This window comes from Podarcis bocagei (assembly GCF_964188305.1).
Source record: "Podarcis bocagei genome assembly, chromosome: 3".
Classification (NCBI taxonomy): Eukaryota; Metazoa; Chordata; class Lepidosauria; order Squamata; family Lacertidae; genus Podarcis; species Podarcis bocagei.
Window position 1 is genome coordinate 43,529,176 of NC_138127.1, and position 64,861 is coordinate 43,594,036.

Consider the following 64,861-nt stretch of genomic DNA (forward strand, 5'->3'; position numbering starts at 1 on the left):
AATGAATCTATGCAATGTGTCTGCATTGTGAAGCACTCTGGTGAAGGTTAGTCTGGAATACCTCGTCCCTGGAGAGAATGTACTGTTTATGTAATGTTTTCCTTATGTTTCCTCAACATTCCCACCCGCTTTTAAAAAACATACTTTTAATGTTAACACTTCTCCAGCAGAGCTGTCCAACTTTGCTGTGGGTTAGTATTGAATGTGTATTCCTTTAGTTTCTTCCTGTGATTGTTTATTAACACCATTCCTTCCTTGGGTTACAACAGACATTTCAAAAGGCAAAAGAGAAAACTGCACGCACGCACACACACACACACACACACACATCCCATCCCCAAATATTGCAGACTCTGTCTGTATATGGGTGTATTTCTGAAGTTGAAGGCTGAATTTTTATGTCTGTGGGGCAGTTTTCATCCCATCTAGCTCAAGTATCCTGGATTTAAAAGATTTTCCCTGGATCCCTTTTCAAAGGGAACCTCCCATAGATCTTTAAATCCCCCATATTTTCTGATTCAGATATTTAACAATGCAGTGAGAAGGGGAAAACTACTCCGAAGAAGTATTTTTCAAAGGAAGCCTGCTTTATGATTTCTGGTACAATACAAGTGGTTGTAGGTATTTTCCTTCTCTTAAAAAGTAGCTGTATGTTGATAATAGGTAAGAGAAAGCAGATAATGTCTCCCTCCCACAATTCCATTTTCTTACAAAAACATTCCTGTATAAATGACAGTCTTCTGCATAAAAAAGAGGTGAAAATCAGCATGACTTCTAAATAAATATGTTTGGGATTAAGGTGTGTATGCATTTGGGTAGTCTTTAGGCTGAAGAAATGCAAATATCAATTATTTGCAAAGCAATTGCCTGCTGACTGTTCTGATCCTGTTGTGTTTTACAAGACTGAATCTCAGTGATGGCATGAATTTTTAATGGACAGAAACTCTCTCCCAGATTTCTGGCACTGTTTCTGATTCACAAGGACCTGCATTTCTTTTCTTTTCTTTTTACTAGGAAAACAATGTTTCAGTGTATCGGGTACGGTAATAAAATCACTGGAAATTCTGTAGGAAAAAGATAAAACAGACAAGCAATATGATAATTTTTAATTTGAAATTCAGTATTCTTGGAAATGAAATGAATTAGATGGGGGCTAACTAAACACATTTTTTGATGGTGCAGTTGACTGCAAAGGCGCTGCAATGTAGCCTGTGCATTTGTGCCTTAATGCCATTAAAAGATGTGTGTACGTTTACATTGGAATTTCTTACATACTGAGCACATTTACATGGGAACATTCTGCATACATTTATTTGGGAAAGGAAACAAGTCCCAGTGAACTCTGTGGGTCTTGCTTGTAAGTAAATATACATAGGATCAGGTTGCTAAGACTGTGCTCAGGACACCATATATTCCAAACCTTTCATTTGATTTCAGCAGTACTACTTCTGAGTAAGTTGCTTAAGCCATAATTAATGATCAAAGTCCATCAGCTTCATAGAAGACTTTGCATGCTATGTTGTGTGCAGTGGAGTACCGTATAGTAGATTTTATTTTTAAGGGGTGCAGTGTGTTGAAACCCAAGTTCAAACTTTAATCTCATGGTGAAGTCACTGTCTTTCAGTCCAGTCTCCAATGCGGGGCTCCTGTAAGGAATTGTGAATTATTTTGTACACTTGAAAACACTATACGTGTGTGTGTGTGTGTGTGTGTGTGGTTTTAGAAATTCCTGCAATGAAAACCTCAGTAGGAGACTGCAGGATATTTAGGTTGACAGTCTTTTTGTCAGTAGGGCAAACATAACAGTTAATAACACAAAAAGTGTATAGGGCGGGGGAAGATCTGAATGATACTTTTCAATCAGGAACGGTGCCACAATACTGTTCTAGAACCCTCTAATATCACACAGCAGTACGCTCTTTTTTTTTTAGTTTCACGGTACACTTTCTCACACAATTTTAAAATAGAAAAATGCAGAGAAGAGAAATGATAGCGCACGGTGTGCTGGAAGCCCTGTACGTATGCAATCTGTTATAGTTTTAAGATGATGATCAGGAAGCTGTAGCACTGAACTCCTGGAAGGACTACTGCATTTTTAAACCCTCTTCCCTCATAACCATAAGTTTTGATTAGCACTTCATTCACGTTTGAATAATTGTATTGTTTTTATACTTTCAGAGGAAAGGTGGCCATTGCCTCTTTCTCATACTTTGTTCCGGTGCAACCTGAAATCCTTTTGCACTAGGTACCGGTACAACCAAACCTAAGTAGCCTGGCTTGGAATGTTTCCTTGACCTGTGACAATGCCTTTCACATGCCAGGATGGAGAGCAATGAGTGCCTGTGTAGAAATCTCTGTCTTTTGCGCAGCTGGAATTTAGCCTCACAGCCACTGCACGGCCCACTTTTTTCTTCTGGCCCCATTCACCAGTCACATGTGGCCCCCCAGGAGGTTTTGAAAAGTTATCCTCTGTTGGAAAAAGATACCCAAATCCTGCTGTGACATATTGCAAACACAAGTTCCCCCTGGTCCTGTACCAATATACTTGGTCACGGATTAGTAGATGAACACATGATCAGCATATGGAAAGTCCAGGTAAGGCTAGGGTCAACTCCCTACCTGAAACCCTGAAGTGCTGCTGCCAGTCAGTATGCAGATAACACCGAATTAGAGGACCAGTAGTCTGATTCAGGGCATGTCCAGATGACCTGTTTAATGAGCATTCATCCTGACTTGTTTGCCAAGATATTAGATGGTGTTGGCTCCTGAATGTGCTCCTGGACTTAGTCCTGAGCCTGGATGCCCAGGTCTCTGCAGAGGCCAGGAGTGCATTTGCACAGTTATTGATTGATTGAATTTATATACCACCCTATACTCGGAGGTCTCAGTGTATAAATGAGTACCTTGGGTCAGGGACTCAAGGTTTAGGAAGCATATATAAAAACAACAATTGCATTTAACAATATTCAAACTGCCTCTTCTCAAAACTACTGCACCAGCTGCACCCATTTCTGGAAATGTTTGATTTGACCATAGCGACACAAATCATTCAATTTGGATTGCTGTAATGCGCTCTATGTGGGGCTGCCTTTGAAAAGTGCTCAGAAGCTTCAACTGGCCCAAAGAGCCGCAGCCAGACAGTTGATCAGGGCTAGTTATGGGGAGCATATGATGGCTTTGTTCCAACAGCTCCACTGGCTACCAATCTGTTTCCAGGCACAATTCAAAGTGCTGGTTATGACCTATTAAGCCCTATATGGCTTAGGTTCAAGATGAAAGACTGTATTCTCTCATTTGAACCTGTCTGGGCTCTGAGATCTTCATGGGAGACCCTTCTCTGAGTTCTGCCACTCTCACAGGCATGCTTGGTACGGACAATGGAGAGGACCTTTTTGGTGGCTGCTCTTAGACTTTGGAACTTCCCTGCCCTGATAAGAAGTTTGACTAGCCTCTTCCTTGTTCTCCTTCTGCCAGCAGATGGATACCTTTTTATTCCAAAAGTCCTTTAGGAACCGACTCTTTAAAAGGAAAGGTCTACTGTGATGTTTTTATCGTTATTATATCATTTTTAATAGATCTTATTGTTGTCTATTATTATAAACAGATTCTATTAGTGTTTAATTACTTTTTAATGACTGTCTCTTCTATATTTTTAGCCTTTTCTATTTTATCTGTGTTTTTGTCTTATCTGTAAGCCACATTGAGTCCTTTGTCTGGGGGAAAAGGTGGGATATAAATAAAGATATTTAATGCGCATTCACTCTAATTTGTTAATGGGGAGACTAGAGGACAGTGTATCAAAGCAGGTATTACCCCACACTTTCCCCAACCCAGTTTTTCCCACTTATTGGAGAAAGTCCAATCTGGGGGAGGGGGCAGGTTTGTTGCGCAAGCCCTCCCTATCGATTCTAACTGTGCAACATGAATCTGCCTATACTGTATGTGATCAAATCCCTCAAAAAAGTGACCGCCTGGGAGGGAGCGCCCTCAGTACAACGCAGCTTCTTATCTCTAATCATCAAAGGGGGGGGGGGGCTGACCGTCTTCTGTGAAATCTGAAATCTAGCTGCACTCGCTGCTTTGTCCTTGTTAGTTGGCCCCAAGAAATGTTTCATGAGGACACGCTCAGGCATCATGCAGACTAACTCCCCCCCCCCAACCCCCGATACTGACAGAGAAAAGCGTGTGGCACCTCGAATTGTGTGGGAAGCGAAGGCGACGGCGAGCGACGCCCCGGCATCAGCAAGAAGCGAGCCTTCTGGGCGCGCTCTCGCACCCCCACATGCACGCGCGTGTTTCCCCGCTCCCGTCGCGCGCCTTGTCCCTCCCTCGCCAGCTAGAGCCAAAGCCGCCTGCCAGCGATTGGAAGTTCCTCGCCCAGGCGGCTGCGCGTCCGATTGGGAGTTTTGCTTTCCACACTTCGACGCGGGCTTCAAAAATACCCCTGGACTCCCGGAGAGGGAGGAGTAAGTGGGAAGCGCTCTCTCGCTCTCGCTCGCAGGCAGAGTCCGCGAAGGCAGCGGAAAGAAGCTTTGCTCCGACTCCGGCTGTCGCCCAGCTGCGAGGGACGGTCTGAGGGGGCTGCCGCTGCTGCTGTCGTTCGCCCCCCGCCCCGCTGGGAACGGAGCCGCTTCTCTAACGCTCCTCACGCTCTGAGGCGCCTCACGCCTAGTGTAGCTGAGGCGGCGCTCCTACTACCCACGCCTTCCCTCAGAAAGATGCTGCTGGGCTTCGAGGCGTCTGAGGCGACAGCTCCCAGCCAGGTCCGAGGAGGGCGCGCTCAGCCCTGACGCGGAGGGAGAGGGAGAAGCGCTGCCACCGGCTCGCCGGCCCCGCAACCACCATCACCACCAGCTGCCCGGGCTCCTTCCCCGCGCCTCCCCTTGCCCTTCTCTATGGGGTTCCTCAGCGAAGGTGAGCAGCGCCCAAGAGGAAGGCACACCTGCCCATGGAGTTTCTGACTGGGAGCGCCGACCTGTAGCCGGAGCCGGGTGGGAGCGCCCCGCGCCACGACCAACCTTTGCCCAACCCTCTTATTGCCCTCTTCCCCCCCCCCTCGCAACATGGTACCTGCCCTGACATCGACCAGGCGCCTCGCTCCCGGGTTCCCGCCGTTCTCTTTCGCCGCCCTTCCAAGGAGGCTGCCGGGAGGCCATCGTCGGGGCGACTTGAAAGTGCAATAATTAAGAGCCCGCGCGCCGCCGCCAGTGACATTTGTTGGCTCGCTTGTTTGTAAACAAGAAGACGCTCGGGAGCCCTTGCCTCCCAGGCAGGTATTTCTGCCGCCCCCCCCTCCCTCCCCACTCCGCCGCCTCCTCTTCCTTCCCCTCCGAAAAGGACGAGAGACGGGAACTTCTTACAGGGTTACTATGCAATTGCGACTGGTTTCTTGGGTCTTTATCACTTTGAACTTGATGGAATACGTCGGCAGCCAGCAGAACCCTTCCAGAGTCCGGCGGCAGGGAAGTAAGTGCGCCCTTTTTCCTGGGTCTCTTCTGAAGCGGGGCTGGGAAGGGGATGGGGATCACCTGTTGAGGATCTCTCGCTTCTCTCGTGGTGCCGGGGATGTCCCAGGGGGAGTCACGCTGAAGGGGGGGAAAGGTATTTTGGTACGGCAGCAGCAGGTCTCGGGCAACCCGACCCTCTGCATATTGGCTCGCTTGCAGCCTCGGTGAACTACGCTGTTCCTTAGCCGCGCAGCGCTAAGAAGTGCCGCTGGTCTCTTCTCCGTTATACGCCGCGCACAGGGCTGCGGAACTCAAGGAGACTTGTCTCCAAGGAACGTGGATAGGATCGCACTGCGCAGTTTTTTGTTTTTTAAAAAACGAAGCTTGCATAGAGGAGCAAAGGAGGATCACGCCCTTCTTGGGTAGCTTTTTTCCCAATCAGCTTAGAAACACATCACTGATTCACACTATCATAAAGATTAAACTAAAGCTATTTTCCTTATGTATTGTGCGATGCATTCCACACACACGTGGTTCAGGATCCAGGAGGCATCTCGGTGTCCCCTCCCTCGGCAATGCAGCAAAGGGTCGCGCAGGTTCCTTTGGGTGCCTCGTGATATTTGCCCAGCGGTTTGAATGGGATCTGCCTCCCACATAAGTGGATAGGGGGCAAGTTGATACTGTCTTGGATGAGTGCTACTACGATGTACCTCATAAAAAAGGAAGAGTAACGTTGGCCCCAAGCATCTTTTCTTTTTCTTCCTGGTGGTTGCTCGGCTTTGTAATTTCTCTGAAATTTGTGGGTGAGAGAAGCACCCAGTGTACGCATCTCTGTAGGTAATTCTAACATCACATTTTTACAATCAGAAGGTGGCAGAGAGGGCCAATCTGAAAAATAGAAACACCAAAGAGAATGTTATACATCAAATAATGGTGACAATGTTCTACTAGCGAGCAGGAGTCGGCTAAAGTTAAGCACGTTGCATGTTTGCATCTGAGTTAAGTTGGACTTAGGCCCCATTGATTTCAATAGGCGAGATGAAAGCACAGGACAGGAGCCCAGTTGAAGTTTGTGCAAGATCGAAAAGTGCCCCTGGATCGTGCCCCTGTTTAATTCACACGGGCATCGTCCTCGGAGGAGTTCGGAGACATCGTTGGAAGTGTGTGTGTGTTGGAAGCGTGGGGCTGTGGGTTGTGTGTGAGTCTCCCACCGAAGGAAGGCCAAAGCGACACTGTTTGAACCTTGGATTCCAGTAGATTGGCCTGGGCAGATAACGCAGGAGACACTGGTGAAGTTTGTGATGAATGGGGCCATTCTTTCCAGGTTAGACAACACCTAGGTAGGACTTGCCCGTCAATGAGCCTCAAGTGAGAAGCTAGGGCGAGTGGGTGGAGGGGTTGAATGAGATAAACCCAGATGAGCGGGTGCAAATTTGGTCTCTTCATTTCGTGCAAAGTCTACTAGGAATCTCTTTCCTCCGTCGACCTCGATAAGGATCCTCCTCCCCTCCCAAAGGCCCTTCCTAGAGAGCTGGGCGAGATGTTTCTGAGCTTCCTTTGGCGCTTTGTACTACTTGGTGAAAGGGGCTGTGCATTTCCCTCTTGCTTGACAGCTCTGCCCTGATAGGAAGAGGCCAACACACACAGCAGCCTGTTTTCATTCCGCCCCCCCCCCTCCAAAAGTACACAAGGTTATTTCCTAGGTTTTGCCCAGCCTTCCCTTTCCCCACCTTGGCACAAGTATCCATTGAAAGCTTCCTTTGTGCACCGGCTTCTCGAAAACAAGGTCTGATTCACCGAAAGTGCCCTGGAAATACCGCTTTGGCGAGGGATCTCTCCGGGCACGCTCGTGTCCGCTTCGCCAGAATGAAAGTCTGACGACGGGACGCCCTCTTGTTGCCCCGGGGCCACGGAGCGGCTCGTTTCCTCCAGAGCTCCCCAGAGCCCCTTGAGCCCTGTGAGCTGTTGCGAGATCTGGACGTGGTTTCAGACTGGGCAAGTCGAGTTGGGGAGACGGTACTGGAAGGCACAGCGCACCTTTCAGAAAAGGAGGTGCTGAAGGTTCCTCGTTCAAACAGTGGTAAGCTAGATGGACCGGTGCTCTGGTTCAGTATAAGGCAGCTTCCTCCGTAGAAGGGGGGACCTTCTTTCTCTCTTTCTCAGACAATAAGCATCTGACTAAGGACTGATCCGAGGAAGACGTTTCGGCATTTGGTTTTCTACACAGCTGGAGTCCAGGAAATAGACTTATCCAGGAGAAGTAATGAAATCGTTCTGCAAGACGAAACTAGCCCCGATTTCTCTCTCATATATGAGGTGGGGCTGTGGGGCGAGCTGTTTCGCACAAACTTTAGGCTTGCACGTCATGGAGCGGTGATCTGCACGCGTGTCTCGGTGGGGCACCACAGATCTAACGCGGAGGACTGGACTTTCGCTTCTCCTCCTCGGTGCTTACATCGGAGTCTTCGGCACGCAGATCAGCCCCATTAAGCTCAACTGGGTAGGATAGGGTTGCTGCCTCACATAGCTGCCCCTCACTGAGTGCAGAGCGATTAAGTGTATGCCAGTGTATGCGAAATGTTCATTCATTTCGTATGTCAGGCAGCCGAGAGCGCGCGAGAGTATCTGATATTACTTACTCATGGAAAAGGAAAGCAACGCCCTGACTTATTCTTCTTCTTGGCATATGAGGATATGTTGTTGTCCCCTTTAGTTCGAAAGGACTGAGGGTAAATTTGTTAGATGGTGACACGTTGTTTGGGCGTCATCTGCTCAGCCCAAGGTGGTTTGCTTTCTCCAAAGCCCAAGGATCTCGCCCTCCTTCCCCCAATCTCCAGAGTTGTGAAAGGCGCGACCCCTGGCGTCCGCTGCAATAAGAGGGAGAGGGAGGGAGGGAGAGAGCGCTCTTTGCAGGTGCGGGCTCTTTTCGTAGGGAACTTGTCCCAAAGCTACGGAAAATTCAGGGATGCAGGGGTGTGGTGTGGCTGGCTGAGCTGCGAGCGCCAGTGTGTTGGTTTGACCCTCCACCCACCCACCCACCCACCCACCTGGCCTCGTCCCCTACCGAAGCTTTTCCGTTGACTTCAAAGGCAACTATATCGGTCCTTAAACTTGGATTTGGAGACAATGAAACAACCTCCCCCCGCACGCGCGCACACAACCAAAAAACGAGCGCGGGGATCAGATGACGATGACGAGATCAGAAGAACAGATGTTTAAACAGCACGGCAGAGAATAGCTTCTTATCGCTCTTACAAACTAATCAGGCAGTGCAAATCAGGCAGAAGATTTACTTCAAAGGCAGATACACCCCTTACTTGACTTCAGACCAGAGAGAGAGGGCGGGGGGGGGGGATATTCAAGGAGAACCAACGGGTGCAATTTTAGAAGATGGCTGGGAAGGGGATTGCTACATCTGCCTTCTTTATGCATCTCAATGAATGGTGGGAGCCATATAAAAAGGAGCCTTGGGGCTGTAATAATATGTTGCTCATTACTCATCATGCTGCTGGTATTTTCCAAACTCCCCAGCCTCGTTGTCAATAATTAAACCCATCAATCCCAGCACATGCAAGTCCTGGAGGGGGGTGTCCAGTGCTTCTTCCTCTGCCCACAGAGCATCTGCAGCATGAGAGACAGAATGTTGCGGGGTTATTTGTTGATGGAGGAGAGGCAGGCTGCATGCTGTCTCCAAATGGGACTTAAGTAGAGGGTAAGACGTGAAGGGGACTGGTCCCTCCCCCCTCCCAATTCCCAACTTCAGTCCAGGAACTTGGGAAGCAGGCAAAGAACAATAGGGAATATGGGAAGGGGGGAAGTCCAATAAATCAGGAGGGAATTGGGGATGGGGTGGGGGCGTGTGTCCTGCTGCTTTCTGTTCACCCCTCCCATCCAATCCACCTCACCTGTGAAATGTTATGTTATGTCTGGGATCCAGACAATGAAGATTTTTTTGACATTTTCCTCCTTTGAGCCCCAGAACCTCAGGCTAAACTATAAACTGCTTTTGAAACTCTTTTAAGTTTCAGACTATAAGACTTTGACTTATGACTGAGAAAGCTAAGACAGTTAAACCACAACCAACAGAAGAACGGGGAAACTACTTCAACCACAATGCAATAAAATGGTGCTATGTGGTAAAAAAAAGAACCCTCTTCTTTAGTGGGCAGCCAGTTCAAAAAGAACCTAAACATAATTGTGTCCTATATTCATAGGGGTTTGGCATTCTTTAGTTGTGTACACCATACATCTAAAACACATTTTTCCGCACCTGCCAGAGAATTCTGAGAACTCTTGTTTATAGTTCACAGAGCTACAATTCCCAGCATCATTAACAAACTACAGCTCCCAAGATTATTTGGGGTTTGTGCTTTAAATGTGCTCTAAATGCATAGTGTGTACACATACTATGTATAAACCAAAAATGGTCTTTCAGCATTAAGTTTTTAAAATGTTTTATAAGACAGATAATGGTGAAAATAACAGGTTATCAATTGTTGTTGTTTAGTCGTTTAGTTGTGTCCGACTCGTGACCCCATGGACCAGAGCATGCCAGGCACTCCTGTCTTCAGGCTATCAATACAACCAAACAAATATTCTTTACCATATTTCCCATATGAACCAACCTGGACCCTGTGATCATGATCTGAGGCCCTTCTTTGTGTGCCTCCTCCATGAAAGGTCTAGAGGGTGGGCAACATGAGAATGGGCCTGCTCTGTGATGGCTCCCCGCTTGTAGAATGCTTTCTCCATGCAGGCTTACCTGGCACCTTCATTACATATGTTTAGGTGCCTCTTCTCCCAGGTCTTTGGATAACGACAATAATGCTCATTTAATTAATCACAATGAAAAAGGGAAAATATTTATACTCCCTCTTTTACAATACACAGATTTCCTGTGCTGTCAAACTTGCTTGTAAATATAAATTGGACTTTTGAAAATTGTCCTTTCAGAGAAAGAGAACAAATATTTTCTAATTTTCATTCTTTGGATCTGTCGAAATACTTTGGTGCTAAGCCTAAAGAAATTAGTAGCCTCACTGCATTGTCAATAGAGCCACTCACTCCCTTTTACCTACATCTTCTTCTCCACTGAAGTCAAACATCCATTTCAGTTATATACAACACAGTGAAAAACTATTGAAAAATATCAGCTGTATAGGTTTACATTATGAAGGACTCTGAAGGAGAGTCTGTATATGGAGAAATATCCTGTCTAAAGTTAAGTAAATACCTAGTTTGATGCAGTTAAAGCGCCAGCCAACTTCTCCTGATCCATTTTCTTAACATGTTACATGTATGCTCAAAGTACAGTAGATTCTGCCAACAAACAAGCAAGCAAAATCTGCAAAACTGTTTACAATTACCAAGTAGAAATAGGAGTGCATATATATCTTTTGGGAGAGAAGTTGTTTGAAGTTGCGGACCCACTCGCAGCGACCCCTTCCCACGGAGCAAGGCCTAAACTAAGGAAGGTGAAGAAACTGGACAAAACAACGTTCTGGGCTTTAAAAAGTTATGGGGTCAGGTGCAACAGGTTTTTATTGGCTGGGGGCAGACTAGAGTGAAGCCTGCTCCACTCTGGTCTGCTCTCAAACCATGCCCACCCAGCCTGGCTGGATTGGTCCAAATTCAAACACTGGCTGGTGGGAAAGTCTGCCCACTTAAGCAGCTGGCCAGGGGAAGCCCACAAATGCCAGCTGACTGTCCAGCAGTCACCCACCCCAGGATTGGGTAAGCAGTCATTTCTTTCCCCTCCTCTCTCTTTATGGCTATTCGCCATCTGAAGGATGGGACAGAGGGCTATTTTGGAGAGGTAGGGAAGAAGTCCCACCTGCCTTTCATCCTATGGGATTCTGCTCATCCCATCTCCTTCACTTCTTCAATTCTTCCCTCTTCACTTCTCACCTCTCTTCTGCTACAGCCTTCCTTCTGTACAGTACCTATTTTGTTCAGCTGCTGCCACATCCACTTCTGTTTCTAGGCACCAGGTGAAGTTATAGTAATTGTAACTAACTCCTGTTTACAGTCATACCTTGGGTTGTGATCGATGTGGGTTGCGCGTTTTCGGGTTAGGGACGCACCCAACCCGGAAGTACTGGAACAGGTTATGGCACTCGCGCATGTGCAGAAGCGCTAAATCGTGCTTTGCACATGCGCAGATGCGCCAAATCGCGTTATGCACAGACACGGCACTGCGGGTTGCGAACACCACGGGTTGCGAACGTGCCTCCCACATGGATCATGTTCGCAACCCGAGGTTCCACTGTATTTTAATCCCCGTTAACTGGCTATTTGGTATCTTAGTCCTCTGTTATTGTTATTTTGTTTAGGTTTACTTTTATGGTATTTGCATTTGTTTGCTACTTTGGAAAGAGTAAAAAAAGGGGGAGTTTAAAAAAACACCCTCTTCATATAACTAACTAACGTGCTAAATAATTACCACCTCCTTTCCTGATGCACATGAGAATTGCCTATGAGAACAAAGTACACACACTCAGGATGCTAGACAGTATGTCAGGACATAGTCTTCCTTCCCCAGATGCATGCAGTATGGAGAGATAAGAAGGGTGTGTTCCTCCATCCACATGGCTCCCATGCTAGACCAAGAACTGGTTTCATGTATGGGAGAAATGAAGTGAGGCATCTCTGATCAGAGATGGTTTTACTCCCTGTCTCCTCCTCCTTCTGCAAGTCAGTTGTCTGACTTTTCTATCACACTCTAGTGCAGCCTTCCTCAATTTGGTGCACTCCTGGTGAAGTATGGCCCAGCCAGCATCACTGATGGTCCAAGATGGTGGGAGTTGCAATCCAGAAACAGCTGGAGAGGACTAGTTTGGGGAAATCTGCTTGCTTTTGCCAAAGAAGGGAATGTTGGGAAGTAGCTACGTATAACAGATGCTTGTGTGTGCTAGGAATATAAGAAAGAACAGAATATTGGGAACTGGCTATTTAATACATGAGTGTGTGTGCGCACACACACATGTATGCTGACCTAGATACAAAGAATGGTGTCACATGGTATGGTTACATTGCTAGCAGATGTGAGCCTGGCTAGTGCCTGGTTTGGAAGCTAGGTGTCCCCATGTCTGCTGCTCAGAGTTCCATGAAGGGCAAATTTTACCTTTGCAAGGACCATTGTGGGTTTTCTTCTGAAGTAAGTTTGCTTCAAGTACTCCTTAAGGTACAGTGGTCCTAAGCCATATCATGCTTTAAAGGCCATAATCAGCACTTTGAATTGAGCCAGAAGTCCAGGCATTTGGCTCAAGACTGGCAATATATTTTCTGAATGCCTGGCCCCGGTCGGCAATCCAGCTGCAGTGTTGTGCACCAACCTAAGCTCGGGAATGATTTATTGAGTCAGCCAAATGTAAAACACATTGCAGTAATATAAGTGAAATGTCAACATGTGGATAAAAGTGACAAGGTTGTCTCTGATGAGGAAGGCTCTGACTCCCCAGGCTCAGCTGATGAACAGTGCCTCATGCACTTGGGCTTCCCAGAACAAGCCTGTAACTAACAGCAGCTCCCAACTGTGCTTGCTTCTTAAGCGATATGCAGTCCCACCCAGTTCAGACTGAATTCCACTTCCCTATTCTGGTAATCTTCAGTTTATTGGCCTTTATCCAATTCACCACCCATTTCAGACACTAGTTCAGGACTTCAGTTACTTCACCTGAATAAGATAAACATGAGTGGCAGAGTTGGCACTGCACACCAGGCCCCCCAATTTCAGAGAAATATCAAACAGCATGGGGGACAGAATAGTGTCCTGTGATGTATCATGGGGCCCCAGGCTGGACAGTGCTTCTACTGATCACTTTCCTCCTCCCTGTACTCCTCCTCCCATTGCTGTCTTACCTGGGCATCTTTCCATACTAATTGGCAGTGGGAGCAGTAGATCTGCAGGCTCACCACCACTTCTGGATGTCTTCTTCCTCTCCACATTGCTCTTCCTGCTGCCGCCTTACCCAGACTGACTCTTCGTCCTAAATAGGCAGCAGCAGCACTGGATCCCCAGTCCAACCACTGGTTCTGCTTACCCTTCTCTGACATTTGTGGGAATGAAGGGGGAAATGGGGAGGAAGAAGGCAGCTAAAATGCACAAAGTTTCCTGGGAAGAGGGATTGATTGTTATACCACTCTGGGAACCATAACTCTCTGAGTGAAGCAGGAGTCTTCTAACAATTCTCATCCTTAACAAATTTCAGTTGCCGGGATTCTTTGAGGAAAGCTATGAATGTTTAAAGCGTTATGATACTGCTTTAAATGTATAATGCAGATGGGGCCTATGGCTGGTTACAGAATACTGTTTATACTGGTTCCAGTGTGCTCCCACTGCTGGTTTTTCAATCTCTGTTCACATAGTATTATCCAGGGGTAGGCAACCTAAGGTCCGTGGGCCAGATGCGGCCCAATCGCCTTCTCAATCCGGCCCATGGACGGTCCAGGAATCAGTGTGTTTTTACATGAGTAGAATGTGCCCTTTTATTTAAAATGCATCTCTGGGTTATTTGTGGGGGCTGCCTGGTGTTTTTACATGAGCAGAATGTGCGCTTTTATTTAAAATGCATCTCTGGGTTATTTGTGGGGCATAGGAATTCGTTCATTCCACGCCCCCCCCCATATAGTCCGGCCCACCACATGGTCTGAGGGACAGTTGACCAGCCCATGGCTGAAAAGGGTTGCTGACCCCTGGTATTGTCAATGATCCAGATGCATTTTGCAGCTTTTGTGAAATACTGAGGTTTGATGCTTATCCCACAAACCAGCTTTGATCCGACTTGGAAACTGTAGCCTTATTCAGTTAACAGTGAAGCCCCAGTGTGTATACTTGAGACACTGACCTTTCCTTCTGGGTGTGGCTCTACATGTGTGGTGGCAGTATGGGCATGCATGCGCAGATGAAGATGGTGCCAGCAATATATCTGCTTCTGCTTAAGTTTAAATACTTTCCAACTGTTTTGTAGCAGACTTAAAGCTGTTCTCAAGAACCTGTAATATGAGGCTCTGGTTTCCTAGCTCCAAGTGCCTCTGGGCTTAGCTTTTCACAAGTTAGTTTCAGCAGGAGAGAAGGTAGGTGGAAGGGTGAGGACACCCACCAGGCAGTTTGCATTGGGATATCCCCACGCCATCTCCACTCAGTGGTGTGGGCAGGCTGTGGGTGATGTGGAAACATGTCAAAGCATAGGAATGCAAATGCAAATTGAAACACAATGGGGGGGAAAACACCTCATTGTGTTTTAAGATGGTAATGTGTACTCAGCCTATGGTAAGGATGTGTAGTTCAGGTAGGACTTGGATATGTTTACCTGCCTGGTATTACCCGGTAACGTCAGGCTCTGTTTTATGTTGGAGTGTTTTTGAACTGAGTCCAAATATAAATCACAAAATAGAAATGACTAGCTGATGTAGAAACACCTGCAGTGCATCCCCGGATCCTCATGCACAAATCCAACTGCAAAAAACATGGCACTTTAATGTATTTTATAGAATTTATGTTATGAGCGCATCCAACAATACAACAGAATTTACTGAAGGTAACTTTGAGAACATGATATTTGATTCCTATCAGCTCTGTGGGTCAAAGAGAGGGAAACCACCCATGTTCCCTGCTGCAGGTCTCCCACAGACACGCTTAGCAACAGTAAACATTATTCCAGTGCTTCTTCTCCAAAGCTACAAATACCAGCATCTGCAAGTATTTTATGACTTTTACTACATCACCTTCTTGACATTGTCATAACTCACCCATAAACTTTCCTCCTATTCCTAAATAAGTGCTTCAAAAACTTACATACTTAGCTGAACACCAAATCAAGCCTTAAACTACTTACAAACAATTGGCTTCAGTGGGATGAATACAACAGGGGTGCAATCCTGTGCATGTATATTTGAATGTAAGTCCCATTATGTTAAATGGGCTTATTCTCAGGTAAGTGTGTTGGAATCCTAGGGAGAGGTTACTTCTTAATAAACATGCACAGAAGTGCAATGTGGAGTATATAAGAAGCAAAGAGCTGTACTATTATTTTATAATTAATATTGTATAAGAAGACAGGGAAATATGATTGCACTACTTAAATGAAATCCACAACTGGAGTAAAAAAAGAGAGAGTAAAACAAAAAAGTACCGTTATTATTATTTTACTGGAGTAATGACTTTCAAGCTGCTGAGAGCAGAAAGCCCATAGGTTAAATTACTGTATAAGAATACATGTTAAGAGACTTTGTCTGGAATGAAGAATCTAAATAGGCAACAAAGGTTGGGAAAAGGAAGCACCTCAGGATTATCTTGAAATATTATTGGGCTTACCACTCCTTACGTTCTTCGCCCCAAGGCATTACACATAGAACAGACCATAAACCTTGACAAAAGTAACCTTGAACTGAAAAGATGATGGCAACTAGGGATTGTTCAAACAAACATTCAACTCCTCAGTCAGAATTTTTAAAATTTCTTTTCTTCACAACTCTCAAATACCAACCACAAAGTAGTATATTGCATTATCGTCACCACCGTCACCACCAGCTTGCCTTGATCCGTAATAGAGTACTATCAGGGAGTGTCCAGCACTGCTTGGGAATTTAAAGAACTCCCCTTTCAGAATTATGATTTTTAAATGGATTGTGTCATTTGTGAGTTTGGGGGTTATGTCTGTATATACAAACAAGCCAGGGTGCACATACATGCTACACAGGGCTCCAAACTAACCCGGAGAGCACCTGACCGAGTCCTGAATCATTTTGGTGTGTGGAGTTAAGGTGCATTTGGGGTTAATTTGGTCCACTATCTTCATTCAAAATGGCGCCTGGCACTCAAGCCATTGATGAAGACTGCTGCCTCTACCTTGGGAACTCTTGTGTCAAGTAGAGTGATGATATCTTGAGAGGCATCCAAATTGGTACAGGTGAGGATCAGCAAATTGGGCAACAATATCTTCAAAGGCATCCAAATCAGCAGAGTTTGGAACAGTCAAGCCAAAAGCCAGGTGAAGTCATGTCAAAGTTATGTTTTGGTCCACCATCTTGATTAAAAATGGTGCCTAGTGACCCAATGTCAACGAAAACCTTGTGCAGAGTTTGAAAGTGGCACAGTTTGGACCCCTTACACCAAAAATCAGGTGAAGTCACATCAAAACCATGCTTTGGTCTGCCATCTTGATTCAAAATGGCACCTGACATCCAAACATCAACAACAACCACTGAGCCCATCTCAGGAACCCATGTGTAAAGTTTGGCAATGATATATCAAGAGGTGTCCAAACTCATAGAGAACAAATGGACAAACAGACAAACTACTTTTCAAAATATATACAGTGACCTCACTACGTGAGAGTTCAGTTCTGGGCATCCACATGCAAAGCCAAATTGTGTAAAGCTACCAGCATGCGTTTGACTAAACTGTGGGAGGCAGTGGAAGACAGAAGTGCCTGGCGTGCTCTGGTCCACGGGGTCACGAAGAGTCGGACACGACTAAATGACTAAACAACAACAACGAAGGAAACCCTCAGAACCATGCCCCCCTCCTGTGTAACCATCCCTACCTGTCCGGAGCGAGCTTAGTCCTCTGCCTTGCTTACCAGGCCTCACACGACTTTCCCAGAGCCCGGTAGGCAAGATGTGGGGATTAAAAAGCTCTGTCCATGGTAAGTTTTCCCCACTCTCCATTTATTTATTTGGAGGCTGCAGTTGCATAAGTAAATTATGTGGAAGTGGCAGGCCCGGTGTAGTAGATAACAAAGCAGGTCCCTGCCCTGAGGTGCTTTCAGACTAAAATTGACACAGGGAAACATTAGAGGAAGAGAGGGAAGTGGAGGCAGGGGTAGGCATTGGGAAGAATGTAGCTTTTTCAGTTGCACATTATTAGACTTTGTTACAGGCTAAGTCAAAGTGGTACAGAATGGAAAGCTGGGAATTTCACCAAAGAGCACATGGAAAAGGTGAGTTTCCTTGGATATTTTATAGAAATGTGGGGCATGCGACCCCATATCTCTCCAAAATCTGCCCTGGAAGGCTCCACAGAAGAGAGCGTAGAAGCAAGGGGAAATGCTTGTATTGACAGAATGATATCCTTAGTGCTACAATTTTCTACCCATAGTTTGCAGATCTGCTTTAAGCCATGGTTTGCCAATTTGGATGTTGCAATTAACCACATCTAAGTCTTGTAAACCATAATTTGGCATTTCAAGTGAAAGATATGTTCATATGTGAATAATTGTCAACCAATGGCTCCAGCGTTGTGATGACTTACATGTGTGACAGCACCATCACAAAACAAAAAATGAACAGAACTTAACCTGATTATTTTTGGGGAATGCATTCCTTTTCAGTAGAGGCAGTAATTTGTGCATTCAGCTGTGAGTTATTAAGTGTTAAGCATCTGAGTGATGAGATACCAAATGGTGTATGTGCATGTGTAAATCAGCCCCAAGTAGAGTTACCTTTTCTTTAAAATGGCAATGTAATCAAAACCAGCACTTGAAACAATGAGTACGATCTAATGAAAGTTAAGCTCTTTTAACTCTCACTGATTCTAATAGGAGGGATGTAAACATGTGCTTAATACTCCCAGTGAAATTAATGTAAGTTCACTGAGTTTTATTTTGGCTGGACTGTGCCCAGCAAGAGTGTCTTGAGTGTGGAGGCGCTGCTGGACCTCTTGGTCTGCCTCTACACCAAGTGCAGCCACGACTCTCTGCTCCAGAGGGACAGGCTTGCCTTGGACTTTCTCGAGTGGGAATGGACCCCCTGATTACTATGCTGACTCAACATATCCTTTACCACTGGCGATAGGCCTTAGAGCCCCACTGCCTCCACCATGGCCCACTCACTACCTGAGGACCCCAGCTGGCACAGCATTTGGCTGAGCTGTCTTAACAACAGGCATTATGTGTGTTTTTTATTTTATTCTTTAAATTCCATTTATTTCATTTCATTTGACACATTTTCCAGATTTTAAATATATACATCATACATTTCCCAAAACAAAATAATGCAGAACAAAAATCACTTCCCTCAGGACTTCCCAGTCCATCCCCTGTGTTTTAATGAACTGAATAGAATGAAAGATAGTAAGACATGTGATCGTGAAGAGTGTGCGTACAGACTTGACTGTGCATAGCTCTCTCTCTTTTTTTAGTTGCTATTTTGTTAACGTTGATACTGTTTTATGGATTATTGCGATGCTTGGCTTATTTTTCAGTTGCTGCTTTGTTAATGGTGTTTTAGAGATTGCAATTATTTCGTTGATGATTTGTTATTTATTTTCTATGATTCATGCTGTATTCATGATGTTCCATTCTGTAATTGTTATTTATTGTTTGTAAGCTTCTTTTAGATGATTTTGAATGGAAAGTGGCATAGAAATACAATGAATCAAAATCAAGTCAATCGGATCTGTGTTAGCAACTGATCGCAGCTTAAGGAAAAAAGCCTGTTTTATCTTGCACTTCAGCATATATTTGAATGTGCTGGAGCTTTTGGAACCGTCTAAGGTTGCTCTCCATCAAAATGACTTGAAATTGTTTAATGCTGATGCTGAAACAACAAAGGAAATACCCCAAGAGCCCGGGGGAAGCAGCTGTAGGGGCATCTGCTGTTTTCACTGTTACATGGGACTCTCCCTGACATTTTTTTAAACTATTTTTTAAAGTACAATCTCTGTTTCTTATGCCATAAATATATTCCCCATGCTGTAAATAAATAGCTTGCAAGCATCATAAAGCTGATACAGAAGAATAAATCTTTACTACATAATGTCAGGTCAGAAGTATAAATCTTATCTAATATGCCAGGTCAGAAGGAAATAATACTTTCAGTGAAAAAAATAGCAAGCACCTTCCAGTAACAGAGCTCTGTGGGGTTTTTTTCTTCACTCCTCTAAAAATATGCTGCTGCCAATAAGATGATTTGAACGGTCTCATTTTAGAATTTCCAAAAGAAAAATAAACATGCGGACCAGAATTAATTTATAAAATGCTCCAAGGTTTATTTTGGCAGAACACTTTTCAGCAGTGAGATTTTTCTCTCTCATGCTTTCTTCCAGACATGCACACATTTACTTTCCTCTACTTTTCTTATAAAATGGACAAGTTATTTAGCTGTAATATAACAGAACAAGACTGTGTGTTCTATTTATAGCTAATACAGTGGTACCTCGGGTTAAGAACTTAATTTGTTCTGGAGGTCCGTTCTTAACCTGAAACTGTTCTTAACCTGAGGTACCACTTTAGCTAATGGGGCCTCCCGCTGCCGCCGCCACACAATTTCTGTTCTCATCCTGAAGCAAAGTTCTTAACCAGAGGTACTATTTCTGGGTTAGCAGAGTCTGTAACCTGAAGTGTCTATAACCTGAATCGTCTGTAACCCGAGGTACCACTGTAGTAGAAGCCATGGTTTTTTCAACATAAGAGGGCTCTCATTTCAAATACAGTGGATTTTGTTGCAGCAGGGAACCCTACACCCTTGGTGCTTTAGCCCCAAACCTCATTACTTTCTGTGGGCCCTGCAATGGGATTCTTGCTCTCATCTTACCAAGAAGTGATTTATAAATTCATTTATTTTCCCTAAATAAATAGGAAATCATGATTTGCCATACCAAAAATATTTCTTTGCTGTTGTCCCTTGTTCTCTTTTCCATGCACAAAGCTATGCTAGGTTAATGCAAATGCCTAAAACCAGTAAGCCACCTTTGAAAGTCTTGGGGACAAAAGTAGCCCCTCCACCCAGTTACCTCCTTCCTGTAAAAGGTTGGGGAGTTATAGCAGGATGCCATAAGTGAACAGCCAGCTACAAGACAGCATTGTTTCTTGGACCTGGTGGGAGATGGGATGTACCCCATTAGGACTGGGAAGAACGTGCTTTTCAGGAACCTTGTCAACATGATCAAGGAAACTTTTAAACTAAATCCTGTGAGGAATGGAGGCAAAAGCCCAGAGCTGTATACTGAGTCAAGTACTAGGAAGAAGGCAAAAAAGAAAGAAAGAAAGAAAGAAAGAAAGAAAGAAAGAAAGAAAGAAAGAAGGAGGCAGTACAAAGGAAGTGGGGCCTGGTAATTTTCAGGTAAATACAACAGCAGGGAAATTGGGAAGGTGCAATCGCCATGGTCTCTTACGACACAAAATATGGGAAACAAACAGGAAAGATCTGGCATCCTAACCAGGAAATTAAGGTATTACTGAGGTGTGATGAGGGGAGACTCATGATTGGAACATAGCAGCTGAAGGGTATACCTTGTTCAAAGTGGGAGGGGGGACAGGGAGTCTTATTATATGTAAAGAATGTGTACACCGAGTTCAAATTCATAAATCTGAATGTGTCTCCACTGTGATCCCCCCCCCCAGTTCTTAGCAGCCCTTCCTTCCTTTCAATGGTGGGAAAAGCAAATGGAAGCTCAAAGATCTGTATGGAAGGTGACTTTGGATCCAGGAAGTCTATTTCTCTTATGACCTCTACACTTACAGATTTGAAAAGGTTATAGTAAGTAAGTGAGTGAGTAAATTTGAAACTTGATCCCAGGCTTGGCTTGCTACTTGTAAAATTACCAAATCATAGAGGCCCAATCATAGTGGGAAGATGCCAGCCACTCCTAAATTGAAAATATTAGATAGTTTTACAAAGTATTCCTCTTGGCTCCTGTAGTTTGTATGGATCTTCCTCACTTCATTTTAAGTCATGCCTGGCTGCATTGCTTTCACAAAAATATCGCAGTTGAGTGCTGTTGTTGCTTCATAAAGGATGCAGAATTAATAGGCAAGGACTCTGTTAAAATGTTCAGGCAATGGAAAACTTTGGGCAGATTCACTGCACCTTAACAACCCTGACTCTGCATATATTGTACCTTGACCAAATTTGACTGGTAGCTTCTTGGTTCATGTTCTTGACTGATCACCCACCCTGTATATGTATTGACTATGTGTTGCTATCCTTGGCACTAATCTTTGCCTCACTAGTATCCTCCATCTGTATTTTTTCAGGTATTTTTTCCTACCCTTCCTCCTTTAGTTTAGATAAATTTACCCATGTTACAAATGCTTAATTCCTTGATAATACACAACATACATGCATCTTGTGTTTTGTGAGTTTATGTGTAATCTGCAGAGGAGATCATGTGCTTTAGTTAATTGGCTGTACAAATATTTCTAATTTTTTGTTTTGTGCATGTGTCACATTGTGCTACTTTGGATTATGGTCGATTGATAGTGGGACCTCATATATTTGGGGGTCAAGACCTTATTGTGTTAGAATTCCATCTCTGATTAATTGCTGGCAAATGGTGACATTTAGTGCTATGTACAGTGGTACCTCGGGTTAAGTACTTAATTCATTCTGGAGGTCCGTTCTTAACCTGAAACTGTTCTTAACCTGAAGCACCGCTTTAGCTAATGGGGCCTCCTGCTGCTGCTGCGCTGTCGGAGCACGATTTCTGTTCTCATCCTGAAGCCAAGTTGTTAACCCGAGGTACTATTTCTGGGTTAGCGGAGTCTGTAACCTGAAGCGTATGTAAGCTGAAGCGTATGTAACCCGAGGTACCACTGTATTTAGTTGCCATTGGAATTAGAACAGTGATATTACCGTACTTTTCTGTGTATTAGACAAGGTTTTTTTTACTCCAAAATAAAGTAAAAAATGGGGGGGGGGAGTCGTCTTATACATGGGTAGTGCAGAGGGGGGATGGGCGATTGTTTGCATCCGTAAGCAGGATCTAGCGATTGGGTGGGTGAATGGTGTTTGCTGCAAGGGCTGCTTTGTATTGGTTGCTGCTTTGTCAATTGGGTGGGTTATTTGTTCTGGTGAATTCTAAAATGTGCTTGTCTCTCCCGCATTTGCCTTTCTCAGTTCTGTGAAGGGTTTAGCATAAATAGTCTGAAGGAAGACCACTTAAAATTGATTTCTAGACTGTATTTCAATTCAATGTAGATGGCAGCAACCAGTTTACTCTCTCTCTCTCTCTCTCTCTCTCTCTCTCTCTCTCTCTCTCTTTCGGTTTTGGCATTTATATACTGCCAAGTTAACCATGTCCTCTGGGCACTTCACAACTTTTAAAAGCAATAAAATACAGCTGCAATAAAATAAAATAATTCCAATCAATATAAAGCCACTATGATGGTGGGTAAGATCAAGAATGATAAAAACAGCACTGAAGTCTGGCCAAGGGAGAAAACAAAATACCCTAGGTCAGAAACAAAAATGTTCTGGCAGAGCAACCCAGACTTTAGCCTGGCAGCAGAGGGTGTGACAGAGCTGTGTACTGCCACCATACCTGCAGTTATTGGTGCTCATGCAGGCTAGGATGGGAGTTGAAGATGGAGCAGGCAAAAGTCTGATCTGTAGCAATTGAACCCATATTGAGCCTGATGCTGTTAACTGATGGCAGTGGCACTGACTCAGGATCCAGCAGATCCTGGGCTCGCTCAGCCCATTTCCACCCCCAGAATGCTAGGTTTTGGGCTTTCCATGGGCTACCATTTCCTGCCAGTAGTATTGCCCACCTGCACTCTCAGCACATGGAGTTGGGAGCTCTGCACCAGCCAAGTGATTCTAGCAGAGAGTGTTGGAACTATTCTGAGCTTGGCAGATTGTGGGTTTGGACTGCAACCTAATTATTAAATGACCTGCATGAATAGAAGTGTTTTCACCTGGCACTGAAATGTCTTTATATAGGTTCCAGGCTGCCAGGCAAGCCTTTATGGAGAAAGGGCTTTATAATGGGGCACCACCACTGTAGAGGTCATTTCTCAGAACACCTTTAGTTCACTAAGGGTGGAAATTTGGAGAAAGTCCTCACCTAGTGATTGGAATTTTAAAGTCTGGACAGATTTATATAAGAGGAGGCGATCATTCAGGTATATGGGCCCCAATAAAATTAGGGCTTTAGAGGTTAATGCCAGCATTTTGAATTGCAACTGGGACTTAGGATGCAAATGACAAAACACTGAAGTAATACACTGATAGTTGTCAATGCCCATCAATAATCTCACTACCCTGTGTTGAGCCAGATAGAGCTTCCAGGCAATTTTGAAAGGCAGCCCCACAGAGGATTTTTTGTAGCCTACACCAACCTAGTACCTGATGGGAGTTGTAGTTCAGAACATCTGGAAGACACCAGGTTGTCGAAGACAGTTTTGCCGAATAACATTTCCACTTGTCAGGAGCGTGGTTTCAGTAATCCATACAGCTCCTTGTCTTTTTTCACGGTTAACAAAAGCAAAATAAACCATGAAAAGCTCCAGAAAACCATGCAAAATAATTCAGTTTGCATAATTTTCACAGATAAGGAGGCGCCTGGGAGGGAATTTTTTAGAGGGGATTTCTGCTAATGTGGCTTGCATAACAGTCTACAGCTGCCACATATTTTTACTTGGTTTCCCTCTTGCAGAATTTGGGTTTCCTTGTTGCAGAATTTTGTTTTTCTGACTGCAATTTTATGCACCCTTGCCCAAGAGTAAGTCCCATTAGTGCAGAGCATTCACTAGCCTTCAGGAGACTGGGAAAATATATGGAAATCACAGCCAGTTGAGCTAAAGTCAAGATGGTAAACCATGCCTGTACTTGGACCCACCAAGTCAAACATAGCCATATATGGTGGGTCCCAGGGGCTTGCTGAAAGTTTCTTGTTTAGGTTGCCTGTCTGGGGCTTCAAAAACAAATGGGATGTCAACAAGCACCAAAAAGGCTGTAATACATGGCTGGTGAGCTGTGTTCAGTTTGGTGGGTCACAATTTGTGTAGGCATGCAATAAATTTGAGTGACTACATTAAGTCTTGTTTCTTAACAGTGCAGGCAGCGCTATAACTTCTAAGATGGAATTATGGGCTTTTTGTAGTTTATATTCTCTGGTATGGGGGAAAGGGGACTTTAAATATGCTCCTGCTGTTTTTCCCCTTGTGGTTTCTATTTCTTAAAAAGCCTGTGTGACAAAAACGCTTGCCTCAAAAGGCTGTATGAGATACTTGCTACTGTAGTTGTGTAAAGCTGATGGTATGAACTGAATGATCTCTGTACTGTTTGAAAGCTGATGAGCAAATATGCAGCGTTACTAGCCAAATAGCTAAACTCAGCTTTTGGTTACATTAATACATACACAGTGACTTCTCAGTATTTCCTACAACTGCATTTTTTGGTATTGTGCAAATTATCAGTGGCAGCTGTAAAATCTGGCAAGATGCTAGGGTTAATTGTAACTATATATTTAGGCCTAAATAAAGTCTGTGGGAAAGTTCCATGCAATTTTCATTTGCATAAGGCCTATAGTTTGATTGCATAGTGGAGCCTTCCCAAACAGGAGCTTTCCATAACCTAACATTATAGTCCTGGTTCAAACCTAAGAGGAATCCATTGTTTGCCACTCTGTTACCTTAGGTGGGTACATTTCCTGCCCCGCCCCCCTCTTATTTTGGGCAGCAGAGGATGAGATCAGAATTTTCCATTTCCATTTTTAAACATACCACAGTTCCCACAATTTGAAGAACCATGATTTGATTAAACTCCAGTTTGTGAGAATCAGCCAGGTTTAAACTGTGGCTGGACCACTACATCTGAATGAGACCAAACACTTTAGAGCATGACTGATGGGTTGTAGCTGTGCTTCCCTCTCACTGAAAAGGCATCACAGACAAGATCCAAATAATGTATTTGATCAGCTAGTTCCTTAGGCCAAAAGGCAATTTAGATGTTTTTCATGAGTAGCAGCAACTCTGCATTTCACATAACGAACTGCCTATAAACCTGGAATCTCAAAAGTAGGTTGTGATTTGTGTGTTGCCCAGTCAAAAGTTTCAATGTGTGCACGCAAGTCCATGGGACTCTTATGAATCCCAAACCATTTGTATAGGCATGAGTGACTAGATAATCATAGGAATCTGTTATGGCAACAAAGGGTAGGTGTATTTTGCTTTGCATGTCAGAACAATTAAAGATCCCCACAATGCCACCTTAAATGTTCACATTCTTAAAGGGGTACCACCAGAAGAAGCTGGCAGTAAATAATAGGACCGCCCTTGAAAACTGGATATTTTAACACAGCCGGTTTGTATGACGTGTGTTGAGCGAAAGGAATCACAGCCAGTTGCACCACCTGTCAGGAGCACAGTCCTGCCTTTGGGTGCACGTGCACAAATGGATCTCACATTTGAATAGTAGGTACGTGTAGGGAAAAACCACCAATGTTAATAGGGACAAAATGTGCAATTAATATTTTGTTCCTCCACAATGCATGGCTGGTCAGATTGTCTGAGCCTAGCCCATAGAAGTTAATAACTTCCACAGTCCTCACTGTAGTGAATTCATTATTTTATTCCATAGTCCCTTTATTATTGTAGGCTCTTTTTTCTTGCATGAAAGAAAGGTAATCATACAGTCTGCAGTCTTCAATTATAAGAAGTATCAGATTTTATAGACCTCTTGTCTGAATAGAACAGGGTCAGATTGGATTGAGAGTGAAAAGTAAGTTGCCTTTGCCAGTAATAATGGTAATTACGGTATTTCTAGAAATTTCTGTTAGTGCCTTTCTTGGGGAGTATTGTTATGTCGTGCAGATTTTCCATTCAAATAAACCTCAAGGTACATTGACCCCTGTGGAATTATTTGTATTCTTTCCTGAACTGACCTATAAATATAGGAGAAACTAGATGGTATATTGGAGGAGGGGAAAAAAATCTTTCATTCAATATGAAAATAATTATTATGTTTTTAATATTATATTATTATTACCATTATTTTTATTTATTTATTTATTTTAAACCAACTGGATTAAGCTCAAACCAGTTGTCATTCATGTGGCTAATCAAAGCTATTCCTATTGTGGTAAGGAAACTTAACAGACTGAATAAGTTTTGCATACTTCTCTGGTAGATTTTCTCTTGGAACATTTCTCAGCAAATTCAAGATCCCAGTTTTCATAGTGCAGGTTTAGGTGTTTGACCTGTTACTGAAGAACAGACACATTTTGCCTGATATATTATTTGGTCTTTAACATTTCGTACTCGGACTGCATACACCTGCCCCAAAGCCACATCTGATTTAGCGCCTGATTTGGTGGTTCAGACCAGCCTGACTTAACCTGGAACAATCTGAACCTGACCCAACCCTTGGATCACGATCTGGAGAAAACAGATTGTCGGAAATCACACTTACTTGTATTGGGAAATCCAAAATGGTCACATATTTGCAAGACTGGGAACCTGTATTAGAATCAGATATATTTAATTTTATAGCACAAGTTAAACCTGGAATACCTCCAGTTTAGTTTTTATTCCATTTGAATTACTCTAGTCTTATGCTGATTGGTGTGTCACAACTCTCACCAGGCTATTTACCCACAATGCTAAATCTGGCCATATCCCTCTTAGTGGGTTCAAAGCAGTGGTGGTGCCAGTTTGTTCAAATGGCTCCAAATTGCACCCAGTAAATTACAGACCAATAAGCATATTGTCAACCACTGGAAAACTGTATGCCTTGCTGTGGTACCTCTGGATACGAACGGGATCCATTCTGGATCACAACCCGTGTCTGTGGGTCGCAATTCACTGCTTCCACACATGTGTGTGACGTCATTTTGACCGTCTGCGCATGCATGAACGGCGAAACCCGTTCCAGGTCACCATGGAGCGCAACCCGAAGCATATTTAACCCAAGGTATGACTGTACATTGAAATAGTATATTGCTGAAGTGGACCAATACAGTGGTGCCTCGCAAGACGAAAATAATCCGTTCCGCGAGTCTCTTCGTCTAGCGGTTTTTTCATCTTGCGAAGCAACCCTATTAGTGGCTTAGCGGATTAGCGCTATTAGCGGTTTAGCGGCTATTAAAGGCTTAGCGGCTTAGGGGCTAAAAGGCTATTAGCGGCTTAGCGGCTTAGAAAAAGGGGGGGAGCGAAAAAAATCACAAGACTCGCAAGACGTTTTCGTCTTGCGAAGCAAGCCCATAGGGAAATTCGTCTTGCGAAGCGCATCGAAAAACGGAAAACCCTTTCGTCTAGCGGGTTTTTCGTCTTGCGAGGCATTCGTCTTGCGGGGCACCACTGTATCTTGGAAGCTGAACAAATTGCTTTTCAAAAATGCTGTTTTCAATATTAAACAGCAACGTTTGTAAGTTTAGTTTCAGTGATATAGTCTTCAGAATTGTTTAGGCTCAGAAGGACAGTGAAGAAAGTATACGTATTTGAACCTTCTCATTTTTAGGTCTCATTGGTGATGATTATGCATACATATGCAATGTGGAGAAGACAACAGGTTATTCTTATTGATTTTTCTTCTTTCATGGCTTCTGATGTTCTTCTTGGATTGGTTGAACCAAGTATTGTTTTAGAGGTGATTGCAAACTTAGTTCAAGGTTTGTTTTTAGTACATAGGCAATAACAAAAGCAAGATTGCAAAGACCAGGTGAACCAAACAATAAAATAAGTAAGCCAAAACACAACAAATTACAAAACAATTAAATTTAAAATTAAAATATTCTTAAAACAACATACAACATTCACATCTGCATAATATTGCTTTGATTTCTCTGTTGTCAATGCAAATGAAGCTACTTTTTCTATACTGTGACTATTTTTGCTTTTCAAAATGACTCCTCTGCCAAGGAACTCTTCCTCGTGTCTGTTATAAAACTCCAGCATGTTCTAGGTCACATGTTCAGTTTACATAAGGCATTGGATAGGCCTTTTGGGCTTCACCATTGCCTCAAATGAAGTTAAGACTGCAATCTGAACATCCCCACAGTATGAGATATAGGAAAGCAATAGGTAACACTGGTGGTTTTAATAGTAGTATAATAATCTACTATTATTGTTCCTCTCAGTAGTAAGGTTTTGCAAAACACAGAATTCCCTAGAGCACAGTTTGGGGGGGGCAAACTTACTGGATCAGTGGATAAAGATTAAGGCTGTATTAGTCTCTCTTTTTAAAATTTAAATATTTACTCAAAAGTTACAATACAGCTTTGTCCACTTGCCATAATATCACAGAATGATCCAGTCCTCAATCTACTTACTTGGGAGTAAGGTCTAGTTAATTTATTGGAAGGAATATAATTTAGTAAGACTTATGAATAACATGCACATGTTCTTGATGCTGCAATCCTACAGTCACTTCCTTGTAAGTAAGCTCCATTGCGCACAACGTATTATTCCAAGTAAACATATATATGTTCAGGCCACTGGTATATTTTGTTATTTTTCTCTCTTTTCATAAGGATTGCAGAGCTTTATTTTGCACGAGAGTGATACTATTAATCATAGTAAAGAAATAATGCCCCTTGTGAAATGTGGGGTTCCAAGCTGCAAAAAACCAAAACCATATAAAACCCCTAATGCGGTTTCAGCAGAAGATTTATGGATTACAGAGATGTTATCTAGCTAACTCCCCTTTGTTTGTTTGTGTTACTTTTCTTCTTAGTGAATCTCGATATGAGCCAAGATTGCCAAGGATGTGCAACATGTTCCCAGTTCAATGGATGCTTAACATGTAAACCTCGACTCTTTTTTTTCCTGATGAGGAGTCAAATTAGAGAGATAGGGATGTGTTTTTCATCCTGCCCCAATGGATATTATGGACAACGGTACCCAGAAAGAAATGAGTGTAAAAGTAAGTTGAAGGAAAAGTTGCAGCTACTCTTTTTATGCTTTCTTGTGAACCCTTGTCATAGATATGCGCCACTATTCCAATGCTACCCCATCAGATAGTCCACTGGCAATGGGCCCCTTTGTTGTGTTGCTCTCTTCTTGACACCACCTGCTTCTCTGTCAAACCTGGGGGGGGGCAGTGAGGCTCTCAGTGACTTACCATCCATTTACTTGGGAGTAGAGTGATGGCCAGCCAAATTCCCAGTCTCCACCAGGGAGCTCCAGTCCTTCACCTCTCCTTATCAACTTTTCACTTAAAGTTAGCAATGTAACTAAGCATAACCCTCAATGTTAGAAGAAACTGATACAGCCTAGGAATCCAATTTATTCGAGTTTGGCTAAGGGAGAGAAAGCAGTGGCTATGCACAGTGAAAATAAAATGCTAAATATTGGTCTCTCCTAGGGTACAATCTGTTGGCTGGTTGTCTTGCTATTTAAAAAATAAAATAAAGTAGCATAATATTTAAATGTTTGTTGTGTTGTTATTAATAATTATGGTAGGAATGATAAAAGTTTTTTATCTAAGGCAAGCCTCATTTTAAAAGAGATGTAAAACTACTATGGTAGTATGTGGGTAATGGGTTTTGTGATGTTGCAAAGTGACGGAACCTGTTTCCTTGAACCTTGATCCTGGACAGAAAATTATACATTGGGACATGGTGTGATGAGTGTGCTTCCACAGAGGCTTAACCACTCAAAATGATTCTGTCTGGATGCACTAAGCTTTATAGCTAGCCACATTGAGAAGCAGATAGATCATGGGCCAGCCTAGTGCTATAACTGTCAGTCCTTCCAGCCAGATTCTTCTTGCAATGGGGTTGACCCAAGCATCTTCAGTTGCTGATCCCTAACAGATACAAACTCTGTCTTGCATATGGCATCACACTAACTTAAGTAGATCATGGTATACATGGAAGATAGTAATTGCTTATTTCTTGCCCTTCAGAATGTAAAGCTGACTGTGAAACCTGCTTCAATAGAAATTTCTGCACAAAGTGTAGAAATGGGTTTTACTTACACCTTGGAAAGTGCCTTGGAAACTGCCCTGACTGGCTGGAAACCAACAACCACACTATGGAGTGCAACAATATTGGTGAGTAAGCTGTCTGTCCCAAAAAGCTGTACCCAGTACATCATTTCCATTTGTGGAATATAGTCTCTGTTGGTTTTTGCTTAGACATGCAGTTTAAATCTTGCAACGGGGAAATATTCACAAATAAAATGTTTGTACTTCAGAAAAGGGGTTTCCCACCTTTGTAGACATTTGAAAGATTTGGGGGGGGGTTGTTCTGTGGACTTACTTGTTATGATGGTTGTCATAACTTTTTCTGTGGTTGTATGAGTATGGTGGAGGCCTGCTGGTGTATGGTAGTATTCCTGCTAGCGGATCCTAGTTGAAATGCAGTAAACTGAGTGTTTCAAAAGCATGGTGGGATGGGATGCACTGGATCCCAAGCCAGTCTTACAGACATTGATCACCAACATCAGACTTCATCAAGATCACTGTGCCAGCTTGGAACTCACAATGGGGTGAAGCCTGGCTGTCCTGCCCCCTCCCTAGATTTTCTGCTACTGCCACCATGAGCAGCTGGGCTGCATCATTTGAATTAAATCCTAAAATACCAATTCATTTCAAAACATAATACCACAACCCAAATAAATAATTCATTTTTTTTTCAATTCTAACAGTTGTGCCATTTTAAACTCACTATATAATATGTATATGCATATGTATATGTATATGATGTATATGTATATTTATGTGTGTGTGTGGGAGAAACCAGTGGCCCATCAGATGCTTTAATTTCATTTCACTTTTAATTTGCATACCACCTTTCTATACACAATGTGGTTTACAAGCTGGAAAAAAGCAGAATATAGAAGATCACACCCACTTATAACAATTCAATACGAATGTTGTTGAACTCCCAACTTCCTTCAGCCTCAGCCAGCATGGCCAGTGGTCTGGCATTATGAGAAATGAGCAACATCTGGGGGAGGGTGCTACATGTTCCTCACCCCTGTGTTAAAATACATAAACCAGAGGCAGGTATGACAAAACTTTCTGGCGCAGTTTATTATTACAACCAGCAACCAGTTCCTCAAAAGTGCCAAGTGCAGGGAGTGGCAATCAGATTTCTTAGACCCTGTAGTAGATGATCTGTCTCACTGTGTATTATTTCCTGGTGCAGTTCTTAAAAGCAGCAACAGAGACAGGGTTGCTGTTCATTCTCTTCCCCTTTGCTCTGGATGCTCCTGGTGCTTCCATACAGTTCAAGTGTATCTATTTTTTATGTTACAGATAGGTAGCCGTGTTGGTCTGCCATAGTCAAAATAAAAAAATTCCTTCCAGTAGCACCTTAAAGACCAACTAAGTTAGTTCTTGGTATGAGCTTTCGTGTGCATGCACACTTCTTCAGATACACGTGTAGATTAAATATGTGATGTGCAAGGTGTGAAAAGAATATATTGTGTAAGTTCTGCATAAATTTGGGGCTATTTAGCCATACTTACTTGCTTTCTTTAATTTTTTTTTATTAAAGATGTGTGTGTGTGTGTAACAAAAAACTACATATAGCGTCTCCACTTTAAATTTATAGAGGCCATACTTAATTTATATCATATTTTTGTTGCAGTGCATTGTAAAGTTAGTGAATGGAGCCCATGGAGTCCATGCATGAAGAGAGGGAAAACGTGCGGTTTCAAAAGGGGGAATGAAACGAGGAAAAGAGAAATCTTACAACTTCCTACTACAAAGGGCAAACCATGCCCACATACAACTGAGACAAAAAAATGTATTGTACCGAAAACGAGATGCCAGACAGGACAAACAGGTACTTGCGATCATTATTCTTTCATATTTTTGAACTGATGAATACCAATTCCTTATAAAGGCGTGATTTCGTCAGAATTTTTGTTGGGGCTTAATAGTACTTTGGTTTGAGAAAATCCTAAAACTTGGCATGTTGGGAATGTTGACTCATGATTTTCATTCCTTTAAACAAGGTTTGTTTAAACAAGGTATTATCCGGAAGCTGTAAGAGTCATTTATGCCATTATGCCATTCCTCAGTTGTGACACTTGGAGTTAAGTCACTGTTTAAACAGTCTGGCAGAGGAAGACTAGAGAATAGCTAGATATTCTGAATGCAATATTAGCTACAGTGTTTACAAGTTGTGAGTAGCTGAATACGATGACTAACCAAGCAAGCCGTTACTCCAAGTATGGTCCAATTATGCCGGATGGCGTGGGGTGCAGGGAGGATATAAGCCACTGTAGCAGCAGGACAATGCCTGCCATATCCTTTCCTGATCCAGAACAGGAGGAAGAAAACACACAACTCCCCAAAGAACAGAATGGAACAACAGTGACAACCACTATGTGCATAGGAGCACTGCTTACAACCCCGCCCCCCAATATTGACTGGCGCAGGGATGTTGCGGCAGTGTCATGGAGTGAATGTGACAACATTATGGCATTGCCTTCATGATGGCCAGATATACTGTAGATGGAAACAATGCATTCAGTCACAGGAAAAGCTTGCCAGCCTCCCCCCTCCATGATGCCACAGCAACATCCCCACTCCTGCACTCCACAAGCTCTCACTGCTGAGTCAACAGCAGGACCATAAAAGCCCTGCAGGAAGGGGTTTGAGTCACACCACCCACATTTGAAGCTTTTCGACTGCATACCACAAAGGAAACAAAGTTGTATAGGACACAGCCTCCCTATACAGTAGATGTTTTGGATGGAGGCCTGCTGAAAGAGTTCAGAAGTCTTTCTGTGGAAAGTGGGGAGAAAGGAGCTTTTCGCCAGGCAGAAAACTGGGGCGTGCAGCAAAGAAAGCCACAAACATACCCCCTGTGGGATAGCTTCCCCAAAACTCAGTGCATAGGACATGGGGCATGCAAACAGGTTGGATTTCAAGGCCCACCTTAGGGAATGCCAAGAAATCCCACTCAGCTTTGGCATTTCTAGCCAGCAGCAATCATGTCAGAGACAAACAATAGGAAGCTGCCAGGACTTCGGGTCACACCACAAACTCCACAAAGAAGCACCCAACTTCTTCAGCCACAGCAGTCAACTGAAGGCAGATACGTAATATGACCTTCATGGAGAAATGTCTCAGCTGCAATATGACCAATACATAAACCAGGATGACCATGGCTGCAGAAGGAGGCCTAGCCCTGTGGAACAGCTCAGATGTTACATGCAGGAGGTTCCTGGTTTAATCTGGGAGAGGAGCGCCTCCTGGAAGAGAGTTCCCAACACACAGTGTCTCAGAGAGAGAGTCGTTTCTGTGCTAATCAAGGTGTGCTATGTGAGACGGTAGCCTAATTCATGTATAGACCAACCAGCCCTTTTGGCAACCATTGTGATCAACCCTCCCCTGCCATTTTGCCTGGTAGACTAGCCACACTAGATAGCAGGCCTAATCATTTATCACTTTCCCCTTGCCAAATAGTAGTGACAGCCATCTATTTGTGTGTCATGAGAGGTCTAGCTGTTTGTGCCAAGTGCTCCCTTTGTATGTAAAGTGCCCTTTCTCTATGGATTCCATTGCCAGAATTCTTCTTTGTGTGCTCTAAAGTGTTCATTATATGTGAGGCCAGAGAGATATAGCCCCATGCCAAATGCTTTGTCATCTGAGTTATGGCCTTTGTTGGGGAGTTTATAGACAAGTCTTATGGGTTGTGATTGAGTGCATAGTTATGCCATATCCTACATTCTGTTGTAATGATGTGGATGGGGCAGTGGGCAGTAGGTGTAACCCTGAAATGAGTTTTATAGATGGAATTGTTGTTATCCCAACTCTGTGATCGCCTAAAGTTTTGCCATTGTTGAAAACATATTTGAGGTCTGAAGAAATATGGGATTTGGTGTAAGCATGGTCCTCTCCTGTCCTTCCCATGTATCCACCTGTTTTGGTTGCTACCCCTACTTTCCTAGGTCGTATGTAGAAAACTGTGATGTTGCTAACTATAGCCAATTGAATTGACTGCTGCATGTCCTATATAGTCGTTTGGTGAAACTCTTTTTTCCTTTAGAGTGGTGCTTTCATGAAAATATCCCTTTGTGTGTAATGTGTTTTTAAAAAGGTGGGTTTTTTTGTCTTGGTAATTTTTTTAATTCTGTCTTGTGTTGTTTTGCATTTATTTATTTCATAAAATTTACACACCTCTTGATTGTTTTAAAAAAACTTAAAGCAGTTTACAAAAAGAATAAAACAATAAAATTATTGGTAAAGATGGTTAAAAGCAACTATTTAAAACATTTTTTTAAAAAAATCAAGATCAGTGATAAAATATGTTAAAACACACATCAACATTCTACATACAGTATATGGGGAGGTTTGCCTAAACAAAATGTCTTTAACAGGCACCCAAAAGAATACAGTGAAGGTGCCTCCCTGGTGTCAATATGTATTAACATAGAAGACCGTTAGCAGCGAGCCAGGTCTCAGAAAACTCAAAAGTTTAAGTCAGAGTGGGGACACAACCCAGCCCACAGCTATGATATAACAGAGCAGTTGTGGATCAGAAGATGGCCAGGCCTGCCAAGGGTCATTGCAACAGCTTCCACCACTCACAGTTAGTGTCGAAGGCTGTTTTATGAATGCTGGGCCATGTGGTATCTGGATCCTTGTTGTGCCTGGTTATAATAAGGGAGAAAAGGAAGAGTAATCAGCAGAACACAGTGCTGTGTACTGCAGTGCTGTACAGCACAGTTGATTTGTGGACCACACCCTGTAAAAGTTTTATTTGCCTCCCTGTTCGTCTGATCTCTTTTCTACTAAACCACAGTACCTTTTAGTTCTTTTTCATTGCTTTATCCTTCCTGCCCCACTTAGTGACTTGCATGCTGCAAACTGGTTTGATATGCACAATTCTAAAGGGATCCTAACAGCTCATTATATTAATGTGATTTCCAGAGGTATTCTAGATACGCTAAGGAAGTATTTGCTATTTAATGACTCCATTAACTTTCCATTGATTTTTCACTTCTAAAAATAAATGCACATTAGCAATTTTCACTTTTTGCAAATGGCCTTGGTTTCTACTGGCTAGCCTGTAAATTTCAAAGTTGTTTGCAAGAAACCAGTGTTACATATTCACACCTTTTATGATGTGTCTGTTCACCTGAATGAGCCAGGAATCTATTTTATGGGATATGCCTACACGTCCAATTATCAATACCCTTTTGTTAGGTACTGTCAGAGCTGCTTCCAGATCCTAGCTCACAGAGGATCACGCTAGCCAGCGGTCACTTTATAAAAGTCTTTATTGAGTTACAGTTTCCATTCTCAAGCTGCTGCGCGCAACTCTACGTCTTAAGGGTTAGACCGGCGAAGCTCCGTCTGAGTCTCCGCCCCCTGTGCACCAGCTTACTAACCTAGCTTTACTCCACCTTTTCCGCCTGACCGTTCTTCTCTGGGTCCCTCTGCCCCCCGTGGTCTCTTCCTTCCGGGACTCTTCTGACGCGGACCCCCCGGACCCTCCTGTCTCCTTGCGCCGGGCTTTAGGACCTGGCTCCCTTTCCGGGCTGCTTACTGCGCCACCTTCCTGTGCATTTGAACTTGGCGCGCGCGCCCAACCTTCCACTTTCCTCCTGACCGTTTCTTCACTCTCCGATGGAGGTGTGGCCACTCCTGACTCGTGCCCTCCCTCCTGTTGCGAGCTGCCAGCGCTTGATACCTGGCGCCCTTCTTCTCCCCTGCTCTCTGTTGGTGACGCTGGTCCCGATTTCCAACTGCTCCCCTCTGAGCCCCCTCTGGACCCTTCTTCCTGGGGTGTCCCCCTAGGCTCCCCCCTTGCTCTGGCCACTGGCGCTCCTTTCTGTGAATCTTCTGATTCACTGGAAAGACTCGGAGATCTCGGGTCGTCGTCATCACTCATCTTTTCTTCTGCCTCCTCCCCCTCGCTCTCTGTTTCCTCCCTTGCCCTCGCCTCTGCTCCTGAACCCCTGACAGGTACTATTGGGGAACTTTAAGAGAATATGAGATGATAAACTTCTAAAATATAATAAGCTGTAGTGAAATATTTCACTTGACATTAATGGCTATAGAATCCAGCACTTCAGGATAGTTCAGAGATGGTATGAAAGGATGGGCAAAAAGGGGCAGCCTAGTGCAAATGTGACTATTGTCCTCTTCCATTGGCCATGAGTGGTTATAGATATATAGCTGGATCGAGGTGTCAACATGCACCTGCTTCCTACATATGGTTCATCTTTTGCCCATATGTAGCCCACAGGGATTCAGTTGGAACACTTTTAATTGGAAGAGGCTTTATTCAAAGCCACAGACATTTGAAATATCTTTGGGAAACTTTTCACATTTACTTGTCTGCCAAGGGTTCTTTATGCATTGCAGATAGTTCTGGATCATATTTTAGGCCACATGCATTGTACTGGTCAGCCCTGCTAGGACTCATCCTTAACCTTATGTGAACTGAATCTGGGAGCAAAGTCTGGAACACACCCAGCCAAAGTGGGAAATCTTCAAAGGTGAACAAGATGTCTTTCATGAAAGCTTGCCTACTACTCTTGCCTTTCCCACTGAGGAACTACAGATATATTTCCAAGCAATCCTGGGGACACAGTTTGCAAACCCAGATACTTGAGTGATCTGATGATGGAAGGCATACCCTCCAACATCTCTCTGCTGAAAATAGGGACATCTCATAATTTTACTATTTATCCCCCACACATCTTACTGGTTTCCCCAGCCACTCTGGGCAGCTTACAACATATATTCAATTCAATTCAAAATCCTTTATTAGGCATAACACACCACACATTAACAAACAAACATCATATACAGACTGTAAAAAATACGGGCTCAGCAAACACAATTTATCCTAGTCCTATTTACAACATATATAAAAGCATAATAAAACATTAAACATTAAAAAAAACAACCCTTCCCTATACAGGATTGCCTTCAGATGGCTCAGGGGGTCAGATAACTCCATACCCTCCATACCCTCCAACATTTCTCCAATGAAAATAGGGATGTCCTAAGGAAAAGTGGGACAAACCGGGATGGCTTCTCTAAATCAGGGATGTCCCTGGAAAATAGGGACACTTGGAGGGTCTGGGAAGGGTTTTTTTTTTAATGCCTTAAGTTATGTCAAACATTTGAATTCATATAAAGATTTCATTTGGTTTTGAAGAGAGGAAGGCCAAAATTTTGGCCACATCTAATAGTTTTATTTATTTTTTCAGATCAGTTCATCCATCCCTAATTAGTATATGTGTCCATGTAGTGCATCCAACATATTTGTAGACCGGATCTGATAAATATGCAGTTGACTCTTGTATATACAGAGTCCAGTCGGACGTCCTGTTGGGCTTTCAGTAGATTTCCTAGAACACTGTTTAGCTAAAATTCACAAAGCCATTCCTCAGTGTTAGTGTTGCTGTGGTTTTAGATGAAGACAATGTAACACAATACCAGCAGGCTCAAAGAATTAAGCAATTAAATTCCTCTTATTTACGCCCACTCTCATACCACACAGATTCGGACATCAGTGAAATGCAATGAGTTGCAAAGAAAAGTGGGCTGCTCATTTAGCGTTCCTGTGGGACACGTTGTTGCAGAGTTCATCTCTGTTCACTTTTCTTTGTTTATGAGCAAAGATTCAATTAACATTCTGTGAAACTGCTCCAGAGAAAAACAACAGAAGCAGCATAATGCAGTTTATTAAAAGAGAAAGAGTTTTCAATTCTGTGCACATGTGCCCTGGAATAAGATGCCTTGCTCGGATGTCAGACAGACTTCTGAATAAATATCCTAACTAGGCATAGGTTAGGCTGAATATGAAAGAGGGTACAAAATATTTTACAGGCTGACATACATATGCAAAAAAGTTAAACCAGAGTACTTCTGATAATAATCCAAAGCAATCAAGTCCCACTGACTTTGGCTTCCATCAAAGTATTTTGGTGTTACCACTGAACAGTCTTTTACCAACCAAAATTTATGTTGGCGGTATGATTTGAATTCATGAATTTATAGTGAGTTTCAGAAACATTCATAAATGTGTCTGAAAATTTCTGTTATATAGTTTTTAAGTATGTTTGCTGTGAGCATGCTGCAATATTATTCTGGAAGCTCTTTCATTCCTACTTACCAATATGATTACCACACTTTTCCGTGTGTAAGACGAGGTGGTTTTTTACTCTAAAATAATGTTCAAAATCAGGGGTCATCTTATACGTGGATAGTGCTGAGGGGGGACGGGCGATTAGCTGCAGCCGCGAGCAGGAGCTTGTCAGCAGTGATAGGGTGGGTGATTGGAGGCTGTGGCAAGGGCTGCTTTGGATTGGCTGCCGCTGCGTCAGTTGGGTTGGTGATTGGTGGCTGTGGCAATGGCTGCTGTGGATTGGCTGCCGCTGCGTCAGTTGGGCGTGCACTTGCCAGCTGCTGGTTTATGGCTTCTGTGACGCGTGCAATTGGCAGCATTTGTCAGTCTGGTGAGTGATTTTTGGCACCGCCCCCCAAAAAAGCTCAACAACTCTGGGCCATCTCCCCCCATTTTCTTAAATTGGATTCCCAAAAATAGGGGTCGTCTTATACATGAGGGCATGTTATACACGGAAAAATACGGCATGTCATGCCTGCAGGTTTGGATATCTTTTGTAGATAAGAAATGCCTTCTCTTTTACAGAGGGTATTTTTGGCTTTTAGTATTATTTTACATTGTTTTATTATTAGTATAACGAAAGGGAACAAGCTAAGGTTGCTTTTTTTAAAAGCTGTGATTCAACAGCTGAGGACTCACATAGGCGTTTTGGGAACCATTGACTAGAAACATTGCAAGAGGTTGCCCCAGGTTCAAGAAGAGAGCCCTCATCAGAACCTAGGCATCTTCCTCTTGCAGTTTCCTATCAGATCATGGTGATGAAGACATTATAACTACGGTGGCCAGTGGCAAAAGAGGAGCACATTCATGCACCTTATATAGATTAAGTTAGAAGAAGGAATTTCAGCAGGATTCTACCCCCACTCAGTCTCAAAGTGCCCTCTGACAGTTTACCAGGTAAATAAGGGCCTTCTGTGGGTGCCACCCTGTGAGGTGTGGTGGGTTGGTATCTGGAAGAGGACCTTCTCAGTGATGGCAACACAACTATGGTGTGCTTTCTCCAGGAAAGTATGCCTGGTGCCTACTTTGTTGTCCTTTTGGTGCCAGGAAAGGGCAGTCTTCAGCCACCATGACTTCTAAATAATTTTAGCCCTGCTGATTGCCTTTATCTGGCAGCAACCATTTTGCTCTGTGCTAGAGCATGCATAAGCCCATCCCATTGTGTTCCACCTTGTTCCGCCCCTGTTCTGCCCTCTTCCAAGTCCAAAAAGACCCATGCACCAGCAGCAGCGCATCAATTGGATGCGAGCAAAATGGTCGCTGCCTGTACTTGTATTTTAATTTGATTTTTCTTCTTTTAATGTAAGCTGTCTTGGAAATTTCTTTGGAAGGGCAGTATAGGCATTTCTATACTTACAGAATGTTCTGAAGCCTATTCTCAGGATCAGCCTTCAGTTGTGGATTATGTGACAGTGTGTTTCTCTCTTTTGTAAATATATGCAGCCTTTATTGGGCACCTCTTACTAAGCAAACAAGGGTCCATCTCTCTCTCTGCACTGAAGGATCTCAAGCAGCTATGCCTGCTGCTCCTTTCTCTGCCCTTCCCTTCCCAGCAGAATGTTGTACAAGGGTTTAGTATCTTTGGCAACCTAGGCTGTTCTACTTCAAATATAGTTTTCCATGCAAAAGAGACCATGTTAGTCCCCAGCAACTCCAGAAGAGTTTGTGAAAGTCTCCTTGGCTGAACCCTCAGACAGCTGCTGCCAGACAGAGGAGACAATACCAAATTAGATGGGCTACTGATCTCAGTAGGGATAAGGTTGTTTCAACCCAAAGTGGCATAAGTTGAGTGAGTGAATAGCCAGAACTGGATATGACCCACAGCTGTCCAAGATTTTAAAACATAAAAGGGATTGTGCAAAACCTTTCATCAACACAACTCAGTTCATATAACTAAGATGCACTTTCATTTGGCAGTATGATTTCAGCATGTTAATTATAACATCTCCATTTGGCATTTAGGGAAGATCCACACCATGCACTTGAAGTGCATTCAACGTATATTAAAAGCACAAGACATTCCCCCCACCCCCAAATCCTGGGAACTGCAGTTTACCCCTCATAGACCCACAAGTCCCAGGACCCTTAATAAACTACAGTTCCCAGAATTGTAGAAAATAATGAGCTTTAAATGTATGTTGGATGTGCTTCAAATGTATGCTGTGGTCTTGTCTTTATATACTTTATTTACTACTAGCACAAAATATTTTTGGCAATATTCTCTGCCACTGTTTTGCTCTAGCCCAGTATCATAGCTGTCAACTTACAGATTTGACAATAAGGGACCAGCAGCCTTGAAAATAAGGGACCAGCAGCCAAAATAAGGGACCTGCAGCCTCACCTGTTCCAGGCACTCCAGTCTTCCTGTCCTCCTGCAGTCTGGTCAAACTCATGCTGGTAGCTTTGAGAACACTGTCCAACCAACTTTGTAACCAGAGGTTCAACTGACTAGAATCTGAATCACATGCACCACAAGGCCTATGCAGCCTCAACTTAAGATGGCTCCCCGGCCTGGCTTTGCACTGCAAAGTTTGCAGCAGCACGTGCAACAAAATGGCGTCCAGCATTCAAAAACCCCCTCAGCTTGCATTAACTAGCCACACACAAGGCATGCAAGCTCCACCCCCCGTCGTTCTTAGACTTCTTATTGGGTGAGCAACACAGCCAAGCAACACAGTTGGAGCCTCCCTCCTCCCTGGCTGGCAGGGAGGGAGGGAGAGGAGCTGCTTCCTTTGAAATTTAAGGGACAACATTTAAGGGACATCCATCAATAAGGGACAGCAGCGGGACATGGCGCTGGAATAAGGGACTGTCCCTTCAAATAAGGGATACTTGACAGCTATGCCCAGTATTCCCTGTATTGGAAAAGGGTGTGTGCACAGAACGCAGCATTGCCCTGGATTATTCTAGTGTATCAGGAGTGTACAGTGCATAGTGCAGCAGGAGTCTTGGATGGCAAAGAGTTAGGTGCAGCTCAGAGCTACAAAGCCTCTTCCCATTCCTATGGGGTAGTAACAAAATTGTAACCTGCAGTGGAGGATAACCTGCCTCTAGTATTCAAAATATGAAACATGTGTATGGAGGAAGGCAAAGCATTTCACTCCCAGTCTGCTTCTTTCCCTGTCCCCACATCAAAAAACATGCTGCCTTGAGGAACTTGGAGCAGATGCTGAGACTCTTGCAGCTGAGGCGTATCACGCCAGCACGATCCTCTAGCAACAGCATGTGAATGACACCAATGTGGTTACGGTTAATGCCCTTTCTTTGTGGTTATTCCCCAGGCTGCTGAGGCTTCAGAATTAACATGAAGCTAATTACCGTATCTCAGTGTTGACATTTTGCATACGCTGCTGGGTCACCATAACTTGGATTCTGTGACTCCAAGCTACTACTATAATTATGAAAATCCTGTGAAGGGTTTGGCTGTTTATTTTTAATGGTTTTTTTCTGCCAGCAAATCCTCTTTTATTCCCCCCCCTTTCTTCCTTGCAGCAATCCCCCCCCCCTCCTAATGTAGCACATTTCTGCTTCATTTTGAGTACTCCTGAGAGCTCAGTTGCAGGCTCCCAGTTATAATCGTGTTGTGACAGATTGGCTTCAGCTATGATGACTTAAATACAACCATCAGAGGGGAAGCATGAGAGATAATCCTTACCACCCTTCTCCATTAGCATAAGCAGCTGCCTTAGGGACAAGCTAGACATGAAGTTAATTATGTGAATGTGGTTAAGGCAGGGATAGTGAATGTAGTGCCCCCTCAAGTTGTTGGACTACAGCTCCCATCATCCTTGCCCATTAGCCATGTTGGCTGGATCTGATAGGAGACAGAGTCCGGAAACATCTGGAGGGCACCATGTTTGCTACCCCTGGGTTAAGATGCATACCTAAAAAACAGTAAATATCAGTCACAGAGGGTTCTAGCAGAAGCAGAACTGTAGAGGTTGTGGAAGGAAATTAACTCTTTTCCTCCCTGCCATGTTCACCCCCGCCAAATCTTCCACAGCTGCTATTTGCATCAGGAAGGAATCTTTTTATTGGTGTCAACAGAGTCAGTACATTAGTTTGTTCACTCGAGGAGACAGTACTTTCCACATCCTTTTTATTTACCATCGGTGGCCAGTGAGGTGATTCACCAGTAACCATTCTGTAGCAATCAAGGAGTACCATGGGATTCATTTCCATGCTTTGTTATTACTGACTGGTAAAAGAGATGGGACATAAATCTTTGTGTATAAGGTGCATCGCAGCACTGGGAGGTTGTGGAAGTGAAGAGGGAGGATGCCATAGCCAAAGCCATCCTAGCACATGGTTGCTGATATGATATCCCAGCGCAGATCCAGGCTGCTTCTGCCTTCACTACCACCTCCCATCTCTTAAGGTACAACTGGGAATTCCTTTCCTCTCTTGATTGTCAGGCAGCGACTGCAGGCATAGCAAAGCCACCTCACCAGCTGCCACTACTTGCTACCTATGATGGCAAGGATTGAACCTGGAACCTTCTTCATGCAAAGCAGATGCTCTCTGTTGCTGAACTATGGTTCCTTCCCCAGCTGTTGTTGTTGTTTAGTCATTTAGTCGTGTCCGACTCTTCGTGACCCCATGGACCAGAGCACGCCAGGCACTTCTGTCTTCCACTGCCTCCCGCAGTTTGGTCAAACTCATGCTGGCAGCTTCGAGAACACTATCCAACCATCTCGTCCTCTGTCGTCCCCTTCTCCTTGTGCCCTCCATCTTTCCCAACATCAGGGTCTTTTCCAGGGAGTCTTCTCTTCTCATGAGGTGGCCAAAGTATTGGAGCCTCAGCTTCAGGATCTGTCCTTCCAGTGAGCACTCAGGGCTGATTTCCTTAAGAATGGAGAGGTTTGATTGTCTTGCAGTCCATGGGACTCTCAAGAGTCTCCTCCAGCACCATAATTCAAAAGCATCAATTCTTCAGCAGCTAGCAGTATACTAAATGAAAAATGCCTGAGAAAATCTGTAACACAGAACATCTGTAACAGAAAATCTGTAACACACTTGAGTCACCTATACACAAACAGTGCATTGGGGTTTGCAGTGTGCTGCAACAGGGTTTTTGTGGGGTGTAGTTAGCTAGTTTGCACAACACAATAAACCAAACCAAACTTAGTAAGAATGCATGGGCTCCAAGAGAGAGGTTTACATCTGCCTTTCTCCTTTTGACTGTTGTGGTTTATTGGGCTAAGCCAAGACTTGGTTCAGCATGTCCAAACTGGGACTCATGGTTAAGCTTTATCCCCACTAACCACAAACTGTATCCAAGAACAAACCTTGACTACTGCTCATGGTTAGTGAGGTCAGAGCTTAACCACGGACTACGTGCTAAGCCAAGCCATGGCTTACTTTAGCATAGCAGGCCAGCAAGAGGAATGGGCAGGAGGAGCAACGTGGCTGCAAGCTTCTCTTCAGGAGCCCACACATCCACATCGTCTTGGTAAGCCCTTGTGTATCTGAAGAAGTGTGCATGCACACGAAAGCTCATACCAAGAACTAACTTAGTTGGTCTTTAAGGTGCTACTGGAAGGAATTTTTTTATTTTGACTATGGCAGACCAACACGGCTACCTATCTGTAATTGGTAAGCCCTAGTTTGGCTTACCATGTCGTATGAACAAGGAGGATGAATACTGGAGCCCAAGTTGAAGAAAGAGCCGAATATCTCCTTTCTAGCATTTCTGTACCAGTTCTATCACACATTCTGCATCTGATCCATATATGGACAAAAGTCAGTTTCCCAAGGGTCTCAGAGTGGTGCTTGGTTGCTCATTGCATTAGCAGTAAGCTCACCTCTTTCTCCCCCCAGTTGTTCTCTCTGCTTCTTAACTCCTCAAACAGGCAAAGATGCAGCAGAGGGGTCACTTGGCAGGCTTCCCCCCTCCTCTGAAGCTTGTGCTGAAAATGTGTTGGACTTAATGCAAGTAAACAACTTTATTAACCAGATTATAAATCATTTTGAAACTTTAAAGCATATGTTGAACACTCTTGTACTCTGCAACCAGAGAAAACATTTTTTTAAAAAAATAAAGAATAGACCATATAATAGCTACTTTTTCCCGAACTGCTAAGCAAAATAAATTAATCAATGTACACTTTTATGAACTTTTTATTATTCAGAGCTCTGATTTCAACATTCTAAATACTGCCCTTCATCAATGTCTGACAGCTTTTTAAATGCTGAGGGCCACGTAGGCAAAATGTAATGAGCTGGATCACTGTAGTTAATTTAAGATGTTTTTAATTGCTAATTTACATAATTATCACATCAAACTCTAATTGATGGGTATGTTAACCTCCCCCCCACCCCACTCACCTTTACAATACTTTTATAATGAAGCTGATAAGCTTGATATTTGGAGATAGACCTAATCCTCAAGTTGTGTGAATGGTATGGGAAGTAGCTGTCTTGTGGGTTAGTACATTCCTGTTAGTGGAACTGCTCATTTTCAGGTGGTTCTATTTATGTGGTTTAAATTTATACCAAACCATATGGGAAATGCTTCACTCAAGCGGCTTCTGACATGGCTTGGGACCTCAGTGCCACTCCAGTAATGTGGAAATAGAGCCTTACAAACCAAGAAACCCCAAATGTGTAATACTGTGGACAGCATTCAAGGCAGAGAAAAAATAAGAAAGGACTGCATAAGACAACTTTCAAGGGTTTCATATATTTTATTTTATTCTTATGTTTGACTGACTGCCACATTTCGGGATTCTCATAATACACATTTTTCCCCCTTCAGGAGTTGATGAATGCATTAGATTTCATAAGTAAGTATTTTAACCAACTTTTAGTAGTAAAAAACTAGTTGACTGATTCAGGATACTCATCTAGAAATTCACAATTCAAGGCGTGAAACTTAAATGGTAAATAGTACCACCTTCTGACACTCATGTGTCTGGCAAAGGGCTTATCCACACTTATTATTATTATTATTATTATTATTATTATTATTATTATTACCCCCCCCCATTCATCCAAAGATCCCAGGGTAGGTCGCAACAATTAAAACACAACATGGATATTAAAAACACAATATTACTCAATACTGAAAACAGTTTAAAACAACTTAAAAGTATGCCTTTGTCTCTGTTTACACAGAAGTTCACTGCTTGTTTGCAGCATTTTATCTTATTTTTTTAAAAAAATATTTGTAATTTTCATTTATATACATTACAACAATTATTTTGCCAAGTTTTAACATTTTCAATTTTGACCCTCTTTCCCCTTTTTGCAGTTCTTTACATTTATTTTCGTCCTTTCCTGCATACTCCAAATTGTCTTAACTTATTCTTTTATTCACACACCCACATCACTTCCATTCTTTTCTAAAAAGTTTGTTGTCTTGATTTCTTATTCTTCCAGTAAGTTTTGCCATTTCTGCATACTCCATTAGTTTCTGTATCCACTGTTAGCATCTTTTCTTCAGAAAGAATATGAACAAATGGTTATGGATATGGAGGAATATGGAAGAACAATATACTATTAATTATGTTTTATCTACTTTTAGAACAAATGAGTGAGGAATAAGATTTTCTTTTTGGGGGGGTGGGAAGCTCTGTTGATGATCCAACGTCATGTTGATCATGCCAGGCAACTTGGCTTTAAGCCAGTTTAGTGTCACATAGAGGAGACCGCGTGGGTTTTCGTCACTTGAGGCAAAACAAAACCATACATTCGCACATCATGTTTGCACCAAGAACCAGTCTGCTCAACCAGACCCTTCCATGCACCCAGCTCTCCTTCGCCTGGCATCTTTCCCAGGACTATTCTAAACAAGCAGTTCGCCCTGCTGCTGCAACAGAAACAAGCAGCTTACTTTCCCCTGTGCTCCCCAAATGACTGCTGTTTATATAGAGAATACTGACACATAGTGGAAAGGCCAGGAACTGGACGGACTGGGTGGAGGAGTTGCTCCTGGCTCCTTCTCTTCTCGGATCTGGCGTTTCAGCCTTTGAATGTTGAAAATATCGTGAGTGGAGGGGAAAGGAAGGGCAGGGAGGAGAAGGAGAAATAATTTATAAGTACCTCCAATAAAACACGGCCAAAGTATGCAAAACATTTTGGAAATGCCAGCCGCAGAGGAGGAAACATTTTTAAATGTAATGAAAGCAAAATTTAGTACTGTTTAATTATTTTTCCATGGGATATTTCCATGTATAGCAACACTGCTAACCACAGAATTCAGTAGTATTTACTTACTATTACTAGCCGGAGTCTTTATGGGCCGATTTCAAAGTGGAACAAAATCACTGGCATCTCTTTCCCTCAGAGAAACTATTCCAAGCATCACCTTTACCAACGTTTTTACAAAGAGAAGGCCTGCAAGGCACAGGCAGTTCCACTTATTAGGAAGTGGTCTAGAAAGTGTCCAAGTCAGCGTAGGCATTAGAAAAATGGTTACTGTTTGAGAAATGGACTGACATCAGGCCCAAAAGGGACTGGTAAATCATCATCTAGTCTAGACTCTTGCCTAATACAAACCACATTTATCAAGCTATTGTGGTACTACGTGCAGCTAAACTAAAGCACATATTAGAGGGGGCGAGGGAAAGACATCCAGGATTGAAGTAAATAGCAGTTTTGGTTTGGGTTTGTGTATCGTCTCGGACTGAATTAAAATGGAGTAATTCTTCATTTTATGTGCATTTCTTTAAAAACATGAGTTTTATGTTTTTGCGCCTATGCTGGACTAATATATAAAGGGTGAGGGACTCTGCTTCTACAGATGCACAAAAATATATTTCAAAAATAAAATTATCGTTTTGAAAACATTTTTTTCAAGCAGGTGGGGTGGTGGGAGAGGGGACAGAGAATATTTTTTATTACCAGTAACAGGACAGGTACCAGTTCACATGTGCCTAAGATGGCTACATAACCACAGTCCAAGAAAAGCAGTAGAATAATCAGCTTTGGGATAAATGGCATACTTCTACTAGAAGTATAATAGATAATGTAGTTTCTCTCAATAGACAGACTGGAGTGTGCATGTGTGTCCCTGCAGGATCTGACTAAGAAATGTGCATTCAGTTGTATGCAATACACATTTGTCTCAAGGCAGATTTAGACCTGAGCTGGGCTGAATATTCATAATCACTCAAAACAGGAGTTTTTTTTGGGGGGGAGTATACATTGTGAACAGTGGCGTAGCGTGGGTTGTCAGCACCCGGGGCAAGGCAAGTAATTTGCGCCCCCTAACCCGTGGATTTGTGCCCCCTAACCCGTGGATTTGCGCCCCCTAACCCCCTGATATTGCGCCCGGTGCGGCCGGCCCCCCCTGCACCCCCCACGCTACGCCACTGATTGTGAAGAATTAGAAAACTGGCAGAACAACTGGGACTGAGAAGCAGGCATCTGTAGAACTGAACAGCATTTAAGAGAAGGAAACCTTCATTGGTACTGAAATGCAGTCACATCTCTGCTCATAAAGTTTTATTTAGAGTCATCTGTTTTTCCATTGTTTTATTTAGACTCATCTATTTTTTCTGTTGTGGCATATCTGCTTAGGTTAGCTGGCACTCACCTATGCATCTGTACAGGTGTATGGGTAAATAAAAGATAGATAAGGTGAGTGGATAAATTTTATATACACACACAAACACACCTCCCAAACGTTTTTGTCTATGGACATAAGTAGCTTCAGTATAAAGATATTCAGGTATATCAATGCCTTGGCTTAGAATTTCTTCAGATGGTTTGCTTTCTATTTGTCATCATCTGAGGGATTTGGTTTAAAACAAAAACAGGCTTCCAGCATAAAACACAATGCTACATTCCTGAAACATGAGATGAACAACCTTTAATTTGCACAAGCTTTCATTCGCAGGAACATGAAATGGATGGTGCACCATCATTATGGACAATGTCTCTTTTTGCTTTTAAGCCAACACAAAAGGCTAAGTAAGATGTTTAAACATTTAAAGAAATCTCCTGGTGGTCTCTCCTATTCTTTCTGTCTCCCCTTCATTTCTACTGATTACATGGATTGCATGCTGTGTTCTTCAACCTCTACTTACTGTTGGCTTGGAGTATAAGGCTCCCTCTTAGCAGAATCCTTTCAAAACTCTTAAGGTCAGATTGCGGAAAAATCTCAGCTGCTGGACTTGGATCCTCTGAGCTAGTAACCATTTATAATTAATATTAATGAATGGCAGATGACAGCTGTTTATTGCTTAAGTAGAAATGTGCATTGCAAAACCAGAAGGATTTAGTTTAAACTCCAAGGAATTGACTTCATTAGTGGGACAGATGACCGGAGAAGGGAGAAATTGCCAGTGTGGGATCCAAGTGCTGGAATACCAAAATCTGCACAATGCAGTGCAATCCAGAAAAGGTGCTCTGCTTGTTCTTTATTATGAGTTCATCATACAGGGCACTGTTTGAAGAATTTACCAAAGTATTCCAAGGTTTAGCTTTATTACGTTTATATATTGCTGTCCACTGTGAAAAGTTCTGGGGTGATTTACAATAATAAAAATACATAAACATATTAAAAACATCAAATCACTGATGCAGCGCATATGCCTGAGAAAACAAGAATGCATTTGGCTAAGGTCGAAACAATGAGAAAGTTGGCACCAGACTGGCCTCCTTGGCGCCATAGACAGGAACGTACAACAGAAAAGGCCCGTTCTACTGACTTACCCATGCACTGAAGAATTCAAACTTTTGCCAAAGCATCTACAGTAATGGTAGTTTTTAATACTCAGATGTTACCCCTGCTTTGCAGATGTGGTACACACACACAGTCAAAGCAGTGGTAGAAAATACAGCATTGGAATTTAGGTCTCTTGGCTTTCCAGTCCAATGCCTGAATGACTGATTTATTACATTTGTTGATTACATTTGTATCCTGCCTTCCTTCAAGAAACTCAAGATGTTGGACATTGTCCTCCCACCACGGCCACCCAATTTTATCTTTATAGTAACCCTCTAAGGTAGGTCATGCTAAAATATAGTGAATAGTCCAGTATTACCCATTGCGCTTCATTGCTGAGTAGGGTTTTGAACTGGGGCTCCCTAGTCTAACCACTGCACTACAAAGCTCTGGTTCAATCAATCCCTTATTAACTACCCTTCAACTGAACTTGGTTCCAGTTCTGATAAAATGTTCCAGTCTCAAGAACAGACTGGCATACCAGTCAATCTGCAGTGATCATACCAATGAATCCCTCTTTGCCTGAACCTTTGGATTCTCCTACCCTGCCTCTCAGCATCTTCAACCAAAGAGTTGCCAAAGATCAGCCCAACTGCAGTTGAGTCCTCTTTTCATCAAATTAACCCTCAAGACCACAAACCATCAGGGGGTTGTGAATGAATTATTTATTACGATCACAGGCCAATATTATCAGACACACAAATAAATTATACGGGGGCTTGTCATATTGCCTGTGTGACCAATTGGCCCCAGTAGTGGCTTAAAAAACACACCACACACTAGTTTTTACATCCAAATCCTCAACCACTAATGTCCTGTCCCCTCTGCCACCCAAAATAAAGCATTTCCAGATACATTTACAGATGCATTTGTGGAATGGTTGTTTTCATGTGGGAGCTGTGATTTTTTCCCCTGGGCATTAGTGTGAGAAGAACCAATTCTGGTTCTTGACTAGTGGAAAGAACAAAACAATTGTCTTGTTAGGTCAAGTCATAATGCTAGTCTGGCATTCTGTCTCCAGCAATGGCTAGCCAGGCTGTGTAGGAAGCTTACTAGTAGGACTTAATAAAGGTGTTGCTTGTCCCTAACATTTGTAATCCAGGGCATACTTCCTGTGAACACAAAGATTTCACTTTAGATACCATAGCTAATAGCCATTGATCATTTTATCCTTTGTGAATCTTCTTCTTCTTCAAAAAGGCTATATAAAGTCCAGTCATACATTGTGGTGTGATTTCTGCTTGCATAACACCACAGCAGTTACATCTGAAACTGGCAACTGTGTGATCCAGAGATCTCATGGAAGGCATTCTTCCAGGGGGTCTGTCCCTCAGAAGAGTAAGGGTACCTAACCCTCTCCCACCCAGGACACCCAGCAACTGGGATTCAGAGACACACTGCTTCTCCTGCTCCAGACCCCCTATAGCTGTAATGATTAATATCCAATGGCAGCCCTATCATCCTATGAATTTTTAACCCTCCTTCAAAACCATCTAAGTTGGTTGGTAGCATTACATATTGTGCCAAGGAATCACATAGTTTATGCTTTGTGAATAAGTGCTTTAAAAAACAACAACAAACCTGTCCTAAATAGCTAATCACCAAGTGATGAACTTCCCAGCCCGTAATATGCTACACAAGCAGAGCGACTTGGGATCAAATGCACTATTAAAATACAAAAATGTTAGAGAGTCATTGTGATGTTTTGGGGCTCTTGTAAGAGCACGACTGGATAACAAACTGGTAAACATATTGTTAAAAACCCCACAGCGGCATCTATTGAATAAAATGAAGATGCAGCCTCTGTCTCCACATGAATGAATCAGAGCATTAATCCTTCACATTTTCCCTGTCTCTTTATAAACAGTTGGCTGCTAATTTCAGTTTCTGTAAAAGCTATGGCACTACAAACAACCATAAATTCACTGCTCATTCTTTTGGGGGATTTGGAAAAGAATAAACTTGCTACATTCTTGCAAAAGTGAAACTGGATAGAACCTACATGTAGAAGTTTGTAGTTTGCATTTATATTCCCATCAGAGGAAACAACCTTAATTCACAGTATCATGATTTTGATTGCTAAGGGCTGCTGGCACAGTGCAGAGTGAAATCAACATAGAACATGGATCTCATTTACATGGTTTTGCTGATGTTTAAAACCAACTTCAGTTTAAGGAGCAGTAGAAAGGGGGTATACTGTGCAAGAGATTCACGCAGTTGCCAGGTTTATGAATGGAACAAATGAACAGCAGCTAGTGAGAAAATTGATGAAGCATAAATAGTTAAGTGCCACTTCACATATTACAGACAACTGTGGAATAGAGGGCCGTAGTGATGGCTGCTTCTCTGCACAAGATTTTAGCTCAGAAAGGATGCAACCTATTCCCTTTTTCAGTTCTGCTTTCACTCCAGGAGCTAAGGTGGAAACTCCACTCCAATACACAGGATCAAACTCATTATGTTTGAGAAATGCCAAAAAAGTATACTGACTTTTTCTCTGGTAACCAGAACAAATCTATGTAGGTTACACCACATCTTACCTTAACCATGGTACCTGGCTAGCACCTTTTATTTCTGAAACTCAACATCTAAATGTTCCTGCCACCAATGCTTTGTATTCAGTTCAGCATATGCTGTCTCATTCCATCACTACACGGCAGCATTTGGTGGTCTACTACCTTTTGAAGCCTAAGCACAAACTGAATAATAATGTGAATTAATTCCACTATATTGAGTCCTGCAACAAATCCCATTAATGTCCCCAGTGATTCTCTCTGCTAGCATTTTTGGTGTCAGCCGTAGCAACCAATCGCTTCAAAGCAGTTTCGCTAAATAAGACCTACAGTTTATATACAGCTAAAGGGTAGTGATGGTTGGGGAGATTCGGAGCCCATTCAAACAGAAAAAAACCCTCTTCTCCACATCAGAGATGCCCAGATCTGCATGTGCTAATGGACTCAAGGAAGTGTGGCAATTGCTTGGAGTTCTGCAATTTGATTTGATTTGATTACAGCCCCCTTCACAAGATAAAGGGGCTACAGGGTTGCACCTTTTAGGCCCATTCCTGGTGTCACCTGGCTCCTTCTGACCGCTCTCTGATGCTGTCCATAGCTGGGGAAAGTTCAGAAGGAGGTACACCTGTCAAGTGCAAGCAGGCTACCCCTGTGGGTTGGAACCCTGACTATTCAGGGCTACAGTGTATGAAGACAGCTTGCACATCTTCAGCAGACTTCCATCCTTCAGACTCCCCACCCCCACCCCCCGTGCATGAACAGCATGGCATCAAAGCCAGAAAGGGATGAACCACTACAGGAAGGGGAGCATTCATTTATTTTTCAGCTTTATTGTTTCATTCATCTCATAGTTACATTCTGTTGGCAGGTAATACAGTATGAAATTGAGTCAATAAATGCTCCTGGACAGAGAAATGGAAGCTTTCAGAAATTACTCTTTCCACATATCACCATACATTTAAAGCACATAGCCTCCCCCCACAAGGAATTCTGGGAGCTGTAGTTTACGCCTAACAGAACTGAAATTTCTGTCACCCTTCAAGAATGACAGTTCTCAGGATTCTTCGGGGGAAGATGTGCTTTAAACATATGGCTGTCAGTGCTTATGTGGGCTAATGCTATTCAAACCTGATCTAAAAGGGTGCATTCAGTTCCCTACGCTGGTTTTGCTCCCATATTTGGTATCAGGAAGTAGTTTAGAAAATATTTAACTCTCTCCACCACTTCTTCCTTGTAGCATATGTTTGGCCTGAGTCGGATGGAACCATCTGTTCTACAAGTCTCTTGCTATGTTGCAGTCCATTTGCTTCTGTTCTCTGCTTGTGATATATGGTATTCCACGTTATGTGCTAAGTGGTGGAGAGGAGAATGCAACAGGACAAATGGCAAATGGTGTGTGGATTGATTCTGTCTTGAAGCAAGGTCATTGGACTTTACAATCATCTAGCCCTGATTTTGGGAACTAAAAAAATAAATGGCCAATAGCATAAGAAAAGTGTTGCACAAATTTCAAATAGTGCACAATGTATTTACACATTGGTTTATTTCAGTTATTTTTAAGTGCGAGTTCAAAGAGAAGCAGTATCATTGTTCATTACAAATTGGTTGGATTGCAAATCCTTTTAACATGAAATCAAATTATTCCTTTGGGTGCTCTCTCCCACTGTAATATTGTTCTAGAATGAGTTCAGATTATCTGCCAGGATAGAAGCATCTGTCTCTTATCATGTATAACTTTTCCTGATTATTTCTCGAAGGGCAGACTAAACATGCAGTTCTGACATAATACAGCATCAGATCTGTGTTTCTGGTTTGCTCAAATGCCTCCACTAGCTGAACTAAAATCTCAAAAAGAAAAGGAAAAAAGAAAAGAGCAATAGCCGCGACCTCAAGCGAATCTAATGGGAGAGGTTAGAGTGCTGGAAGACCAATAACAAACATCACACTCACCTTATGTGGAAGTGTTGCTGCTGAATGCATACCTGTAGCCATAACCTTTTTCAGAACATTTCAAACTGTGTACCACCTGTTCAGTTCCTGTCCTAAGTGGTGGGAATTACTACAAAACTTGGTTGGTTGTTCTCTTCATGGTACGTCTGAAACAAGATGGTCAGATCATGTTGAATGTGTAAAGTCATTTGCAGCTCCCTTGCCTATCATTAAATTAGCACTGGAAGACTTCCTAGGACTAAATTTGACAGCCCAAACGAGAAATGAATTCCATGGAGATTTAATATGTGACATCTTTTGCTTGTGTGTTACTGCCAGTCATGTGGCACAAAATATTAGCTGGCATTGATATATGCAACAAAGTTATCCAAGATAAGAGATGCCACACTGGATATTGAAGTAGCAAACATAGAAACTCTCTTCACAGAGCTGACAAAACTTCAAAACAACTGGAAATGCCTGTGGAATGAAGCCAAACTGGTTGCATCAAACTTACATACAGAAATAAAACTCTCCCATAGATGTGATGGAGTCAGGCACAAGAGGGCAAGGCTGCATAACCACAGCACACCTACTGCTAACATGGAAGGAAGAAATGAATGGCATAGATGATATTACAGAAGAGGCCTACTTCAGAAAGTGTGTGTTTTACATTTTGGTAGCAGGATTAACTGTCCGCTTCAATGCTTTTAAGCACTTGGCAGAAAATTTTGATTTCTTATAGAAAGATTTCACCATGTCCAAAAGTGATGTGGAGAGGAAAGCCTTATCTTTATCAGAACAATATCCTGCTGACCTTAAAGGTGAAGATTTTGGAAAGGAAATGCAACATTTACCCTCAGTATATAAAGCAAATTTTGTAAATACACAGTTAAAGCCATTAGATCTGTTGAACTCGTTAACAGACTACAAAGTACAGATTTTCAAATGTTTGTGTTAGCTTAAGAATACTATTAACAATAGTAAGCAACAGTAGCTTCTGGAGGGAGGTCATTTAGCAAACTTCAGCTAATTAAAAATTATTTAAGGTCCACAGTGTCTCAGGAACATCTTGTGGATTTGGCCAGGTTAAGTATTGAATCAAACATTGCCAGAGCAAGTAATTTTCATGCTGTCATTCAAATTTTTTCACAATAAGGCCAGGAAATATCTTTTTAAAAAGTGAATATTAAGTTTATCTGCCCTTTTAAAAACAAAATGAATACTTCTGCATTGCAATATAAAATGATGTTCCGATGTGAATTCTTTCTCCTTATCTGCATTGCAGCATAAACAAAGTTATTCAAATCAAATTTGCTTTCTTATCGCTGATCTTTTATTTTATTTATACTTTTCTAAATTTATTGTGGAAGGAGTGTACTAGCATAAGGCCTTAAATGAAGAAAATTGACAGAGCACCTCTCTCCACTCCTTTCTCCTCTTCCATACCCCTTTTGACCTTACAGGCTGCAGCTCATGGCCTAAAACTGTAGTGGATAAAAACAGAACGACTAAGAGGCCATGTATGCTTCATAAATTGTGTTTGTGCAACTAATCTGGCTGCAAGGATGCTTTGCCATAAGGTGGACCAACGGGATAGCCTGTTGCTGCTCAAACCTCTCTCTTTAAATGATACGGCTGTGTGCTTGAGCCCAAGGGAAGAGTGGAAGTGTGTGGCTGCTGACAGACAGCATGATGTAGTGCTTGGACTAGGACCAAGGGAGGCCTGAGTTCAAATCCCCATTTGGCCATGAAACTCGCCTGGGTGACCTTGGGCCAGACTCTCACTCGCTCAGCCTAACCTAAAAATGTCATTAGTAATAATAACTTGGAAGCCACGTGTTCTAATGCCAGTATCCATTCTGCTTCCAGTGCCAGCGGGACTGTGCTAGTAGATAATTTCATCCCAGCCTATAACCAGGGTAAAGCTTCTTTGAGGTTGGGGGCAGGCCCATTTACTCTCTTCCTTTAGAAATGGCACAAGTTGTTGAGTACCTGAAATACTGGGGGATCGTGCTGTTCCTTGAATGAATTAAAAAAAGGCTGGCAAATGAAAATGCAATCACTTTCGTGCTGGATGGGAGCCTTGGGAGAAGGGGTCCTTAAAATTATGTTTTTGGCAGACATCTGTGGAGTTCAGTCTGAGTGTATTTGAAAGTTGGCCCTTCTCCAAAAAATTGGTCATGCTTCTTGGAAATGAGAAAGGAGCTAGGAATTTACGTAACGTTGCATTAATGGACTATAGGTGACTTGAAGTTGACCCAGGAGTAAACAAGAATTGCATCAGTGGTTTTGGAGACAGTGGCTCTTCCAGAGCATTTTCCCAATCGGGGATTGTTAATTGGAGTTATATATCTGTATGCTTTCCTTTTTAAGCCATATTGAATTGATTTATGGAAAGAGGCAACAACAAAAGCACTGCTAGCTGGGTGCACCTTAACGAAGCTTTCCCCACATAGCCTTGCACTATTGTCATTGTCCTCCTACCATGGTGGACTTGCAGGCCAGTAATTCCAGGTGGGACAAGCTCATGGAGCTTTAAATTATACACCTTTCACTTTATTGGGTCCTCTACCGCCTTTGCATTCCATGCATAATTCAGTGTGCAAGGTAATAATAATAATAATAATAATAATAATAATAATAATTTATTATTTGTACCCCGCCCATCTGGCTGGGTTTCCCCAGCCACTCTGGGCGGCTTCCATAGAAACAAAAAATACACTATACACAGGTTCAGCAGGTGAAAGAGTAGACTTCATTTATACAAACATTCAGCACATTCTTGCAATTGTTAATAAGAATCTGCATCTCTGGTTCACAGTTTTTGATCACAATTCCCACTTTTGTTTCTTTCTGTGGGTTAAGCAGTAATACCACAGCACATTGGACTGGGAGTAATTCCCATTGAAGTCAATGGGACCTACTTCTGAAAAGTCAAATACAGGGTTGCACTGTTAGTTGTTTTATATTGACATTTCTGCAGCTGAATACCACAGCTGACTGTGTGAGTGGTATCTTCCTGTATCCTCTCAGTGTGGTAAACCAGATTGATTCACAGAGCACCAGTGTGGTTGAAAGAAAAAGAACATATATAATGTATACACCCAGGATAATAGTGCTCTTCACTCTCCTTCCTGTTTTAACCCCTGACTTCTGCACAAGAGGATGAGTTTTTTTTCTTTTCACATTGGAAAGAATCCTATTCTCTCTGAGCAGACTGCAAAAAATGGGTTCAGAAAGCTCAATGGTGCCCCTTGGTGGATTTTTATTGCTACTTCACCTAAACCAATGCAATTTGTGACATTCGGAACCACAGGAATTGTTCGTTATCCACCTTAATTGTTGCATTACAAATAATACTTCCAATACTGAAATCCAACTTAGTTTCATTTACATATTTCTTTCCCCACATATTTGTAGATGCAGGTGTCTCAAACCTACAAATGGGCACACACTTTTGAAATCCAGTTGCCACCAGCTGATTTATATTTCTTCCTAGCAGAATATATACAAATACTTTATGGAAAATATATTGCTATAGGACATTACTAATGGTTAAAATGTATGCAGCAAAGCCATGTTGAATTCTAGCACATTGCCATTTATTATGTCTAATTTATTTTTACTGATATGGCGGCTGCAGGCTATAGAATAACTCCTATTGGAGAGCAACTGGAGCAATCCTAGAAGGAATTTTTTACAAGAATGATCACCAAAATGTCTATGAAGTGTGAAATACTTAAAAAAGAAATGGGTGCATTTTGTGTATTGGAGTAACATGTCATGATTAAGCCAAGAGTTTGAAGTGGTGTGTGCTTCCAGTTACTGTTCACATTTGTAGAAATGCAGAGTTAAAGGGTGGGGGAAGGAATAACAACAACCTCTGAAGAAAAGCGAATATACGTTTTAAAGAATGGTCTTGTTGCTTTTTGCTGTAGGAAGAAGAAGCAGAGAGGAAAGAAGAAAAAAGCCAAAGACAGAAGAAAGCAAGGAAAACAGGCAGGAAAACAGTGGCCGAGAATCTAGAAGACAAAACCGAGAACGGGACAACAAAAGTAAAACACAGTTGAAGAAAAAAAGAGCACAGGATAAACAGCAGAAACCAGTAGCCACCAGCACTGTACACTAAATCGCCTTTACACCACTGTTTAAGACTTTTGCTGCTGCTATTTCCACCAGTTCTCTGAGGCTGGTGCTCCCCAATTAAGCCACAAATGGACAATATTTCCAGTTATTCTTAAATCTTAAATGACATTCCAAATAATTCCTATTATATTCTTCATGCAGTCATAGTTTATTCAAGAGACTGACATGAGCCAAGATTCTTTTTAAGTAAAAGAAAACCCCTTTAAATGGGATACTTTCAAACTGTTATATTATATGCTTCCATGCATCTCTAAGAGGCAATTTAAAAGTTTTGTATATAATTATCAATATGGTATAAGGTATAGCAATATATTGAATGACATCTGCGGGGGGAAAGTCTTTTTCCTTTGTAAAATATTTTTTCAATCTATTGTTTATGAAGCAAGAGATATCTAAGTAAAATATACAGTATCCCTTTGTGCATAATTATATATGCTACATAAGAGTCCGGAGAAAGAGGAAATCTGTTAAGAGGTGTTGGGAATCTAAGCTTTAATGCTGCACATTCTTATCAGAACTCAGCTACCTGGTGGTTCCCTGGTTTTCATCCCAGACTCACGTGAGAAACTCCCGGCTGAACAGTTTCAGGGCTCTGAAAGCCAAGGGGGTAAAGCAGGGGAGGAAGAAGCCACATTAAACACACCAGAGACTCTTTTTCTGAAGAACAAGCAATAGCGCTTAGCTATACAGCGCTCCTATCCGCAGGACAGCACAATAGTTTCTGGTCTAAACCATGATTATACAAGGTGTGCCGTTCTATCCTTCTTCTTTTGTAACTCTGTGTAACTTAAATCAGCATTTCAAACCTTCCAGTGACTGACAAATCATATTTGTAGGAAAGCAAATGAACGAACAAAACACGGAGCGAATAAAGAACAGAGAAGACAGACCACGTAAATATAATGTCATTTTGCACTGTTGATTTTTTTGCCCTTTCATTTTTTTAAAAAAAATAAACACTATCACACAATCTGCTTTGTAAACAGAGAAAAAGATGTTCTTTAGAAATGTGCTATCTAATAAACTAAGGCCACTTTACTGAATCATGTATATTTGTGAGTGGAATACATGAGAATTAATTAGAAAAAGAATACTTCCAGACAAAGGTCTTTAGGGGTGACAAGCATCCTTATTCAAGATAGATTGTGAACTAACCAGCTGTTTGGGGAGATGTGCAGGGGGAAGTTGCTAGCAGCACAAGACAACTTTCAAACCAGCCCTGTAGCTGTGCTTTCAACAGGCTCCTGATCTGTAGCAATTAGCAGGCAAAGCTTTTGACAGCATGGAGGTTAATGTCGCTACCTGCTAATTCCTGCAGATCAAATTGCTTTTAAAGGCATAGCTAGAGGTGCAGTTCATAAGTGGGCAACTCTAGCACAAACTAAGAGTCCAATCCTTCCTGTACACAGTCTGGTGTAACGGTGGTGTTTGCACAGTACAGTTTACATTACAGTGGTACCTCTGGTTACGAACTTAATTCGTTCCAGAGGTCCATTCTTAACCTGAAACCATTCTTAACCTGAGGGGCGCTTTCGCTAATGGGGCCTCCCGCTGTTGCTGTGCCGCCGGAGCACGATTTCTGTTCTCATCCTGAAGCAAAGTTCTTAATGCAAGGTACTACTTCGGGTTAGCGGAGTCTGTAACCCGAAGTGTTTGTAACTCGAGGTGTTTGTATCCCGAGGTATCAATTACTGTATTCACAAAAACAACAAGCACAGGAGAACAACTGTTTCCCTCACTTGCTGTGATTCAAAATATGATTTAAGTGACCTTTGGGTGGTGGTGGTGAACCTGAAGTAAGACTGCCACACACTGGAAAAATCAGTTTTAGCATTTCTTTCACAGAAAGCTGAGCAGATGCTACACCTTAACTCTAGTTCCACATTGTGAGGGGCAGCTGTATATTCATTTGTCATCTAGAGCAAAATCGGAACTTTGGCGAGGGGCCCTCGCTACCCAAATTGGTTTGTGTGTGTGTTCTGCAAAATATCATTGAAGCAATCATGGTGCATTAGTGATACACTTATGCTAGACTGCCCACACATCAATCTACTTCACTAGTTGTTCTGAGATGCTCCCTCAATGTTAGTGCATTATTGCCATCTCAAGGGGCACTCATGTTCTATAGCGCAACAAAAGTGGGGTGAAAAACAAATAAATAAAATGTTCGTGGTGTGAAAAATTACAGGATTTCAGCAGAAGCTTATGGGATGTGCCCTGATCAGAAATTAAACTGTGTATTCATTCTAAAAAAAATTACAGTACTGAAAACGACATAATATATAACTGCTCCAGTGCTGTCTATATTCACATCTTTTTCTTTCTCAGTTTTAGCAAAACATTTGCCCCTCTCTCACGTAGGTCAGCATAGCCTCTAAAACAGAGGTCGGCAACCTAAGGCGCATGAGCCAGAAGCGGCCCATGAGGGTTGCTTAACTGGCCCATGAGCCACCCCTGAACCGAGCCGCCCGCTCGGCAAGGCCCCGCCCGCTGCACTAAACCAGCGCAGTGGAAATCGCTTCTGTGCATGCCCAGACACTGAAAATCACTTTTTCGGCATCTAGGCATGCGCAGAAGTGGTTTCCGGTGCCGCGGACATGCGCAGGCGCGATTTCCAGCATCGCACTGAGGTGGTCTGGCCCGGCCCACAGAGGATCTCCACGGGAGTGATCCGGCCCATGCCCAGTAAGCCTTGCCGACCCCTGCACTAAAACCACCAGGTCTGCAGCACCACATAAAAGACAGGTCATTACTGACATTGAGTGAACTCAGTATGAAAATAAATATTTGGCCTTCTCCTGCCCTCTCTCCCTAAAATGGGAGCTTAATGAAGTGGTCATAGAATTGACTGTACAGTTGCTCATGTTCATACTTCTCTTTAAGTGTGTGATTTATGCTGCTCACATTTGTAGTGGTAGGTAGGTGAAGAAGTAGTCGCTTCTGTGTGAAGCTATAATGAGTAACATTAACAATTTTTGAAATAAAGTGCAAAAACATGCCAATGTCGACTGTCACATTGTCATTGCCCCTGGCTGCCAGCTCTCCTCACTGCATTTGTTAATTAAGCAGTAAGATATAACAGAAGGTGGAACACTGCTGATTAATGCATGCCTGGGGAGCGTAGAAAAAATCCTGTTATCTTTGGGTGATGTCACCCAAAGAGTTCATCATTCTGCACCTCAGAATAGCACCATCTGTGCTATGAACATGGACATAGAGTCTTCTTTTATTATATTCATAGGGTGCCAATGAGAAGAACAATAATACTAACAGTGGACAGATCATCCTATTTCCATTCCAGGTCAGTTTCCTATGTGAAGGTCTGTTCTGCTAACCCATATTTGTGGATTTTTATTTTTTTTAAATGAAACACTATTTTGTATGCATTCTTCCCCTAAAACATCATGCATTTCTCCATGCTTTTCCATGTACGTTCCCTTAATATACACATTTTTGTCCATATTTTTGAACCCAAACCGCGCTGCAAAAATTGGAGAAGTGAAAAATCCGATGCAGATTGGAAACTCGGCTAATAATGAGTCCAGTTCACTTTAAAATATGGACTGAACAAAATCTCCATCTCTATTATGGTCTCCTATTTCAACTGGAAAATGTCACTTTTCATAGGACTTAGCAAGTGTTTATCAATGTTAGACATGATTATGGCAGCTGTGGTAACTAACTGGAATGGCCTGTTTGTGTAAGCAGTGCACTGCATGAGCTTAGATGCTAGTGGATCTCAACTGTGGGCAGGTAAAGTGGCTGGTATCTATCTCTAGTTCTGAAATACTACACAGATGATCAGGGCCGCCTTAAGCATATCTGGCGCCATGGTTCAAAGATCCCTCCGGCGGGAAAAGCATATCTTTACAGGGATATACCCAGATACAGGGCATAGCCCGTAACTGGTTGTGCTCATTTATCTCTGGTCGGGGACAGAGGGTGGCACTAGGGAGGGAAATGTCGTCACGCCACTCCTTGGTGTGTGGAGTGCCGCAGGGCGCAATTCTCTCCCCAATGCTTTTTAACATCTTTATGCGCCCCCTTGCCCAGATTATCCGGAGCTTTGGGCTGGGCTGTCATCAATATGCTGATGACACTCAGCTCTATCTACTGATGGATGGCCACACCAACTCGGCCCCTTACACACTGACCAGATGCTTGGAAGCTGTGGCTGGATGGTTTCGTGGGAGCCGATTGAAACTAAATCCTTCGAAGACAGAGGTCCTATGGCTAGGTCGGGATAGCATGGGGATGAGGGACCAACTCCCTTCTCTTGCGGGGGCCCAATTAGTGCCATTGCCTTCCGTTAAGAGTTTGGGTGTAATCCTTGACGCCTCCCTTTCCATGGAGGCGCAAGTCACAGCAACAGCCAAGGCGACATTTTTCCACCTTCGCCGCATCAAGCAGTTGGTCCCTTACCTTTCCCGCCCCGACCTGGCCACAGTGATCCATGCGACAGTCATCTCCAGGCTTGACTACTGTAACTCGCTCTACGCGGGGCTGCCCTTGAAGCTGTCCCAGAAACTCCAGCGGGTACAGAATGCTGCAGCGAGGCTCCTCACAGCGTCTCTGCCATGGGAGCATATTCATCCAGTGCTTTTCAAGCTGCACTGGCTCCCGGTGGAGTACAGGGTCAGATTTAAGGTGCTGCTTTTGACCTTTAAAGCCCTTCACGGCCTAGGACCCTCGTACCTACGGGACCGCCTCGCCTGGTATGCCCCACGGAGAGCCTCAAGGTCCATAAATAACAACACCCTAGTGGTCCCAGGCCCTAAGGAAGTTAGATTGGCTTCAACCAGAGCCAGGGCCTTTTCAGCACTGGCCCCAACTTGGTGGAACGCTCTGTCTCATGAGACCAGGGCCCTGCAGGATCTGATCTCTTTCCGCAGGGCCTGTAAGACAGAGTTGTTCCGCCTGGCCTTTGGATTGAAGCCAATTTGATTCCCTCCGCCCCCCTTTTTCTTTTTTCTTTTCCTTCTCCTGCAATGAGGCTCCATTTTAATATTTTAATGTTCCATTATTTTAATGTTGTATTTTATTTTTGTTTTTAAGTTGTAATCACTCATCTTGTTTTTATTATTGCTTGTAAGCCGCTCTGAGCCCGGCCTTGGCTGGGGAGGGCGGGGTATAAATAAAAAATTATTATTATTATTATTATTATTATTATCTGGTGCCGTGGTGCAAAGATTCCCGCTCCGGTGGGAAGGTAAACGCATTTCCATGCACTGCTCTGGTTCACCAGAAGTGGCTTAGTCCTACTGGCCACATGACCCAGAAGCTTTACGCCGTTCCCTCAGCCAATAAAGCGAGATGAGCGCCGCAACCCCAGAGTCGGTCACGACTGGACCTAATGGTCAGGGGTCCTTTACCTTTACCTTACCATGCTTACACATTATCTTGGCTTGGGAAAAGAAAACAAGAAACATAAACAAAGAACCAGTAAACAGTTAGGATGCAGCTTAACTGTATCAGAAAGGCACCCAGCCAATTTCGTTGCCAATAAATATTCCTGCAGACATTTCTGAGGTCATGGTCTTTCCAACTAGTGGCTTTTTTAATTGTCTTACTTTAAATGTTGAGATGATCCTATGCCCTTTTAAAATGTGGTTTTTGGGAGTGGGGGGTTATTAGGGTTGTTGTTTTTATTTTGATTATGTATTTTGTGGTTTTATATTTTGATTTTATTCAGTGAAGTGCCCCGAGACCTTGGGGTATAGGGCGGTATATAAATTCAATTAATAATAATAATAATAATCCCACTTCCCACCATCCACATGCCCCTTTTTGTCCCTTTACTCTGGCATGGTTTGCACCAGCTTTCTTTCAACTAGCATAAATAGATAAAACTGGAAGTGGGGGGGGGGGGAGAGGTAGCTGTGAGAGAAGAGAGACAAACATCCCCTCCCATACCCTATGCCTTCCTGCAGCACTACTCAGAAGTAAATCTGATTCTGTATACAATGGGGCTTACTCTCAGGTGCATTTACATAGGATTATCTTTGCTGCAGAAATTATACCTTTATATTGCTTTTAATTATCACCTGCCCCCGGAAGGTGACCTTCGCAAAATGAAATCGCAAGGCTACATTGCAAGATCAGAAATACAGTCATACCTCGTGTTACAGACGCTTCAGGTTGCACGTTTTTGGGTTACGGACGAGCCGAAACCCAGAAGTACTGGAACAGGTTACTTTTGGGTTTCGGCGCTCACGCATGCGCAAAAGTGCTAAATCACGCTTTGTGCATGCGCATAAGCGCCGAATTGCGACCTGTGCGTGCACAGACGCGGCGCTGTGGGTTGCAAACGTGCCTCCCGCACAGATCACGTTCACAACCCGAGCGTCCACTGTACCAAATATAAAAGTGGTAGGCAAGGGGAAAAGGGTGGAGACAGATGGCTGGCGACGCACAAACTACCAATGCTTCATCTAGCCCACATCATAGAAATGGCTTCCCTGCTCCCGCCCCTTTTAATTTAAGGGGGGGGGGAGAGAGAGCAGGGGACCCTTATCAGCCGCACTCAATAGAAATCATACCCCACCACATAAAGGTAAAGGGTAAAGGGACCCCTGACCGTTAGGCCCAGTCATAACCGACTCTGGGGTTGCGGCGCTCATCTTGTTTTATTGGCCGAGGGAGCCAGCGTACAGCTTCTGGGTCATGTGGCCAGCATGACTAAGCCGCTTCTGGCGAACCAGAGCAGCGCACGGAAATGCCGTTTACCTTACCTTACCTTACCTATTTATCTACTTGCACTTTGACGTGCTTCTGCACTGCTACGTTGGCAGGAGCATGGACCGAGCAATGGGAGCTCACCCCGTCGCGGGGATTCGAACCGCCGACCTTCTGATCGGCAAGTCCTAGGCTCTGTGGTTTAACCCACAGTGCCACCCGCAACCCAACTATTAAAACTCCCTCTTGCCAAATGGCCATGGGGGGCAGGCGCAGCAGCGGAGGAAGCCTCTTGGCAACACCCACAGAGCGGGGCACGCACATGGCGTCCATAGGGACGGCGTGCGTGGCGCAGCAGGGAGGTGCAATTGGCGGTGATCCCCACCCAGGCAAGAGGAGCTGCCCAGGAGGCAGCAAAAGGGGCCGTGGGGCTGGGAGGGATGCTGTCCTTGGCTCCCCCCACCCACCCACAGCCACCTATGTCTCCTGCTCCTCCTTTTGGGGCAGGACAGGGACTCGGAGCTTCGCTGGAAGCCTGAGGAAGCCGGAAAAAGCCTCTCTCAGCATGGCGCCAACAACGTCGGAAGCCGCTGAGCAGGCCCCTTAACAGCCCAACGCCAATCCCAGGCACGCAGGGAGGAGCCGGGTGGCCACCTCAGTGCCTCGCTTGGCCCTGAACTCACGCAGAGCCCACAGCAAAAGAGCT

The 64,861-nt window shown here is 43.1% G+C and overlaps 1 protein-coding gene across 1 annotated transcript; it reads left to right on the forward strand.

Moving 5' to 3' along the window:
- The first annotated feature begins 4,370 nt into the window (after positions 1–4,370).
- Positions 4,371–58,523, forward strand: RSPO3 (R-spondin 3). The gene is made up of 5 exons (XM_081187799.1): positions 4,371–5,466; positions 28,845–29,033; positions 30,018–30,164; positions 31,708–31,905; positions 57,273–58,523. The coding sequence occupies exons 1-5, from the start codon at positions 5,370–5,372 to the stop codon at positions 57,461–57,463; spliced, it is 822 nt and encodes a 273-aa protein (XP_081043925.1). The 5' UTR covers positions 4,371–5,369; the 3' UTR covers positions 57,464–58,523.
- The last annotated feature ends 6,338 nt before the right edge of the window (positions 58,524–64,861 follow it).

Coding starts and splice junctions, on each gene's coding strand:
- RSPO3 (XM_081187799.1), top strand. CDS start 5,370: ATGCAATTGCGACTGGTTTCTTGGGTCTTTATCACTTTGAACTTGATG. Junction 29,034..30,017: donor AGAAAGAAATGAGTGTAAAA/GTAAGTTGAAGG, acceptor CTTGCCCTTCAG/AATGTAAAGCTGACTGTGAA. Junction 30,165..31,707: donor TATGGAGTGCAACAATATTG/GTGAGTAAGCTG, acceptor TTTTTGTTGCAG/TGCATTGTAAAGTTAGTGAA.